This window comes from Amblyomma americanum, chromosome 7 (assembly GCF_052857255.1).
Source record: "Amblyomma americanum isolate KBUSLIRL-KWMA chromosome 7, ASM5285725v1, whole genome shotgun sequence".
Taxonomy (NCBI): Eukaryota; Metazoa; Arthropoda; class Arachnida; order Ixodida; family Ixodidae; genus Amblyomma; species Amblyomma americanum.
This window is the reverse complement of record NC_135503.1, coordinates 75,642,779-75,698,268: the sequence shown is the minus strand read 5'-3', so window position 1 is coordinate 75,698,268 and position 55,490 is coordinate 75,642,779. Positions and strand designations below refer to the sequence as shown.

At 48.3% G+C, this 55,490-nt stretch overlaps 1 protein-coding gene and 1 pseudogene across 1 annotated transcript; both read right to left on the bottom strand.

Annotated features, from left to right (window-relative positions):
• Positions 1–12,527: 12,527 nt before the first annotated feature.
• LOC144097231 (3'-5' RNA nuclease TATDN2-like) lies at positions 12,528–16,442 on the bottom strand. Its single transcript, XM_077629974.1, has 6 exons — positions 16,317–16,442; positions 15,797–16,192; positions 15,263–15,432; positions 14,739–14,868; positions 13,233–13,445; positions 12,528–12,712 (listed from the first exon to the last, which is right to left on the bottom strand). Exons 1-6 carry the CDS (start codon positions 16,353–16,355, stop codon positions 12,575–12,577), a joined length of 1,086 nt encoding a protein of 361 aa, XP_077486100.1. The 5' UTR covers positions 16,356–16,442; the 3' UTR covers positions 12,528–12,574.
• A 12,413-nt stretch (positions 16,443–28,855) lies between these two features.
• LOC144097808 (3'-5' RNA nuclease TATDN2-like) lies at positions 28,856–36,326 on the bottom strand (annotated as a pseudogene).
• Positions 36,327–55,490: the final 19,164 nt, after the last annotated feature.

Below are 55,490 nucleotides of genomic sequence, written 5' to 3'. Positions count from 1 at the left end.
GGAACATCCTTAACGTCGACGTGGACGGGGTCCCTGTTACCGCTCTGATCGACACTGGAGCGCACGTCTCAGTCATGAATGCTCGTCTTCGCCGTCGCCTAAGGAAAGTGCTCACTCCTGCCCCCTCAACTGTGGTCCGTGTTGCAGATGGCGGTATGTCTATTGTCGTCGGAATGTGTACTGCTCGTGTTTCAATAGCCGGCCGCCATACTTCTGTGCTCTTCACTGTCCTCGAACACTGCCCTCATGACATCATTCTCGGCCTTGACTTTCTCACCGACCATTCCGCCCTTATAGATTGCGCCACAAGCATCGTTCAACTCGCTCTACCTGTTCCTTCAGAGCCACCGGATCCAATTGTTCACCGACTGTGCACCGCCGACTTTGTCCGCCTGGACCCCGATGCCGCCACTTATGTCCGTTTCTCCTCTGTCCCGCCAGTTCCCGATGGTGACTACATCATTACTCCGGTTCCTGATGTGCCCTTTACACGCAGTGTTGCCCTTGCGCATACAGTTGTCACCATGTCGGCAAATCAAGCGTCCCTTCCGGTTCTCAACTTTGCCTCTTACGTTCAGCCGCTCCCACAAGGTATGTCGCTCGCCACGCTGTGCCCTGCTGCCGAATGCGTCGTATCGGCGGTGAGAAGCGTCCCACCCTCGACCTTCAGTATCTTCTGTCGTCTTTTCGCGACATCTTTGACTTCGATGACCGCCCTTTGGCTCGAACATCTGTGGTCACGCATCGCATCAACACCGGTGACGCAGCTCCTATTCACAGACGACCCTACAGAGTGTCCAGTACAGAACGCACCATCATACAGCAAGAGGTGGACAAGATGCTCAGTAAAGACATCATAGAACCCTCGTCGAGCCCTTGGGCCTCACCAGTTGTGCTGGTTAAAAAGAAGGACGGCAGCTGGCGCTTTTGTGTTGATTACCGGCACCTAAACAACATAACAAAAAAAGACGTCTATCCACTCCCAAGAATAGACGATGCTTTGGACTGCCTTCACGGAGCCAAATTTTTCTCTTCAATTGACCTTCGGTCCGGGTATTGGCAAATCTCTGTTGATGACAATGACCGCGAAAAGACGGCATTCGTCACACCGGACGGCTTATATCAGTTTAAAGTTATGCCATTCGGTCTCTGTAATGCGCCAGCTACCTTCGAAAGAATGATGGACTCCTTGCTTCGCGGCTTTAAATGGTCCACATGTCTATGTTACCTCGACGATGTTGTGGTTTTTTCGCCCACGTTTACCACGCACCTCGAAAGACTGGCGAGCATTCTTTCTGTCTTCCGTAGAGCCGGGCTAGAGCTCAATGCGTCGAAATGTCAATTCGGTCGCCGCCAACTCACCATTCTCGGACATCTAGTCGACGCTTCTGGTGTCCGCCCGGATCCTGTTAAAGTTAAAGCCGTCAAGGACTTCCCTATTCCCCAGTCGTCTACGGATGTGCGCAGCTTCGTCGGCCTCTGCTCGTACTTCCGCCGTTTCATCAAAAATTTTGCCGGCACCGCTCGCCCCCTGACCGACCTTCTAAAGAAAGACACCCCTTTTACCTGGGGCCCTGCCCAAGAGGAGGCCTTTTCTTCGCTAGTCGACTTACTCACCTCCCCACCTATTCTGGCCCATTTTGATCCGTCGGCTCCGACCGAAGTTCGCACAGACGCCTTCTCCTTCTCGCCGTGTAGGTCTCTCTGAGAAACTTCTACGTCAGTACAGTGGCCCTTATCGAGTTCTCCGTCAGGTGACCGACGTGACCTACGAGATTACACCTCTTCATGCTCCGACGTCGTCCACTAGCCCTTTGACTGACGTCGTTCATGTAGTCCGTCTCAAACCGTACCACACGCCTGCTACATCATCCACTTAGCACCGGGACGGTGCTTTTGCCGCCGGGAGTTATGCTACGGTTGTGCTTGTGCTTGGAACGCTCGTGCTTGGTGCGCTCGCGCTTGGAACGCGAAGAGGACGAAGTGCGTTTCTGCGGCTGGGCTTCGCGTGCCCGGTGGTTCGGCTGCGTGGCTGTAAGCTGTTTCCCTGTAAATATATTTTTCCCTTTTGGTGTGCACATCTTCACGTTACAATATTTTCTTCTAACCTACAGTTAATATGCGAGTATGGTTTTAGTTTTCTACCTCTTGGCATTGCAATGTGCTATGTTCTGCTTCCTCTCATTCATCTGAAACTCGAACCGTGCCACAGGGCCTGCTTTAATATACAGATTGGTATTGTCGTCGTCCGCTTTGTGCAACGCATTTTCGTCCGTTTTGTGCATCGCACAAAGCGAGGCATACTCTTTTTGAAATGTAAGAAGCAGAAAATTGACACTAAAGACCCTGACTACGGCGGCGAAGGCACTCCTGTGTACGTGAACGAACACCTGACTTGCACAAGCAAAAAAACTTCTCGGTGGAGCCATTGCTCAAAAGAAAAGGTCCGGATGGAAGTTTGTGTGGTTTGCTCGCAGCCGAATTCTGGCTAAGAAGGACGAGGAGGCAGACATTGTGAGGATAACAAATATGGCAGATATTGCGAAGATTTCAATCTAGAAACCATGACCCGCATTTCTATGTGCTACAAAAACCCCGCAGCGAGGCAAGCCGGCAATGCTGTGCCAGGGCGGGAGGCTCCGAGTCTCCCCGACTTCTGAAAAAACACATCGAAGGGGAGTTTACGAAATTGAAAGTAGACGCATATGGTAGCACTTACGTGAATTCATGTATGACTGCATGCACATGCGTGTTTATGTAGAAATGAATCTACTGCATGTGTCTATAGGTTTACTTTGAGTGGACCATCAGGTGCTTGGAAAATTTAGTCTACGGACACACCGAGTTATACTGGAAGCTAGTAGCGCGCGCTGAAACCACCGAGAATCCCTTCTCACCGGAGCGGAAGACCGAGCATGTTAAAATAAAGAAGGCGCCATTGTGGTGCACAATTCAACGTATACCATAAACTGACGCTGAGGTAGGAGAAAACAGAGCAGTATACGGAACTTGTGTGTACACTTCGAGTACTGATGGCTGGTCACCTATATACACAAACATCAAATTCCTTGCCGAAGCAAACACCAAAAAATAACGTCACAGCGAAAAACATGAAAGTAATTGGTATGAGGACATATAGTGCGCAATTCAGCACCAGAAGCCGTACGGACAGATTTTGAAAAAAAAATATGGCGCACCAGTCTCAATCAAGATGCGGTCAATGGGTATCTTTTCGGAGAACTTGACGACACCACCGACGTTTCAGAAGCTTACAAAGGGCGTGATTCCCATGAAAAAGTTGGGCAACTCCAAGGCAATGCTGGGCGTCCTTCCAGCCACCTATGAATCACTGACGATCGATTGGGTAGTCCGAAGGGACCATCTGCAAAAAAAAAAAACAAAGTCAAAAGATGCACGGCACTAGTAATGATAAGCCGTTAAGCGCATTGTTGTGGCTGCCCGCACAATGGAGGGCAATTAGGGAGTTATTTTGGGAGGAGCTGTGAAGAAGAGACTGCAGTCTCATCCTGTGTACATATCTTGTGAGTGAATTTTGTGGGATTTTGTAGCACCGAAGCGGCCGAGGGTTGATGCATTAAAAGAAATGAATGAGCAGCCACGGGACATTTAACTGTAAGGAATAGATAACTCATTATGAAGATTAAAGAGCATACGGTCGATATACAGGCAGTGTGAGCGAAGGTTACCCGGGCGTAAAAAGAGAAAACTAGATTTCGGGGCTATACCATTTTTGCAGCTTTGGGATGCGTGTAGTGGCGCGAGAAATTGGTGTGTCATGTTAACAAGCCAACTAGTTACATATATTAAAGCCGAGTCTGGCAGAGAAGGCCTCGAGGCACGTGTGCCAAAAATAGGCGGTGACACCTTGGTGCTGAAGCGCGCGAAACCCAGTGACGCGGTGTTTACAATTCTGAGGAAGGCCTAAAGTCGATCATCGCACATCGGCATGGCCTAAAGCGCCTTCTAAATCATTAAATCTGATATGGATATTAATAATGCCCAGCTTTAAATGAGTAATTGCAGCCACGTGCCTAAATGAAATACGTAAAAAGGTAACTTAAAAATTGACTGCCCCGCGTACTAGCTACATGATGCAGCTGGTTTTGTGATGTTCCCAAAAACCTATGTTTTGATGACACAAGAGCCATCCCTATACCCAATGTAGACAATTTCTGAAAATTCCGGCAGCATATCCGGCCGAATTACATTCAATTTTCAGAATAATGGACTTCGGAAAGACTGCAAGTGTTGTAAGGAAAATTATGTATCTTTTTAGAATCTCTAGGGTGGCTGCCGCAGTTTCTTGAGTGGATGATCGGTATGCGCTCGTTCAGGGCCAGACGGACCTGCCTTCTGAACACGCGTTTCTGTGTTTCATCGTCGCAGTTGTCCCCGCGCAAGCGAGATCAGAGTTACTCGCATCACTATAGCCAAGCACCTTACAAGGAGAAAACTCTTCACTTACAAAAACTAGCGCCAGTAAAAGAGCCCTCCTTCGACTTCGCACTGCATATTACCACCGCAGTAGGCTGCTAGCAAAGTTTGCAGACGGGGTGAGGAAACAATAAAGTACCAATCAACTTTGGCGCGAAACTTTACTCGGCATATTTTAGCGCTAGCTACATTACGGTAGCATTTGGAGCCTTCTGCGTGGCGGCGGCGCCGCCACCCTTTCACGTGGTTGGCCACGTGGCGCGGAGCAGCTGCCGGTGGCGCAGCGCCGTGGCTGATGACGTGGTCCGTCACGCTGTTGGTCACGTGACCAGCTGCTGCTGCTGCCGTTGGCGCGCTGCGGCGCCGGTATCTGTGTGCACGTGCCGTGTCAAGTGGAACGAAGATGAAGAGGGAACGCCCAGCGAAACGGAACGGCGAAGGATTGACCATTCAACTGAGCAAGTTGCACTCTGCCACTCCCGTGACGTCGTCATGACTGGCTGAGGACGGCGGCGACCTGGCCCTGGCCGAAGTATACGGAGGTGTTGTGGTTGCTACCGTCGTGCTGAAGACCACGACGTCCACTACCGCCCCGCTTTCTAACGTGATGTCGTCATCAGTGGCTGAGGACGACGGTGGTTTGGCCCTGGAGGAAGGATGCGAAGGGGTCGTGGTTGCTACCGGCGTGCTTAAGACCACGGTCTCGACTACCACCCCGCCTACTCTCGTGACGTCGTCATCACTGACTGAGGACGATGGCGTCCGGGCCCTGGAGGAAGGATGCGGAGGTGTCGTGGTTCCTACCGCCGTGCTGAAGACCACGACCTCGACTACCGCCCTGCCTACTCCCATGACTCCTCCATCTATGGCTGAGGACGCCGGCGGCCTAACCCTGGACGAAGGATGGGGAGGTGTGGATGCTACCGTCGTGCTGAAGCCCACGACCTCAGCGACTACCACACTGCCGTCTTCCGTAAAGGCGTCATCCATGGCTGAGGACGCTGATAGCCTTATCCTGGGTGGAGGATGCGGAGGTGTTGTGGTCGCTTCCTTCATGCTCACACCCACGACCTCGCTGAATACTGCCTCGGCGACTCACGTAAAGCCGTCATCCTTTGCTGAGGACGCCGGTGCCCTGCCCCTAGGCGAAGGATGCAGTAGTGTGGTTACTACTGTCATGCTGACGCCCACGACCTCGACGACTACCACCCCGTCGACTCCCGTGAAGCCGTCATCCCCGGCTGAGGGCGTCGGCTCTCTAGCCCTGGACGAAGGGTGCAGAGGTGTGGTCGCTACAGTCGTGCTGGCGCCCACGACCTCGACCTCCACCCCGTCGACTCCTGTGAAACCGTCATTCCTGGCTGAGGACGCCGGCTGCCTGGCCCTCTAAGGAGGATGCGGACGTGACGTGGTCGGTATCGTCATCCTGAAGCGCAGAACCTCCACGACTAACGTGGCCGGCGCGGTGACCTTGGCGACACCGAATTCCGAAGCGTTCTTCTTCTAGGGCGGTATGCCGTCGCCCGAGGTAGTGCCCCCGGTCACCGGCCCCACGTCGACGGCGACCTTGCCAAAAATTCCTATCTTTTCTCCATCGAACTGCATTTGGGCTTTGTCGCCTGTGGCACTGGGCGCCGCGACGGCATGCCATCATCACCATTAATTCCTGTGTGGTGCCCAGCATCACCGCCCGCAGGCACGAGGTTTCAAACTACCGTCCATATGACGCCGGTGACGGTGGCACCAACGACCACTGGGAAAAAGTCCACATGTGGTGTGACAGCTCACGCTGAGGAATTTAGAAGAAAAAGAACGCCCTCACAGACGCTACCTATCAATCTGACTTTGTATGATTGGTAGGGCACTGGTCGAGTAATCAAGCTTATGAAGAAAAGTGCTGAAAGAGACTTTCCTGACAAACGTAATGATTGCAGTTGTAGAGCGCTTCAGAAATGGCCACTATGAAATAAAACTGCTTGTACGGCTACGCTTCATTAACGCCGAGAGAGAGAGAGAGGGTTTATTGATAGGAAAGGCAGAGAGGTTGGCCTGAAAAATATCTGGCCTGCTACTCTGCTCTGGGGGACGGGAAGAGGAGATAAAAGAAGGTCACGATGGGGGACGATGATGATGGGAGGAGGCAGATGAAAAACTACTTAAAAATAAACAAGGCACACTTTCTGACATCACAAACGCGAGACAAGGTCCGTGTCGCTCAAAAAGCGTGAGAGCGCTCACGTTGCCTTTACAGTTATAAAACTATCTGGCCAAGCGCCGAGGATCAAATCCTCAGAGAGGAGCGATGTGTCCATAGGCTTCAAAGCAGATGCGAGTATGAGTCTTTCACGTGCATACGCTGGACACGCCACTAAAACATGTTCTATAGTCTCTAGCACGCTACATGTGGTACATTCCGGGGAGTCCGCTTGTCCTATTAAGTGCAAGTACTTGCGCGTAAATGCCACGTTTAAACGTAGTCTACGGATAACGCACGCAATAGGGCGAGGTATTCCGCGAGGAACTGAAAAGGTCATCGTCGGATCTAGCCGTTTAAGGCGGATGTGGCGGGTGTCTGGAAAAGCCCAGTACCTATAGCCGTCGCCTTCCTTATCAATTCCGAAAGGAGACAAGTTGTGTCCACTATAGAGAACGGTACAGCTGTACGCAGGCCACTGCTGAAGGCGCTCCTTGCTTCTGCGTCGGCGGTCTCATTTCGATCGAGTCCGCAGTGTCCGCGGATCCACTGAAACACTATACGGTGGCCGTTTCCCTGAGCAAATGATACGAGACTAATGATATCAAGAGCCAGAGCTTGGTAGGCTGTGTGGCGTAGGAAGCATCCTAAAATGTGTAGAGCAGGTTTACAGTCGGTGAAAATGCACCACTCCTGAGGCGGTTCTCCGCAGATGTGGCGAATCGATTCCCGAAGGCCCACAAGCTCTGCGGCGGTTGAAGTAGACTTGTGTCCCAAAATGAATCTGCAGGTCGTCTGTTGTGCAGGGATTGCGAAAGCTGCTGTTGATGCATTTAGAGACGCAGATCCATCCGTGTAGACGTGCACACATTTGTGGTATTCTGACCAGATGTAGGCAAGTGCGAGTTGCTTCAGTCCGCTAACCAGCATCGCAGACTGTTTGATTATGCCAGGGACATGCAGGCAGACTGAAGGCTGAGCCATTACCCATGGGGGCTGCAAGGAATGATCCGGCAGGGCATAGTCTGATGGCAATTCGGAGCGATGGAAGCGCAGTGCGCGTGCAAAACTGCTGTCCGGTCGCTCATCAAAATTCTTCGTCAGCGGGTGACAGCGGTGTCGTGTAAGCGCACGTAAATATACACGAAGTGGTTCGTGTGACAGATAGACCGAATTTTAGCTACTTTAGAGCGAGGCCACCGCGTGCCTCCGGTCTACATGGAGAGTTCTGAGTAAAGCCCCTAGCTCTGCACCTTCGCGTCCCCCGTAAACATCCTCAAAAACACGGTAGTCACTGTTCGTTTACCACCATCGCTGCGACATGCCGAGGAACCCAAGCATTGCGCATCCACGATGCGCACCATGAAAGCACGCGTGGCGCAATCAAAGGGTAGTGGTGGGCATGAGGCGTCGCTCGACCCTGCCTGACGTTCCAATGCCAGCGGCTTCCCGTGCCACTTTCGCGGAAACATGGGAACCTGAGTTTCGGGAAGGGCCCTTTCGTTTGCTGGCATTCTCGACAGCACCGAAGCGTCGTGGGACTCGTTTACTGCCTCCGCCATCTGACACTTCCACGAGGAGCAAGCAAATTAGTTATCCTGCCAGTTAGAACTCCTCGTGCCTCGAGAAGCAAGGTCATGTAGGTCAAGTAAGGTCGTGTAGATTGTCTTCTCCGCGTGAGAATTTCCCATTAGGTTCCAGTTCGTTTGATCGTCTGTGTACTCAACTCCTATATCTCACAGTTCGCAATTGTGTATTCATGTAAATATAATGATCGTCTTCATCATCTGGCATGATCAATCACCTCCTTCAACACAGCCGAATAACACAGCCCCCCCCCCCCCCCCTTCCTTTAAAAAGAGAAGAACCATCTTGAATTTACTCTGCTTCGATCCAATATGAGCTCTTTTGTAGCGATAGCTACATTACGGTAGCATTTCGAGCCTTCATCGTGGCGATGGTGGTGCCACCATCCTGTGGCTGCGCCGCCACACTGTCACGTGGTTGGTCACGTGGTGTGCAGCAGCTGCCGGTGGCGTGGCTCTGTGGCTGGTCACGTGATGCGGAGCAGCTGCCGTTGCCGGCGGCGTGGTGCGCCGGCGAAATCGAGCAGCAACGACTTTGCGCATGCGCCGTGTCAAGTGGGACGAAGATGAAGAAGGGACACCCAGAGAAACAGAGCGAGGAAAGACTGATTTTGCAATTCCACTCAGCAAGTTCCACTCGACCAGCTGTAGCTATCGCGTCACTCCAGGTTTATCCAGAGCTAAACGACCGCCATTTTTTTGCTATTTCGAGCCGTGCCTGATGACCAGAAAGAACAAAAGCTTTTTATATCAACTCATGGTGGCTGCTAAAAGAACCCTTTACGATCACATATAATAAGCCCTGAGCACAGTACAGTAGATATAAACATTGTCTCAAACGTGGCAGCCTGGCATGACGTGATTGATCTGAGGTATTAAACTCCGTGCAGTGCTCTCTGCGAGTTTGACCGAATCAAAAAATTCGCAAACAAGCGTCCTCACTTCTCAAAGTAATCGAGGCCTATTTCGTCCAGGGTGATCACTTTTGGATGTTCCGAAGCCTTGATGAGGTGTTCTTCGAGACCATGTGTGGGTGGCACCCGAATGCACCCCAGATGCCTTCTTCGGTCAGGATATTCTGCCACATGTGGCGCTGCAGACACAATTCATAATCAGCACACAGCAATGGAAAATCTAGGTGTATGCTGGTGCTGACCAGTCCCCGGGAATGCAAAAAACTTGCCAAACAGTGACTACATTCTCAGCGAAACCCAAAAGCGGAGAAGCACTTGAATTGGGCGTCAAAAAGCCCCACATAAGCACCACAGCATTTGCATTAAACGAACGCACGTGGACGGCACTATGCCACTTGGTGCCTGCCTTCTCAGGTTTCACGGTGCCCAGAAGAATTCAAAAACTACACCACAGCTTTCATACCAGTGAAACATTAGAGCTTTACTTAAAGAATCGCATCAAACAAACACGAAGCGCATGGAAAACATTGAGCGTTATTAACAAAGATAGTGGTCAGTAAGCTTCTGAAGGCGGACCAAAAAAAATTAGTACGCCCCTGTTGAAAGGCGAGCATTCAGATCGAGATTTATTCTGAAAATGTACTTCCTTAAATGTCGACGGGTCGCAAAAGTTCGTCACGAAGCCATCGTAGCAGTCCGGAAAAGTTTCGAAGTGTTTGGTCCGGAACTCAGCGTAGGACCCACGAGGCCCACTTGTGACGACAACTTGTAAGGCCACGGTTTGTCTTTGACGTCACTTTTGTGGTTGTTTTCTGGGCAGCCTCTGTGGACACGGCTGCCACTTCCCTGCAGAGGAGGTCGCATGGCATCTCTGCTGAAAAGATGGACGATCGCACGTCCTGTCTGCGCTGGAATGCGACTTTTGCCGGCTCTTCGCGCTGACAGCAGGCAACCAGAAGGGCACCAGCATCTGCATCATCATCCTGTGAAGAGAAAATAGCGCATGCAGAGACTGAAAAATGAAGACAGGGTAACTGCTAGCAGTAAAATGACTGAATTACTCATGTTGAGAGACATCCGCTATAATATGCGCAGCACCTGTTAACCTTTCTGCAGAGGTAATTGGGGTGCATTGATAAAACCAGTCAAGGCCGTCGCAATGGTTCCCGTTCATAGTAACAAATGAATTCTTATTGGTCCACAAGGAAGTTTTCTGAGGGGAGGGAATAGATGGACCGTAACATCAGGCCAGCTTTGAAATGCATCATCATGATAATTCTAAAGATAGTTCGCATTGCGAGTTAAAAGGGAAAACTCAAGAGAAAGTTCTCGCTGAGATCATTTGTCCAACACGGTGTGGTGTCTAGACGATATGTATTTTCATATGGCCGCATCGACATGCTCTAGTTTTTTTTGTCGATCGCAGCGCCGTAACACAACCTGGTGAGAGAAGCCAGCCGCTTTTGGCGCAGCAGTAGCTCTTTTGTGGGCTAATTCAGCTGGCCAGGAATTCAGATCTTTTGTCGCTTGATCACAGAGATAAAGTCTGCGGCGGAGATAGCAGCCGCGGACGCCAGGGAATCACAATGCTCGTCTGTCCGAGATATGCGAGTGAACTTCGAGACTGCTAAAACATTGACAGCGATCACGAATATTGCAGAAAGTTCTGTGCACTACCATGAACGTCCCAGAGCGCCACGAACGCCTCTCGCACAGAGAACAAATCGATAAGGTCGCACACTGGAGATGAAGAAACAAGGTCGTGTAAGAAGAAACAAAGCGTCGCATCTAAATTTTGGGCTGTCACCTTAAGCTGCCGTCGAAAAAAAAAGTCCAGCTAATCATTAAGAAAATCCCTCGTTGGTTGAGGGCACTGTGACGTCATCAGCACTGCCAGATTAGAAAATCTGAGCATGAGAATGTTCGAGTATACTTTCCATTGCATTATCAGATTGGAGTGTACTAACCCTACCCATTAATCCCACTTAATGGACTCACTAATCCAGCACAATCACCAACAATTTCTAAATCATCCATTCGAATCCATCAACAACACACCTGAATCAATATTCCGTGATGGGCCTATTTCCAAAGCTGTGGGAAAACGTGTTCAGCAAAGAAGTTTTTTTTCTTGGCACCATGGTACAACTATATACGTGATCGCCCGCGCGTTTTCTTGCTTGGATAGTAACTGACCGGAAGCGTTACCCTGCCCCTTTGTTAAAGAACTTCTGCTGACCTTAAAATACTGTTCGTCCTGGGGACCTCTCACGTTCTTTTCTTTTGTCTCGCGCTAAACCCCCTTCATATAATACCTTACCAATTAGCCCAAACATCCACTTTCGAGCTTGGATGTTTATTATATTAGATAGCAATTGCTGCGGCCGGGTACAGCTTTTCCTGCCTTTTCGTATCGTTTGAAGAATCTACTGTAAATACCCCGTGGAGCGAATCCATATGCGCCTTCGAGTCGTTTTCCTGGCAACGCACACGTTTTCGTTTTTAGTTTTATTATTGCCTTGGGCCAAAATCTGAAGCTTCGCCTTCCATTCAGCCTACCACGGCGTGAACCAACTTTTCTCTGTCGCCTGTGCCTTGGTGTAGCTTTCACAAAGCATTGCCTGATAGCCCTGCATGTGCCATTTGCGGGTCTGACGAGACTATAGCCCACATTCTTTGTGAATGCCCTGCCTACAGCGCCGAAAGGCAGTCTCTCTGCCGCGCACTGGAGCGTCTAGACACACGCCCACTGACGGAAACGACGCCCAGGTCCACTGAGGAACAATGGGAAAGAATGCTCTCCAGCGAACGTATTCTTCCACCGTGGTGAGGACGTTCCACTTGGGCTGATCCGGCGAGCATAGCTGGCAGCGGCATCCAGCGGATCCCTGGACAAGGGGCAGACGACCATTGCTAATAAGATGGAAGGCACCATCCGACTCCGCCAAATTCCTCGCCAAGTCTCTAGAGCTCAATAAACGTTTTCCTTCCTTCTCGGCTAATGGCCGCGACGGTCGTCGGGGGTGAAAGCCTCCAAGGCACAGCTCCGCTTCTTGAGGACTCCTGGCCTGCGCGATAGGGTGTGACTTTACCGAACGTTGTTACTTTGCATAGTGACTTCAGTTGCCTTGTAATCTCTTTTCTCCTTCATAATTTATCCCCTCACCCCTTTCCCTCCATGTCGGGTAGCAAACCGGTTATTCATCCGGTTAACCTACCTGCCTTTCCTCCTCCTGCTGTTGACAAATTTTCGTTTACCCAGAAATTTGACAGCAGTGGTAAGCCTAGAGGGTCACACCACTGAACGGCCCCTTGAAGTTGAGCTCCAGTGGTAAAAAGCAAAAGCAATCAAAGACATTTCTTTTATTTTTTCACACAGTCAATATTTTTTTTTCTCAGGCACAATGTTTGCTCACTGTCCGACATTATATGTTGTAGATTCGCCGTGTGTTTTCGCGGACGGCTGTCATTACGTCTTCGACTTCGATATTCCGCAACGATGCGAGCCAAGTCGCCACATGGATCGCCATTCCTGGGTGCGATGTTTTCAGACGGTTTGATTCCTAAAAAGAAGCGAACAAAAAGAAACAAACACTCATGAAAGTGGCTATTTCACTGACGCCAGAGTCAGGGCGTTCAGTTGGCTACTGCATGCATGGAACAGAAAGGATTAGGCATAATTATTGGCTAATAATAACTATCTGCAATTAACCCCTTACACATCTACACCCGTTGATCTCTGCGAAGACGTAGCCCTGCCCAAGGTCCATGGCATTAGCAAACTTTCCAAGACATCTCAAAGATCAATCCGGCGACTAATGCAAATAGTAGGCTTCTATCAAAGGAGGGCGCTAAAGTGAACATCGAGTTTTTCCCGTCCCTCTGTGCACAGCGCTATTTGCAAAGGTGGCTGTTCATAGAAATAATGGTGTCATACATAGCCGCGCAAAATCCAGTGACGTCATTAGTGTGGGTGTGTGGCGGGGGGGGGGGGGGGGGGCAGGTAAAGTAGCCAATAAAATAAAATTGGCTTAAAGATAGTTACGCGGCTATGAAAAAGTTTTCGCAAAAATCAGTGCGTACCGATTTCGGGAGGAAGTATGGGGAATCCGTCTCTATCAGCAGTCGGTCCAGGGGGATCTTCCTGGCAACCTCGACGAGCCCACCGGCATTGGGGAAGCTCACGAGGGGAGTGAGCCCAAGGCAGAGGTTAGGAAACTCCATGAGCCAACGCTGTGCCTCCGGCCAGTCGGCGGTGAAGCAGTGGCGGTGAATGGGGTAGTCTGACGGCACCATCTGCGGAAGGGGAAGCCAAGAGTTACGCATCATTACAGAGGACGAGCATTGAACACATGCCGGATGTTTGACCTCAGATATTGTGCAATTTTTAAAAATATGGTTGTTCAGTTAGAACGGCGCTTTTACAGGCTTGTAATTGCCAACAAGTAGTGCATATATCAGAGGAGATGCTAACTGAGCTGGTTAACTAACAGCGAGAGAAACTCGTGCCTGGGCTAGTTGGTTCATGCATGAAGATGTAATGAATACGGCACGAGGAACGAGCACAGAACTAGAACCCACATGTGCTCGGCCTGTCCTGTGTGTTCTATGTACTTTCATCCTCGTTCGTGGCGACGTTTTCATAACATCGAGAAATTTAGAGCTATTGCCACAGTCAATCAAAAGCTATTGAGTATTCTTGCTATTACTGTCGGTTTCCTTATCCACCGAGAGGCGTGTAGCACGCCATAAGAAATTTGCACATCAGTTTTTAGAATTTCGAAAACGCGGTTGTGGCCCAACAAATTCTGCCTCCATTGCGCCAAAATTCACGCCCTTTCGAAAAACTTTCAGGCAACGCAACCTCTCCTGCGCACGCAGCTCTTCGAAATGGCCAAAATTTGTCGGACCGGAGAGCCAAGGGCATGCAGCTCCGTTTCCGATATTCTAAAACCTGATATGGATATTACGGTGCGCTACAAGCTTCTTTCTAAATAAGGAAACTAACCTTAATAGCTAAAATGTTAGCTACTAAATATAAGTAAGCCAACACACTAGATAGCGCGTCTTAGCCGTATTCCGATGCGCTACACCGCTGAGAATTCCGTGTCGAAAAATAATAGCATTTTTAAAAACTGCATAGTACCTTATGTGAAACAGCCCGTACTTTTAGGCAGACCACACAACGCATTCGCCTCGGAAGCGGGAGGGGCGGAGTTCGATTTGCAGTGCTGCTTGTTACCCGCCGGTTATGAAATGTGCACGACATTTGCCCTGACCTGGTGCTTGGCTGCTTTGAGGCGAAATGGTTGGGGAATCAGCTCACATACCCGCAAGAGTAACCGGGGGAGTTCTGTTTGAGCGAAGCTATACGAAGAAGACATTCGATCCGTCCGCAGTGCGCAAGTGGAAGAGATGCGCGAAAGTTAAAAATGGTCAAAAGCAGCGCGGGTAAACATGAGACTCACACTGAATAGAACTTTACGTGGCTCCTAATTATTCCATACCTTACGAAAGGTATACACGTGGTCGGAATAACCTAGGTCTGGGAAGTAATGGACATGCGTCTTAGCCAAGTGGTGAGCGTACCTCTTTGAGGATGCCGATTGTGTCGGACGTGGAGTCTCGAGAATGTATAATGAGGGGCAGCCGTCCATTCAGGGCAATCTGCACCTGCCGCCGGAACACCCGTTTCTGTTGGCCGTGCTCGCATTTATTTCTGCAAAAACGAGGTAACGCACTTTCGTAACCACTATAGCGCTTAAAGCGTCTTCACGCTGCGCGAACTACTCAGGACAGGTGTTATTACCTTCATAAGGCCGAAGAGATTTTCGCGTTATATACGGTGGGCTGATAGCAATTACGGTAATACGGTGCTCGTGAAACCCATAAGCATAAAAAAACTGTTAGGAAACCAAAAGAGAAGCATGCAGACTAGCTCGATTAAATTGTGAAACGCGGTTGTCTTTATTTACGTAGCACTAGACACAGAAGCTGAATTATATTGCGTTTTTTTGAACGACGACTGCGACATTATTGATCTTTGACAGCCTACGAATGAACAGCGGCCTAGAAGCACCTTGAAACCGCCTTGAATTTATATGCGCACTCACCTGCGCGAATAGTCCAATCCTATTTCACCCAAGGCGACGACTTTTGGATGTTCTAGGGCCCTGATGAGGTCTTCGTCGATCTCTTCGCTGTACTCGCGAGCCATGTGCGGATGACAGCCGAAAGCTCCCCACACTCCATCCTCGGTCAGGATTGCATCCCACATGTGGCGCTGCGGCGAGACGTAAGCGCCAGTGCCAAATTAATCCAGACATAGGGTATATTAAGATACAAGGTAGCAGGAAAGGCAGGAAGAAATAATGGTATATGGGTTTGTGGATATACATGTTAGGCACATGGAGCAATCACGCTCTACTCCTGATTATGCAAGGGAATTTTTATTCATTAAAAAAGGACGCAATTTCGAAGGTAAATTGTGCAAACTTTCTGCTGCAAGGTCACCACATTTGCACTGCAATTTACGAGGAGCAAAAGAACTATAATGAGATTCCAGTAATGTAATTACTGCCATGGGTGCAATATATGCATATGTAGGTGTGAGAATAAAGCGAGATGTTTCATAAAAAAAGGCTTACTTGTTTGAATGTGTGCGGATCGCAAAAATTTGCCACGCACCCTTCGTAACAATCGGGGAAGGTATCCCGATGCTCGTTTCGGAATCTGGCATAGGTTCCCCGGTGGCCCACTTTGCGGAAGATGAAGTCCAGGTGACAGTGGGTGTCCACCAGGCCCACTCTTGATGAGAGCGAGTACGGCCAGAGCTTAGTCGAACGTGGCATGACTGGCGGCGACGCTTCACGCGTAGGCTCTGAAGACGCGGCAGTAGGGGGCTCGGCCTCCTCCTTTGTTTTAGCTGCCTCCATTGACGACCTCGGCTGCCGTGAGACGCGTCTGTGCTGGAATACGATATCTGCTGGTTCCTCGTGCAGTGTGCAGGCAATTTGCAGAGCGCGGGCGTCAGCTTCAGCGTCCTGTCAGTGAGAAAAATACATTACAAAAAGAATTCCACTGCTACCGATAGTTTTGACATGATCTCAAAGGCCCTGTCTTTGGGTGCAGCAGAGACCAGCCCTCAAACTCTGAAAGCTTCTTTACCTCAGTAAGGGAGCCTTCGCTGCAGTGAGGCTCCCTCATGTATATCTGGAAGCTTTCTTACTGAGCAGACCTAAGCACAGTCGTCATTGGTGCATCCTCCGAGTAAGGCAGCTAGCAGCTGCCTTCATGCGTCTTCGCCACTCCGCGCCCTAGAGGAGCGCTTCACCTCACTACTGCCACAAGTGATTCCTCACTCTTGCGCGGGCGGCGAGACGCGACGCAAGGTCCTAAGCCTTGCGTGAGCGCAGTTAATCAGTCGGGAAAATGGCAGCGTGGACTGACCCCTACGCGGGCGATTATACTGAATTTTTTAACCGTGCTTGTGAATGCGCGTTTGACGAAGTGTACTTGCATACAGTTAGGTCGCTTCGTGACGCGGTGAGTCGTATGGAAGTGTACTCAGAGTTAAATATTTGTGTTTAATTTCCGCTTAAGCAGGGCGTCTATGTTGACATTCATAACACAGCTGCCGCTGAAAAGCAACACGGACCTGAATGGAGCGCCGCTTCCACCGTTCCTGAACATGCTCATCGTGCTTTGCTTCTCCACGACCGGTGCGACTCGGTCCCACTTAGGCTAGAGTCGCTGGTCAAGTTTCCAGTGACACTAAGTTATGCATTCGGGCGGCGAAAGCACGCGGAATCCACCATCACTGAAATGCTGCCTCGTTTACACCTCGTGGCCACCACGTCGCCGCTTATGGCGTGCACAGATATGCTTAGAAAAGGGCATAAATCGGTGCTGTGCAAGAACCATAAGCGTATGCATGCTTACACACGCAAAACGCAGGTATATTACAGGAAGTTACGCCATTTTTCACGTTCGCACTATCATTTCAACGAATCAAAACATCGACAGAAAGATACGACGATTTCCCTTAGCATTAGGAGGTCCTGTTTTCCTTCAAGCTCAGGTTCGTGGGGCCATCTCGTTTTTAAGATGAAAACCACTTGTCAATAAACGGACGGTCCTTTTTATGCCTAAAGCGGCAGAATCATCAGTGTAAAAAAAAACGTGCAAATTTATCACTCATACGTTTCATTAACAGCGAGATAGGACAAAGCGAAAGAGTGGCGGTCCATTCATAACCACTAAACGCATTGCTGTGTACGGAAACCAAACAGTGTTGGCGTATTCTAAAATATTTCTCACAAATGTTTTGTAGGCCAGAAGCTTAATATACATTAGAGCGAGCTTTCGGCACCTTTTCAGATAAAATAGCTTTCGCAATGCAGCAGTTGTAAAATTAGTGATCTGTGTTTCCCATCTGAGGTTTATGTAAACGTTATGCCTAAGTATTTATGTTGATCGACCTTCGAAAGAGGCATGTTATTAACGGTATAAGTGAGGAGAGATCATTTCTTTTCTAATTATTGACACTGATTTAGTTAGGATAATAAACATTTGCCACTTGGAGCATCACTCGGCTTGCGTGTTAAGGGATTCAGAAAGAACATGGTCGTTATGGCCGTTAATTTCTTACATATCACACAATCATCAGCGAACAGTTTATTTTCCACCTTATATTCTATTTTCTTCTTGATCCATGTTTAAACAAGGCGATATTTGCAGGCAGTGCAGTGTTCATATATTTGCTATTGTGTTTTTGGAGATCCACTCTGTCGGGGATATCTCTCTTGTCGCTCTGTCAAATGCGCTCATTCGTGGTCACTTCTCAAGTTTTAATTCAATTGTTTGGTATCAACGCTGACCTCTATATACCTGTGTTTATTGTAGTCTGTGAAATCTTGGACTCTTCCTGTAATAGTGTATATTTTAAAGCGAAAGCTTTACTGGCCGTGAACTTGAGATGTTGCCATGGCGGTGCTCCGAGGAGACACATCACTACACAACCCGCGTCTCTTCGCGTAGCCAAACCGGTCTAGCCGGGCAGGCTGGCGCATTCGGCGCGAAATAAAGACGTGCGCTCCAAGTCTCCTCCAGTGCAGCCAGATTTCGCCGAAGCCGCCGAACGCGCTGGCGGTCAAACGCAGTTGGAGTATAGAGGGCCCCGCTTTTGGCCGACGTGCCACGCGCGCGCGTTAAGCCCGGAATACATGGAGCGTTTATGTCGGCGATTTTCGCCCAACGGCGCGCATTTGACGCCCGCCGCCGCCGATCTGGCCCCGCCAGATAACGCCGGAGCCTAAACGCGCCTTAACAGAGCCTGCGCTTAACCGCTAACCAACGTCTTCGGTGGCAGCATCTACGGAAGCCACTGAAACACCCAGCACACTCACTGAATAATAATAAAAAGAACCTGTCCCGGGAACCTGGGCCTTTGGCGTTTGAGGCGGAGACCTTACCAATCCGCCACGACGACTCAAGCTTTACCCATCAATAAAGGCACATCTAGTGAGTGCACTCTTCCGTTGCAGATGTCTCCGTGCTTTAGCTACGTATATTCCGGTCTTACAGAGCTAGGCCCTCAGAAAATTTATTTTCCGTCATATTATATTTCTATTATGTCCAAACTGTGGTTATACGAATGTAGAGTGTCTGGGGCCTAGTCGCGTGCGTCACCTTTAGCTATCTTCACCAAGACAATTGTATTTTGTCTAAATTTCAATAAATTTAATCGAGACAGTTGCCTCAGCGGAGGTAATAGATCCACCGCAACATATATAAATCAACTTTCGAAAGAATGCGTAGAAAATGAAACGAATGTGCCAGAGAACTGGCATTATTTTTGAGGAATGCGGTACGTAATGAGAAAAGTGGCTTGAAAGAGTCCGACATTAGGGGTTCCGGACATTCGCTGTAAAATAGTAGTTTCGAAAGAGTAAGCTACGTACCTTGTCTGCCTGCAAACAGTGGGTCCTGTACGAGCTTGGACCGCGCCAAACAAGTGCGCTTCTGAGCATGTAAATCCGGTAACCGGGTAGCGTCTCGCATGGGTGTTCCCAGAAAGAGGAGGACGGTTTCTTGCCGCCGGGCGACTCGACGTCTGTCGATTGCTCTGTGGAAGCTCCAAGTTGTCTGGCGAGAAGGTTTCCCCACTCAGGCGAGGACCATGGTTGGCCATCAGGCAAGACAGGGCGGTCAGGAAGTGGAAGTTCCTCTTGAGAACTACAACGCCTCAGCAAGTCCGTGCAGTCGTCGGAGCATTGCGAATCGTTGTCGGAAAAGTAGTCGTCGCTACAAGTTTGAGCGAGTGGCTGCTCTCCGGCCATGATAGGAAACCTGTGCAGTTTTTACAAGACATGTTTCAGGTGCTTCTGTATACAGACGCAGAGGGCGCGCTAACTTAATGCTCATATGAAGCCGACGGTACTGTAAAACTATCTTGATAGCGCCTCTCATACTGTGCCGCGCCACTTAGTCGTCTTCTAGTCCGTGACAATACGCAAGTTGACAGAGGGGCTGCAGCGATGGACCATCTAGTCGTGATGGAAACACATTACAGGCAACTACTATAAAATGCACTGTAGCTTAGCGCTTGATTACTCCGAAGAAAGCAAGGCGTTTGCTCTGTACCGTTTCACAAGGGCGGCCGCATAACAAGATTTCAAAAACAGAAGGCAAGAACCACAAGGTTTTGCGTTTACTTTTACTCACCCGTGAAATGAACCCAGTAGTCCGACGAAATGCCGTATCGGTGACGATTAGCGCGAGTGTCTTCGCTTTTACTCTGGCCTGGTCGACAGCAGCAAGGAACAGGACGACCTGTTGCCTTCTTGAAGAAACTCCAACTGCCGCTGTAGAGAAGTGAAGCTCCAGGAAGCCCACGTGATGAGAGAGGAGCTCGAGGTACCACCACGTGGAAAGAAGGAAAAAGTTCCCTGCGGCAGTGGACAGGAAGTGAAATCCCTTTCCCTTTATCCCTCCCGCTGCTTGTCAGTTGAGAATGCCTCAGGCTTGGCCTATTCACAGTATAGGGAGGGAGGGGTAAGACTCCGGGTGCTTTTCAACTTTCAAGAAGATAGTCTTATGAATCATGCGACAACGTTTTTGCAGGCTTGTCGGTGTATTACTGGAAATTTTCTTTAAAGCAGGAAGACACCACAGAAAGGAACGGACATGACAGGCCAGATGGCTAACCAAGTTCTCAGGACTTGGAGGCCACGTGGGCAACGATGAAAACAATTTCGAATTGTTTCAAAGTTAGAAGAAAGGAACGTATGCAGAGCTAGAGCAGGGTGTGGTAGATGAAAAGGGATAATTCTTTCCTTCTAATGTCAGGGATAGACCCCTCTCTCCACTGTGTCGCCGCTCCCTGCATTGTCACACTTGCAGAGTCATGAGAATGGGCCGCCACCATTGGCTTAAAGGGGTCCTTTGAGAGCGTATATCCTGAGTGTTTTTGAGTTGCATCCGACTACAGAGACATAACTTGTGCCACCTAAAAACTGGCCTGCTTATGGAACATGGTGCAGGGAAAGCAGAAGGAAGAATGCGGTATCAAGAGTGCAGAAAGATTTGTCCCGTGCAAAAGGGGGGTCGTTTACCGTGTACCCTGGTCCTGTGGCAAAAGCTACATCGGACAAACTGGACTTTGTATACACGTGAGACTTCAGGAGCACCACGCAGGAGTAGGCGCATTGGCGAGGGGAGGGCATGTCGCCGACCATTGTCGCCACTGCCGTGGTTGCACGCCTCGGTTCCGCGATTCCACTATCCTGAACAAGTTCCGGTCCAAATCCCGAACTTGATGCGCCAACGCCCCCATATCTCATGGACGCCACCACATGACGCTTCTCTATATGCTACCAAAGCTGGGAGACAGAAGCACAAAAGAATTAACCCCTCTCAAGGGGTGGCAGTCAGAGAATGGACTATTTTCCAGTGACGCACCATTCTATGTGCTGTCAGCAAAGTATGTTTTCCGGTTCGGGTCGCCTAAGCTCCCTTGCATCTTTTCAGCGAACATTAATTTACAATGGTAGGGTGGAGTATAGAGACCCTATATTCGCGGACAGCTCTGTGGCTATACAGCCAAGGCTGGACAGGAAACGAGCTAGGGACAGGGCTTTGCTCCATTGTCATGGGGAGTGGCATATCTCTACCTTGGTGAGGCAGCACAATCTTCACCTTCGCCCCGCCGCACCCCTAGCCCGAACAAAGGACAACTCACTCACCAGTTTGTGGACAAAAACTCATGCCTTCCCTTCCCTTCCTCTAGCCTTGCCTGGATAGCCACAAAAAGCTGTCCACGAGTATAATTAAGAACAGTGCTGGTAGCGCCTAGCCAGTGCAGATAAGTGACTCACCTTTTTACACACCCTGGGCACACCTCTACTTTGGCACCTCATATCTTTAATCCGTGACGAAGCTGACCGCGTTTTCTTAGCTTGAGGCCGGTGCGTATTCCTCCGGCTATTCCGTATTCCGCCGTCGCAACACGGAATACAAGCATGGTGACTGTGTAAGAGCGTGGGCGCAATTCGACGACGCGGCCTCAGTGAAAAACTTTTTGCGCTCCCAGTGTTTATTTTGCCACTATTATATCACTATTACGCGAGATGCGATCAGCGTTATCTGGAAGGACTGCAGCCAGGCGCAACAATTTCTACATTATTCTGGGTTGTTGTAGTTGCTTTTAACGCTTTATCTCGAAGGCTCCTCTTCGATGACCACCGGTTACATTTTTTGCTATCCGCTTCGCCGAATTCTTGTTTCTTTAAGGGCGATAGTCACTTCAGTAACGACTTTGTTCCGTGTCAATGTGCTCGTGTGTTTTTTCACGGCATTGTCACCAACTAATGACGTTACTCAATTATATTACTGCTGAAATATTTCATTTCATGTCACCTTCACTGCTTATAATTTAACAATGGAACAAATCAGAGTTGGGTAAAAGGGTGAGGTGTGTGGTTTGCAAAATCGCTGAGATCGTCCTGTTACTATTCGCGGGTGGCTTTGAACGCAAATTTCGTCATTGCACAAGCGACGTGCTACGGTTGTGGACTTGCACCTGTTGTGCTATTAGTGGTTTATTTTTAAAAAAATAATAATAAAGATTACAGTTTCATACAAGAGAAGCTGTCGCTGACCACGCCAACCGCATGTGCTCATTCTGTGCATAAAAAAGGCCGCCCACCTGAATTATCATGACGTCACGGGTTTGCAAGCGAAAATTCCATACCTAGCTTGATTTCCGGGAAATTCTCATTATGCGCTTTGCTTCGCCATGTTATCTTTCTGTATTTATACAGCGCCCGTTCAGAATGTTTTTCTGTTTGAAATATGCGACTTCTGGCAGCGTAGTGCAGGAGATGAGGCTAGGTGTGAGGCACACCGAGGCGTCTGCATTTGGGAACAGAAAGATGGCTGGGGAACGCTTGACACATGCGAAACAGGTCCAGAAGCAAAGCTGGATGATTTTGCCAACCAGGCCATGAACCTTCGACATTACGTTATTTACACCACAGAGATGTCTATTCTGGAGTAGAAGGCTCGGAAACCCGCGAGCTCCTTTCTGCAGACAAGGTGCGCCCACGCTTACCAGCGTACAGTGGACAGCACCTGCACTGACAACGCGAACATTTTTGCAGAAATATGCCTGGTAGGGAGGAGATTTAGACAGAAAAGAGCGACATTCGACTAAAGATTTTATAGAAAACCGTTATTTCGATGCCGATCCGACACATTCTTTTTTCACTAGTTTGGAGCCGGAGGCGAGCGTTGACTTCGACCGGTTTTTATGACGTAGCAGTTGCAGTGCAGCCGGGGCAGGAAAAGGAAGGACACGGTCCTTTCTCCCCTTGATGTCGGCTGTTGCACTGCCATAGATAGTTAGTTGTCCGTGATTATAGCGTGAAATCGCAGGTGATTGGCAAGTGCCTCGGTCATAGGGGGTTAACCGCTACGTCAAGGCAGTCAGTCTGCGCGATTAACCCTGCTTTCATGAACGCGATAGCGTCGGGTCTATTCGGGGCTCGGGCTGATTATCGTCAATCCCACTCGACCGGTGTGCCTTTACATGAACTTGATTTCAGTGAGTGTAGACCGGTTAAACTGTAGCGACACCAAGCGTCAAGCGGGGAAGCAGTGGCAGCCTCCAAGGTGGAGACTCGCCATCGCTGTATCGGAGGCGCGACGGAACACGTGAAAAGCAAGTTCGGATTAATCCTCTCCCCTCCCACTAGCCCTACTTTTCGACTCGACAGCTTTTACAAGCACATCAGGTCAAGGTCCAGTTTTTATTTTATTTATTTATTACATACTGCAGGCCCTAGGGCCCAAGCAGAGGGGATTAGAATATATAAAGATAATAATGAAGAATACAGAAATAAACAGTACACATTTATACAATGATTACCGACACTGTAGCGAGTAAGCCGTGTTACAGCTCCAATATTGTCCCAGGAAAAATCATCATCAGCCTTACTACACGCACTGCAGTGTAAAGGCCTCGCCCATGTCTCTCCAATTAACCCTCTCCTTGGCCAGTTGCATCCACCCTCTTCCGCCCACCTAACCTTCTGCCGACCAATGCTACGCTTACTTTTTCTTGGAATCCACTACGTTACCCTTAAGGACCAACGGTTATCTTGTATTCGCTTTACATGCCCGGCCCAAGCCCATTTCTTCCTCCTAATTTCGACTAGGATGTCATTTACCCGCGTTCTCTCACCCACTCTGCCCGCTTACGATCTCTCAACGTTACACCTATCATTTTTCTTTCCATGGCTCGCTGCGTTGTCCTTAACTTAAACTGAACTCTTTTCGTTAGCCTCCACGTTTCTGCCCCGGAGGTGAGTACCGGTAAGATTATGCTGTTGTACACTTTTCTCTTGAGGGATATTGGTAACCAGCTATTCATGATCTGTGAGAACCTGCCATACGTGCTCCACCCCATTCTTATCCTTCTAGTTATTTCCCTCTCATGATCCGGATCAGCTGTCACTACCTGCCCCAAGTAGACGTATTCCTTTTCCACTTCCAGCACCTCGCTTCCACTTGTGAACTGCTGTTCCCTTGCTAGACCTTTTAACATTACCTTGGTTTTCTGCTTGTTAATTTTTAAACCCAGCGTTCTGCTATTCCTGTCTAACTCATTTATCATTACTTTCAGTTCACCTCCTGAATGACTCAGTAAGGCAATATCATCAGCGGATCGCAGAATATTTAGGTATTCTCCATTTACTCTTATTCCCAACTGTTCCGAATTCAGGCCTCGGAATACCTCCTGTAAACAGGCGGTGAGTAGCATTGGCGAGATGGTGTCTCCATGCCTGACGCTCTTGCTTATTGAATTTTATTGCTGACTTTATTTAGGACTTTATTAGCTTTGCATCTGCTATATATATCTTCCAGTATTTTGACATAAGGTTCTTCTACCCCCTGATTACGGAATGCCTGTGACTACTGAGGTTTCAACTGAGTCGAATTCTTTCTCTTTATCAATGAAGGCTATGTATAGTGGTTGGTTGTGTTCTGCGCATTTCTCTATCACCTGATTGAGTGTGTGAATATGATATATTGTGGAATACCTGTACGAAAGGCTGCCTTATCATTTGGTTGAACAAATCTAAGGTTGCCCTGACTCTATTTGCGATTATCTTAGTAAATACCTTGTAGGCAACGGATAGTAATCTGATCGGTCTGTAATTTTTCAAACCCTTGGCGTCTCCCTTTTTATGAATTAAGATAATGTTTGTATTTTTCCAAGCTTCTGGTACGGTCGAGGTCATAAGGCATTGCGTATACAGGGTGGCTAGTTTTTCTAGCACGATCTCTCCTACATCCTTCAACAGATCTGCTGTTACGTGATCCTCCACAGCTGCTTTTCCCCTTTCCATAGCTCCTTAGGTTTTCTTTACTTCCTTTTTCGTTACTTGCGGGATGACGCATCAGCTCGAGCAAAATAGGGTGTGAGTGAGTCAGGATGATGTCTTGTGTGGCGCGTTAATGCAGGCGTTATATAAGGTGATTTATTCATTTGAAGTTGGCTGTTAAGAAGGAGGGAAATGATTTAAAGTCTCAACTGCTTTCGACATGATTCAAGTGTAGGTGTACAACTGACGGCCATAATTTTAGAGGGAAAGTGAATGCGTGCGAATTTATTAAAAATAATACTAACAGCCTTTCTTTGTATTCTTTCAAGGTGAGTGATATTTGACACAGTGTGAGGATACCATGAAATACATGCATACTCGAGCTTTGGTCGAACAAATGAAAACTAACAGACTAATTTCAAATTAGTAGGGGCGTTTTTAGTCTGTGTCTCAAAAAGCACAGTTTGCTAAAAACAAAAGAACAAATATTATTAACATGTGTGTTCCACGACAATGTTGGGGTCAAGGTAACACCCAATTATTTGTAGTTGAAAGCTTCGCGTAGTGGAGAAGAGCCTAATGTATAAGAAAAATTAAGTTTTTTTTTACGAGTGACATGAAGATATACTGATTTTTCAGGGTTGGGAAGCATCCCCCACTCACTGCACCATTTCAGTATGCTGATTAGGTCTCTTTCAAGGACAGTCTGGTCATGCGGACAGGTTATATATCGTTATACAGTACACAATCATCCCTTGCGGCGTATATGACTGGACCCGACACGACTCGGCGCTCGTTTACATGAACCCAGTAGCAGTTTTCGGCCCGATAACTCAATAACCAGGGCGTGTTGGATTCATGTACGGGACGCTATTGGCTCGAGGGCCTCATATGAGGAATACTTGCAGCTGTATTCTTGAGTTGTATCGCCACATGGGCCATTGCGCCCCTGGGCTGGGGAAGGGACAATGCTCTTATTCTACAATGTCCTAATAAGGAGTCCACTTCCTGTGTTTTGTCTTGAACATAGGCGGGGGAAATAAAAATGCAGTCATGAGTAGAAAGTAATAGAGTACTCGGAGAACTTCAAAACGGGTTCAGAAGTGGTAGGCGCTTAGATGATGGCCTGTTCGTGCTTATCCAGTGCATAGAAATAGCTAAGGCGGAAAACAGACCTCTGTAATTAGCCTTCCTGGACATAAGCGGTGCACACGACAACGTGAACAGGGAACTCCTGTGGAGCATATGAAAATATGAAGGTGTCGGTCATGAGGTATTTGATTTTTTGCAGGAAATATATCGAGAAATTAAAGTTGAAATAACATGGGAAGGATTTAAGGGTTTAGCAACTGTCAAGATACACAAAGGATTAAGGCAAGGTTCTCCCCTATCACCGCTGCTGTTCATGATTTATATGATAATTTCTTAAAGAAAGCTACAAGGAAGCAATCTAGGTTATAATCTGTCGTACAGATTGGGCGGAAGGGTTGTTGAGCAACGACTACCGGGTTTAATGTCTGCGGACTATATTGTACTGTTAACAGATAGCAAGGAATATTTTCAAACTTTGGTTAATTGCTTCGGAGACGCAGGAGGCAGTCTTGGTTTCAATTTTAGCGCAACTAAGTCAGGTGTGATGATTTTCAACGATACAACTGATAAGGAGCTTACAATACAAGGCCATGAAAAACCACGAGTGGCCTAATACAAACATCTTGAGGCATGGGTAAACGAAGGGCAGATGTACACGAATACTCTCTCATAGCGAATGGACGAAGAGATGCAGGGATACTGAAACATAGGGCATTGTGGGGGTACAACAGGAATGAAGTACTGAGAGGTATTTGGAAAGGAATAATGGTGCCAGGGCTTACTTTCGGGAAGGCGGTTCTGTGCTTAAAGGCATAAGTTCAGTCGTGCTTAAAAGAAAATCAGAGAGCTGTTGGAAGATTAGCTTTAGGTGCCCACAGGAAAACCACAAACGAGGCAGTACAGGGGGATATGGGCGGGGCTACATTCGAAGTACGGGAAGCTCACAGTAAAATACTATATGAAGAGCGCCTGAGGAGATTGGACGGTAACATGTGGGCAGCTAAGGTATTTAAATACCTGTACAGAAAGAGCGTTGACTCACAGCGGCCGAAAATAACTAGAAAGCTAACCAGTAAGTATGCCGGACACGAGGCTGGAGAAAGACAGAGCATTAAACGACAGGTTAAAAACGCGGAAGGTAAAAATTGGATAAATTCAATGGAAAAGAAGCATAGTGTAGAACTATATCAATACTGCAAAAGGCAGATCAGGAAGGAAACGTTTTATCATAACTCAAGAGGCAGTGCCCTACTCTTTGAAGCTAGGTCAGGGTGTCTTAGAGCGCACAGCTACAAAAAGAAATTTAACGAAGATGACACATGTGCTGTGTGGGGTAAATCTGAAGAAACAATAGAACACCTCATACTAAAATGTGATGGTATCCGTTCCGATGCCGATGCAGGCACAGTATATAACTCTTCCTGAGGCCCTAGGGTTTAGAGATAACAATAGCCATGTAAATAAATATGCGGTGGAAATTAGCAAAAAGCGATTGGAAGACTGGGGGCTCAATAGGAGAGGGGCGAGAAAATGTTTAAAAGTGTAGGAAGACGTATATTAAAGGAAATGGCAAATTTCAATAACTCACTGAGTTAAACAAAAATAAAGGAAAAAAACTGAGCATGGTTGCAACTGCCATCACCCCGTTTCAAAGGGAACGCTCCTTCCTTCCTTCCTTCCTTCCTTCCTTCCTTCCTTCCTTCCTTCCTTCCTTCCTTCCTTCCTTCCTTCCTTCCTTCCTTCCTTCCTTCCTTCCTTCCTTCCTTCCTTCCTTCCTTCCTTCCTTCCTTCCTTCCTTCCTTCCTTCCCTTCCTTCCTACCTTCCTTTCTTCTTTCCATCCATCCATCCATCCATCCATCCATCCATCCATCCATCCATCCATCCATCCATCCATCCATCCATCCATCCATCCATCCATCCATCCATCCATCCATCCATCCATCCATCCATCCATCCATCCATCCATCCATCCATCCATCCATCCATCCATCCATCCATCCATCCATCCATCCATCCATCCATCCATCCATCCATCCATCCATCCATCCATCCATCCATCCATCCATCCATCCATCCATCCATCCATCCATCCATCCATCCATCCATCCATCCATCCATCCATCCATCCATCCATCCATCCATCCATCCATCCATCCATCCATCCATCCATCCATCCATCCATCCATCCATCCATCCATCCATCCATCCATCCATCCATCCATCCATCCATCCATCCATCCATCCATCCATCCATCCATCCATCCATCCATCCATCCATCCATCCATCCATCCATCCATCCATCCATCCATCCATCCATCCATCCATCCATCCATCCATCCATCCATCCATCCATCCATCCATCCATCCATCCATCCATCCATCCATCCATCCATCCATCCATCCATCCATCCATCCATCCATCCATCCATCCATCCATCCATCCATCCGGTAAACAATGCCTTATTGTGTGGCTGCCGGGAGGGGAAAGGGGTGGAGCTTTTGGATGTTGCATCCCACTTCCTTTTCGCACCACAAGCTCGAGCAAAAAAGGAAAGCAGAAATCCTTTCGGCGGAATACAGCCCAAGCAAGAAAAACGCAAAGAAGGAGCTCAAGTTCGTCCACATTTCCAGCAGAAGCCTTCGCGCACGAACACACACGACAAAGACGTAGTGTTAGATTGAAGTAGCGACCAAATATTTTGACGCCAGATAGAGCCTCGTCGCACTAGTTAAAGTCTGCGGGAATTTCCCCCGCAGAAAATACGTTCACAAATTTCAGAGCCTGCAAAACGCAAACATTAAGCTAGATATGGAGGACAATTGCGGCTTAACAATCAAGAAAGAAAAACGGAGGAAATGTAGCGGACGAAATCCTGATATCTGGCTTAGTTTTTTCAAGAGATGAGAATGAAAAACCGACATATATTAAAGTGCAATTTTTCTGGATATTTACTTCTGATTTGTAAAAATGAAACTTAAAAATAAAATATGTTCGCAAAATTTCCTCTATTCACAAAAAAGTAAACACTGCCACAAACCTCGAAAATCGAGCCATTTTAGACACGCTAGAGCTTCTGAAAGTTCCCATGAATTTCCTACCCTCTTAAGGGGGGTGCGTGCTCACGCGACTACGACGCCTGAATTCACGAAATCAATATTGCAGCCGGAAGGTTCCCTCTTAGACTCTGTTTAACATTTTTTTAATTATCTTGGCTTGTTACAATTTCCGCTTTTCGTTTCACAATTCCACACTTCCGCTCCAAGCTCCTCTTTCCCTCGGAATAACTTATGTGACCTGTGTTGCCTCAAGCTTTCCTGGCGCGCATTTATGTGCAGAGCCTGAGGTCAGCAGCAACAAGTTAAAAACGGGGCACCACAGGCTGCGGTGATGGCCGGCCCAATAAACAAAACAGAGAAAGAAAGAGGTGATGACCGTGAGGTCTATTCTAACACACAAGGCAGGGAGGTAGATCTACTTGAACGAGCGCTGGTTGAAATCGCACACGTTACTGTAGTTCTCCGACTAAAAGTTACCCATATTTACGGAGCAGCTCATCCGCATGTTCGGTTTCAGGTTCGTTCTTATGCTTGACTTCAGGACCTCTGCGGTTTCCGGGAGTACGCCTCACTTTGCCGAAAAAGAGGTTAAAATCTTCTTGTGCTTAAATATTCTAATATGCCGTGCGACAGCGCAACGTTCTATCAAGAAGAACTGAAAGGCGAAAAAGATAACTGAGCCCCGAAAAGCGAAATAAGATGCTGTTAGATAGGGAAAGCTTATTACTAGCAGAGGGCATTTCACTTCGAAAGCGCGAGGACTCTTCTCCGGAAGTGTTAATCGACCTCCTTTGCATTTGCTCTCCAGGAGCTAATATGCTGGCGTTTTCGTGTTGACACCCTGTTTTCTTGTCCACGTTTCATTCGTTGCTCATAGTACTCCTGCTAAGTGATCAATTTACTACATGAATCCCCCAAAGCATCAAAGGACGCAATTATCGAAAAGACGTGCAAATATTCCAGCAATACATTGGCGCCAACTCAGACCACTGACACCGGCAGTCAGCGTGCAGTGTGAGACGACCGAAACACGAATGCAAGGCAGCCACAACTGAAGACGTGAGGACATAACTGACAAAGCTTTGAAAAGGGTTTTATGTACAGTGTTTTAAAACTACAAAAGGATGTAAAAGAAAAAGAATGCTTTGTTGCACATACACCAAATAATAGCGTGATAAGGAAGAAAAATTAAAACAACTAGTTTCAGTATCAGGCAGCTTGGGAGGCCCCGTTGTCACATACAGCATACTCTTTGCACAGCGGCGTGTACACAGAACAAGGTTAGATTTTGTACACGTGCACGGTACGTGTTCTTCCGGACTGCAGAAAGCACGTCCTCCGCTTCGATAACCCGCAGCGAGGCAGGCCGCGTGGCCACGTGGATGGCCATTCCTGGGTGGGAGGCGGCGAGACAACCCGACTCCTGAAAGAACACATTGAAGGGGAGAGGTCACTAAACAGAAAGCAGATGCATCTTGCTAGGAACCACACGAACGCAGGTATTAGTATATGCTGCAGGTATTTTGCAAAAGGGAATTCACCGCAGGTGTCCCGTTACATTTTGGGGGGTCCATCAAGTGCTTGGAAGGTTTAGTCATTTGGGAGAACCACGGATGTGCTAGATCAGTTGCCACAAGAGGAAAAACATGGGTGTAAAAAAGGCGCTGTGCTACTGTTCGGTTAAATATAAATCATAAATAAGGGTTGGACTTGCGGTATCAACCGAAAAACACGAATAAAAGTACGCCAAACTTAATTTTGCAAATTCGATTTTAACCGAAAAAGGTCAGTTTTCTCGTCATGCAATGCGCACCTATCTGGCTGTTGAGTATGAGTTACACTCAGTCAAAGTTCAAAATAAGGTATTCATTGGCGTGACGAGGCCGTTCCATTGTTTGACAAGACGCAAACTTGGCAGATTTGAGACACTTTTCCGGTTGTTTACAAGTCTGTAGACCGGGATGCACCAGCTTGTCGCCACCTGCTAGCTAAGCCCTGTTTCTTCACTATCATCCCCCGCTTAGCATTTTGTCGTTTAAGCAGGTTTATTAACCTCAAGTAGGACACCGGCACGGAACCGTACATGGCTGCCATGAAAACTATTATATTCGGGATCCCCCACGATTGAGATTCAGTTCAATCGCTGCCTTCAACAGGCAGACCGCGTCATGCTTCGCCCTCCCATTCAACCAAGTGCGACAACCCAAAGAAATCTTGACTACCTAGTTCTCAGTAGTTAATTCCAGTTGCGTACTTAACTGCCGCCTGTCTTATTAATCTTGCACTTCTTTTCTAATTACGGAACCAATCCCGTCTACATGCACACCCCCTAGTGCAAAAAACTGATAAATAATGCTAAATACTGACAAACAAACTGTTCATATTGGGAAAATTGCTGAAATAGACACAAGGGACTTTTTACCACACAGAGTTGTCACATTAACACTCTGAAAAGAGTCAGTAATCCATTCGTCGAAAATAATATTCGCAGAGAAAAGCAAAACTTGCATTGTGAAATAAACATCGAAAAAAGACCGCCAAATTTTCGAAAAAAAAAAAACGTTAGAGATAACTGCAGCCACCCGCACTGGGAGAATGCGAAAGCGTTGACGCCTCTTCCACAGTCGTCGCCTCGCTTCACTTGGGACCTCCTCACCCCATTGTGTCGTCACCCTCTCCTCAGACATCATGGCGACCCGATTGCAACGAGGCGACATGACGTCACGCGTTACCATGACAACCACGTTGGTTTGGCGCCACAGCATTTAGAGCAATTGTATCATTTTCTGGCACATTTCATTGATTAAGAGTTCCTAATTATATTTACTTTAGTTGTCACTGTTTAGATCCGTTTCTCATTAATTATTATAGGGACTGTGAAAGGGGTCTCAACAAAGATTCGATGGGCCTAGGATGCTAAAGGGCGCCGTTTCACAAGTATCCTCCAGCAAGAATTTTTATGGTGCGCTTCGTAGAAGCTGAATTATCTGTACTCAAAATTTTGATTACTGCGTCTTCGCGCCTTTCCCTCTCCTCTCGTCACTGTTTGCACGCTGAAAAGTCTGAACTCCTCAGCCGGCTCCTCGCACTCGCCCCCTCCGCCGGTTGCTGACGCACGCGAACTAATGCTAGCAGTCCGCTGCTGACTTAATGAGCGCGGATTTGGGCGGAGGCCCAGCACAGCAGGTCGCCTCCAGGCGCGGAAGCGGGAGATTTAAAAATTGCATTGTAAATTTTCGGCTCGCTTTTAAGGTCTTGTACGCGGCATGAACGCTCGTTGTCATGTACACTACATAACGCGAGCATTTTATTGCCAACAACAAACACCCTTTTCAGGGGCTCTCTAATGTTTCCCGAGTTTTTTTTTGTACAATTTTTTCTTTTCATACTCTTCCGACGTCCGTGCGTTTTTCACGTCCTCCCACTACATCGACGTCCATGGTTTTTATTCGCCTCTTGTCCACATCAACCAAAGCATTTCTGTTTGATTAATTAACGATATAGAATCACTATTTAAAGTATTTCAAACTTTCATCGGCTTGGTTGCATATTTTCCCACAGTTTCGACGTCCACGACTATTTTTGCGTCCACCCATCATATCGACGTCCGGGACTATTTCGACGTGTAATCAACTGTTTCGCCTCAAATTAATTAAGGATTTACTCCACAAACACCAAATTAAACGCGCAGCGACATTTTATCATTCCCTATCACATGCATCATTCTTTTGCTCCTAACTCTTTCTCTAACAACGCAAGGGCTGCGTACATATTTAGCCTCCATTTTCTGTGGTCACGAAACCGTGAACATAGCCAAGTAATGCTTTCGCGTTAATAAAAATCGAAAATTCCAACCCCTAGTCGTAAACGAACTCTGCGAGTGAACTTGTAGAAAGCATAGCAATTTTCGCAGTTTTTTTTCATACTGTTTAATACTTCGGGCTGTTTATCCAGAATTATATATGATATCCCTAGTCGCACCAGCCGTTGCGCTCAGGGGAAAAAAAGAAACACGGTAGGGAACAGTATGCAATTAAACGCCACCGAGGCACGTAAGCATCCAATTTACCATCACAAGAGGTACTCACCGATTTTGGAAGGAAATATAGAGCATCCGTCTCAATCAACAGCCGATACAGGGAGATCTTTCGGGCTACCTGCACGATACCACCGGCATTTGAGAAACCCGAGCGGGGTGAGACCCAGGCAAAGGTTGGCAAAAGTGATTAAGCCACTGCTGGGCTTCCTACCAGTCGCCAGTGAAGCAGTGACAATGGGTTGGGTATTCACAAGGGACCATCTGCAAAAGCGGGAAGCCAAAGGTCAAACTTCATTAGTAACGAACACATTGTTGTGGCGGCCAGCACAGTGAAGAGCAGTCAGTTCTGTTGGGAGGCGCAGCGAGTTTTAGGCGCCAGTTTGCCAAGATGTGGAACCACATAGATCAGCGTTTCATTTGGTGTAATGAGTGACATTAACGCGGCAGTCTTAAAAAGACACAGCACCGAGGCCAATCGCGCCTTGAAAGTTCAAAACTGGCGTGGCTAACATTCCTATGTTGCAGTTAGTGTACTAACGGCAAGATAGAGACCTCTTATTGCAACAAGGCGATGACCTGGAATATTTAGAAGGGTAACCAGCTTACTGTAGTTAACATGAATCAGCTGTTTTCTGATGTCTATGAACACGGTTGCTTCCATGCCGCGGAAGCCTTTCCTATCCCCCCAAAAGCATATTTCGAAACGTTTTGGCTCGTCTTCGCTAAACCAGCATTGATATTCAGACACAATACTTTCTTCTGAGAGATTTATGGCCTTCGTTGAGGCTGGGTTAAGGGTCAACCGTAGTAAGGAAGATTTTGTACCTTTTTCAAAATGCCGAGGGTGTCTGCCGCAGAGTTTCTCGAGTGGATGACGATCGGCCGGGCACCCGTTCAGGGCCAGACGGACCTGCCTTCTGAAGACTCGTGTCTGAAATTCATGGTCGCAGTTGTTCCAGCGCAAGCGATATCAGGATTAATCTCGTCAATAGAGGCAGGCGCCATACAAGCATAAAACTCTGCAATTAAAAAAAAAAACTAGCGCCGGTAAAAGAGTTCCTTTCAACTGCGCGCTGGCAATAGCCACCGCAGTAAGCTGCTAGCAAAAGTTGCTGACGCAGCGAGGAAACACAGTATGGCGCATCAACTTTGTCGTGAAATTTCATGCAGGCCGGTATGACATTGAGCCCCTGACTCATGATCTGGAAGAACAAAAGCTGTTTTCAGCCTTTCATGATGCCTTGTAAAATAATCACCTCTGGATATAGGTCACAAACTCGCAGCACACACACATAAACCGTCTTAAACGTGCATGCTGGTATGACGTGATTGATCTGAGGTCTGACCATCCTCGTGCGCTGCTCGCTGTGAGTGTGATCGAATGAAGAAATGCACAATTAAGCACATTCACTGGTGAGAGTAGTCGAGGCCTATTTCACCCAGGGCGACCACTTTTGAATGTTCCCGTGCCTTGATGAGGTGTACTTCGACCTCCTCTGAGTACTGGCGGGACATGTGAGGGTAGCATCCGAATGCACCCCAGACACCTTCTTCTGTCAGGATCTTCTCCCGATATGGTAACGCTGCAATTAGTAATTACGTGTAAACAATGTTTGCCTATTATTTAATTGCGGTTTTATTTCTATACCACAACCAATAGGGTTTTATTTTTCTACCAAATTCGGTATACAACTGTTCCCGGATGGGCGCCCGTTGTTGTCGGAGTATATATATAGCGGAACAAAAGTACGCATATATACGGGCCTCGTAACGGGACAGTCTTCCAACCCGTTTTAGGAAATTTGTTGGTTAGGGGGAAAAAGGATCAGAGAGCACAACCAATTTCGATGTCTGGATTCTAGATACAGAAAATATGATGCCATTTTGTCCCCTGACGTCATATTCACATAGTTCCACCTCTATCCACAATATTGGGCCGTGACGTCATCACTGGCGCACGGCAGGTGGTTATTTCTACAATGCTAATGTAGATGGCGCTACAAGTCTCAATGACATGCGCTGTTTTCAAGTTGCAGCCACAGATCGCGCTTTGATCTCATGGTGGTAGGAGACCTCACGAAATCCCGAAACGTGAAGAGTAGTTGCTGCCAAAGATGGCGCTGTGAGCAAGGGTGGTATATCACTATTTATAATTATTTTCGGGCAAATATTGAACCGTGTGGTATATCACCTAGCGCCGACTGTTTTCCAGGAATCTGACTACTATTTGTTACTTTTTCTTCAAAACAAACGCTCACCCTTCCTCCACAAACACATGCAAAAAAAAAACATTGCCAAAGATATGGCTCTCAGAACAGCTTACAGCTCCATGCATGACATCTGGACTGAGCGTCTGAGCAGATGCCTTTCGATTTGATAAAATTGAAGCAAGCTGTGTCACATAAAAAGTATATATTTATTAAGAAGCACTTACAGCTGGCCTTATTGGTGCGTAATCGTGAAAGACATGCGAGCGCAAAATGGCAACACGTATGAGTGAGGGAACAAGACGAGCGCTGCACTTTCAACACGGTTTATACAAGGAAGAGCGTTTATATAGCCTTTGTCCTTACCCGTGCTCTTAATCGCAGTTGACAAGCATATTCAACTGCGATTAAGAGCATAGATAAGAGCACAGGCTGCATAAACGCTCTTCCTTGAGTAAATCCTGTTGAAAGTGCAGCGCTCGCCTTGTTTCCTTACTTGTCGGTGTTGCCATTCTTCGCTCTCATGTCTTTCACAGAAATGTTTATTACAGAGTACAAGTGATCAGAAATTTTTCAGAGGTGTGCAACACAAGGAATCAGAACCGTCAAGTTTTCAATGTGTTAAGCTTCCGGTTTTGAGCAACTTTTCCTTGCACAAGACTGTCGTTCCTATATTTAGGATAGTTTTTCAGCAGAATGTTTCTTGCAGCGCTAAGAATGTGATGCATGAACAACTGAGGACTATGACCGCTTTCACATTCCTCTAAACTGTCACCGTCTTCTATCAGGTTGGTAGCCAGTGTGAAAGGGGCTTGCCTTTGGTGCGCTGGAGAATGGAAATGCACAGCGTACTTTTCCTCTCGCAGCTTGTCCAGGACGATTTCAGCAGTCATTACAGCATTTACAACTGAGCGGTTGGGGGAACTTGAGCCCTCCGCGATTCGTGTTTGCTATAATTTCAGCATTCCCAATTATGACGTTTTCATCTTCTACCAAATTTGCTCGGTAACCAGTGCATGCAAGTTTTTTAAGTGCTGCATGGGCGCAGTATCTGGCCACGTACGTTATAACTCTCAGGTTTTGTCCCTTCATTTCGAAGTCCTTGTCATTTACTTCAATGTTGAGCCTCTGTAGAATCGCCTCATCAGTGCCGACAGCAGGTGCCCCTGAATCTATGTTTGGAAGCGCCAGGGCACTTTGTAGGCGAAGCTTGCGTTCGGATTCAAACGCTTGTCTGATCGACACATGGTATTGCCACCCGGAAAGCTGCCTATACTTGCCAAATCTTTCCTCCAAGCAGTCTGTCTGGAACTTCCCCAGAAGTACGTAGTCAAATCCAAGGTCTTCTAGGCAATACTTTATCTTGACCAAGGCTTCGTAGTGAGACGCAAGGCACTGTGGGTCTCCCGAGCGAGAATTCCACTGTCAAACTTCAAACTCTCCCAGAGGTCAACCCACTGCATGATGGTTTGAAGGGATTCAACTTGTGAACACAACTTTTTTTCATTGGGAGTCTGCAGGTCAACACGAAGACGGCGTCCTTTGCTGGGCGACTTCACATTAACAATCCTCCCCCAGGTTTCGACAACCTTTAAAATTCCGCTGTTCCAGCTGCATGCTGTAGTGCATACCGTTGACCGCATGTTTCTAGAGCAGCTATGGTTGATAGGTTGAACACTTTCAGTGCATGCTTCACATTTTGCCTTTCCATATTAGATGAATTCAGGGCGTTTACTGACAGTATTGGAGCAGCCTTGATAAGGTGTTCTTATTCTTTTAGGTGAAGATCACGGAGGGTCTTGAACTAAGCAGTGATATTTTATGTGTTGAAGTTCAAAATCATAAGTGAAGGAAAAACATGCACGTTCCATGCATCTTTTGGTTGATCCATTGTTCCGAATACATGTCAACAAGTGAACAGGGTCAATAACGAAGAAAAAAGAGGACGAGTGGGATCTCATGGGTGAGGATAGAAGCTGCTGACTTTTGATGAAAGGCCAAAGAGAGACATTGTTTTGCATTTGATAGAATTATCTGTGATGACAGCAATGATGCGAAGCTCAACCTTTTCAAGCTCGTTTATGATGCTGCGGAGCACAGTGTTCAGCTGTTGAGCATTGATTTGTTCAACTGGCAAAATGGGAACACCACTTTTATGTGATGACAGGAGTCTTTGAATCATAAAAACATGAGCTGTCTTTGCTGCATTTGAAGTGTTGCTGGCAGTGCCGACAATAGTGGAACCCTTATAATCAAAATACGCCTCTAGATTGATCTCATCCGTCTCGAGAACCACTGACTTCTCATGACCCTTCATTGCACTCGCGATCTTCTTCGCATAAAGTAGGAAAGAAGCCTTCGGCTGCTCAGATGCTGGATTTTTTTACATATGCATTGCATACACGCCTGATTGTGGACTCATGCGGAAATGTGAGAGCTCCGTAGTTACGCAAGTACCTATAAGCATGAGAAGAGATGGAAAATAGAAGGCTGGAAAATACCAACAGCTCTGAAGAGTAGCGGGGTGACTTGCTTAAAAGGAGAAAGACTTGTTCCTTTAAAAATGTGAAAGCACCTTGCCGTTCTTTGTCTTGCATTTCTTGATATGTTGGGTCTTCAAGAAGAGATAGCACGTGCTTCAGCATCACTGGAAGGAGGGGGGGGGGGTGAAATCTGCGTAGTAATCTCTCTGACGTACATAGCTTCAGCCTACGTAAGGCATTGACACCAGCGGTCAGCATGGGGTGTCGGATGACTGAAAGACTATTTCAAGCCAACCACAATGTGAAACAAGAGGATACAGCTGCAGGATCATTAAAATAGTGGCCTGGTTCGACGTGGTAAGCGCTGTCTGGTTTTAAATGATATATTTTTCTCATCGCTTTTTAGTGCTGTGCTGTATACTTTACCCGATATTGTGGTTTCAGAACTGGTTCCAAACGAGGCAATTACTCTCAGTGATGAAGGGGTTGCAAAGCTAATTCAAAAAGGGATGCTTGGATCATCTGGAGGTGTTTACGGCATCAATTATAAGTTCCTGAACAGTACATGTGTATATTGATCCCAGATGTTGCCCGAAATTATCACACGTTCTCTGCTGAACGCATCTCTACCTTTATACTCGAGGATCGACTAGTCGGATCCTGTCCAGAAGTCTGCATGCTGACGATCATAATTCTAATAACTACAGGCCCATTTACTTAGTATCAATTCTGTTAAAAATCCAGTGAACATATATTTATTCACACCTCGTTGACTAAATTAAATCTGATTTGTTTCTCCGAGCCACCGCGGTGGCTCAGTGGCTATGGCGCTCGGCTTCTCAGCCGAATGACGCAGGTTTGGTGACGGCCGCGGTGGTTGAATTCTGATGGAGACGAAATGCTAGAGGCCCGTGCACTGTGCGATGTCAGTGAATGTTAAAGAACCGCTCGTGGTCAAAATTTCCGGAGACCTTCATTACGGCGTCTCTCATAGCCTGAGTTGCTTTAGGACATATAGCCCTCTTAAATTCAATTATTTTTTTCCAGACCCGCACTACGGTTTTCAATAGTATAATTCCTGCGAAACTCAATTAAATTGCATTCACTAACGATTTGATTTCTGCTCATGATCGTGCATCTCTTATCGACTGTATATTTATCGAGTTTACAAAAGCTAATGATACCGTCTCACACCAACTGTTACTATGTATGCTAAGTAAACGAAATCTTAATAGTGCTAGCCTAATATGGGCGGAACGTTTCATAAGTAATCGGCACCAATACGTAGCTGCTAATGATCACGACTCTCCCATTTCCCCTGTAACATCTGGCGTTCCACAAAGATCAGTGCTAGGACATCTTCTTTTCCTAATCTACATTAGCGATCTAACATCTTTAGTTACTCCCAAAATAAGGCTTTTCACTGATGATTGTGTTTTGTACAGAGAAGTTACCAACCTAGGTGATGCATGTAATCTTCAAAATGACATGAAAAATATTGGGACTTGGTGTAACACCCGGCTTACGAAACTTAAACGATAAGAACTGTAAAATGATAATTACACGAATGATTAAAACAATATTGTGCTTGTACTCTGTTAATGACACCTCTCTCACCCGGGTTAACAAGAATACGTACCTTGGTGTTAAAAAACGGATGATCTGGCCAGTAAGGGCTTATCGAATATATCGTTAATGACCCGAACCGCGTTGTTGATTTAATTCATCGGAACATTTCCTAGGCCCTGTTGAGATTCAGGTAGCAGCATCCCACCGCTGCCACCAGTTGTTGGGATTCAGGTAGCGTGACTGGGCCGGAAAAGAGACGAGGACGATCGGAGGAAGAAAACTTGGAAAATTTTATACAAGGACTATTTACATAATGTACAAGTACGGGCACCAGAGAGTGCTTCTCAGTAAAGAGAGCTCCTTAGCAGTCGGCAGTCTCTCCCAGCAAAGGGTATCTCTCAAGAGGGGGGGGGGGGGGGGGGGCTCTATTCTGGTACCAAATCAGCAGCTCAAATACTCTTCGTATTCCCCAGTTCCCTAGCTGGGGAATATAGTTCGAAGAATGATGTCCAATCACACGATGGCACTGATGGAGCCACCCACGGCAGGGTGGTCCTGATTTGTCTCTCGCAGCTCGGTCGAGGGAAAGACAACAGGACCCGGTCACGTTGTCGTCCACGTGGCCTCCAGGTTGGCGCGCACGTGTGTCCGGACCGCACCCATGTGGACCCGGAAGGCACCTGCGTGACACAGTAATGCAGGCTGTCTCCCAGCAGGGGTTGACATATCTTGTACTGATGACCGGAACGCGGAACCTCTGTCGAAGATGCGGCACTCGGGCAATTGTTCAACCCCAGCGTGACTGAAGAGGGCAACACTGATCTTGTACTTCGTCGTCTGAGGACAGGAACGAGTACGTGGGGACGCTATGGCCTTCACTGCTTCCGGCATTCCTGAACGAATACGTGGAGACGCTATGGGCGTCGCTGATTCCGGCATTCCCGTTCGAACACGTTGGGACGCTATTATCGTCGCTGATTCCGGCATTCCTGTTCGAACACGTTGGGACGCTATTATCGTCGCTGCTTCCGGCATTCCTGAATGAATACGTGTGGACGCTATGGTCGTCGCTGCTTCCGGCATTCCTGCAGCCATGTCTCCCCCAGAGGGCTTACCCACCCTCGCGGTGGTCCTCAGCGAGTCCTCCCCATGCCCAACTTCGCCGCACTCAACAGCAGGCAGGAAGCGCGAGCACAACAGCAGCCCCGCCGCCAGATATTGCGCCCGGAATATGAACTGCTGGCACGTAGCTCGACTGACTGGGAGTGCCAGGAACCAGATGCTCTCTGGGAGTCTTCTGATGACCTTCAGTGCCGAAGATCGGCATCGCATTCCCTCGTCGGATGGCCGTTTTGGGAAATTCTCTGCAATTCTAGCCAAAAGGGATCACCGACGCCAAACCACACCCGACAAAAGCAAGTGCCCTCAGAACCCACTCAACCCGCCAGACCAAAACTCAGGGCCAAAACTGCACTTAGGAAAAAACTTCAACTAAAACTTGAAGAGATTAAATGTTTTGCCTGAATGAACACATGGTGTCTCCCGACGATTAGTTTAGACAGGGCACCTGTCCAAGGCGTGTGCTCCCGCTCGAGGCGCGCTTGGATAGGAAAAAAAATTCGCTAAATGAAATCAGGTTGGTGCATAGAGGGCACGCGGTACGGGAATAGGTAGGTGACTGGATTCGGCCGACGTGGCGTTCAATTTTGCCCGCCCCAGTGCCTCAGAGTCAAGGCACGATACAACACTCGCTCTTACTTATCTTCGGCCAAAATAAAGAAAACGTACTCCTAGGTATGTTACCTGATTATGAAGAACATTACTGCAAAGAAAGTGGCAGATATACGCTCTCCATTAGGAAGAGAATATGAAATAAATCTCCAAAACTAAAATTTTGGTGGACATCCCCTTTTGGTTAAATATTTACCAGCTAAAAGGCTCGGCTTAGCCCGTCGGCGTTTGTGTGGAGCCTGCCTTTCTTGTAGCGAATCTCGAAGCTGTGGTGCTGGAGTGCCAGGCTCCATCCACCTCAGTAAACAACCATTTTTGGGCGACATATTGAGCAGCCAAGTCAAAGGGCAATGGTCTGTTTCTACTGTGAAACCGAACCCGGAGAAGTAGCACGCCAGTTTATCAATAGCCCAAACGAGGTATGCGCATTCTTTTTCAGACGTGCTATACGCCTCTTCCCGCGAGTGGAGCTTGCGGCTCAAGTAAAGGACAGGCCGTGTGTGCCTGCCATCGCTTTCCTGGCCTGCTAGGCCAAGAAAAGCCCTGAGTCCAGATTTTGTGGTTGGGCGACGGTACTCCACAACGGCACCCACTTTAAGTTCTGCAGGTCTACGTTGGCCTCGTCCAACCACTTGCCCAAGATACTTCACTTCGGCGCACCCCAGGTGGCATTTTCCCGCCCTTACCGTTAAACCAGCCTGAAGCAGTCGGCTCAACACAGTACGCAGGCGTTCAATGTGCTCCTCCCAGTTTTGTGAGAAAATGGCCATGTCGTCAAGGTAGGGGAGAGCGAAATCTGCAAGTCCCCGCAGCACTTGGTCCATTAACTTTGATAAACAGTACGGGGCATTTTTCAAGCCGAAGGTCAACATTACAGGGCGAAGCGTGCCCGCGGGGGGCCACGAATGCTGCGCACCTGCTGGCGCGCTCAGTGAGTGGCACCTGCCAGTAACCACGAACTAAATCCAGTGTGGATATATATTCTTATTTAGCGACTGTTTCAACCCTCTCCTCGATGTTCGGGATGGGGTAGTTCTGGTCCACTGTGATTGATTTCAGTCTCCGGTAGTCCACGCAAGGTCCCGGATCCTTGTCTGGAACCTCTACAATAATGATTGGTGACGTATAGTACTTTCGAAGGGCACTATGACGCCAAGTACGTACATACGGCGAATCTCCGTCTCAATGATTTACTTTTGCCTTGGAGAGACACGGTACGGTTTGCTCTTGATCGGCTGTTTGCTGGACAGCTGAATGTCGTGTTCGATGAGGGTTGTTTTTCCTGACTGGCTTGAAAACACCGCCTCAAAGTCGCGGACGACGTTTTTCATGTCTTCTCGTTGACTTTCCGTCAAACGTGGCTCTCTGTCGATTGAATTTAGCAGCTCGTTCGCTGCTTGCTCGTCCTTATGTGGGACATAAGGTATGTCTGAGATCTCTTCCTCTGGCATGTTCAGCGCCATGTTAACCATGGCCTGACACTGCACATAAGGCTTCATAATATTACTGCGGATTATCCGATTGTGTTTGTTCTTAAATTTTACCTCAGAGTTGGTGTCCGAAAGCGTGGACACCACCTTAGCTGGCCCTTCCCATTGCACCTCAAGCTTGTTCCCTTTTGACGGACGCAGCAACATGACGGGGTCGCCAGGTTGAAAGGTGCGCTTGTGTGCAGATTTGTCGTAGTACACTTTAGACAGCAACTGCGCTGCTCTGACATTATTGCTTAACGATGGGTCGCTTTTCTGCTCTGCAAAGAGTGCTTTCCTATCAACCTTAGTCAACACCTCCCAACAAGTCGAAGGAGGTGTTAATGTCGAACCCTTCGGGTTTGTTCCTGTTGCCCCATTCTCTACGGAATCGGCAGTTCCTTGGATTTCATGAGCTACCGCTGGTTCGGGAACACTTTCATGGTCATGCTCATGCGGTTTAGACGGATCAGTTTTCCTGCAAGAATCCCGCGGCTGGTTGGGAGAATGGTTTGGTATCTGCTCATTTATCGGAGCGCAGTCGAGTTTCTTTGCGAGCTCTCGCGCTCGAGAACGAGTTAGCGCCATGCAAGCCAAGCCCGAGGTGAAAGAGAGACCTTTCTCTTTCAGCAGCTGCTCAGATTTGTTCGAAAACAGGTAGGGCAAGTGTGCCGGCAAGTTCTCGCTAACTGCCGCTTCTGTGTCTAGCCTGCAAAATGTCCCCTCTAGAGTCACCCACCTTCGCTATAGGCCAGCATGCACTCTGTTCTTCGGCGACCTGCTTAATCCAGGCGCATTCGCCGGTGTATTACGTAAAATAAACACAGGACGGGTCAGCAACATCCATGGTCGCCGCTCAATCCCGCAGTGCTCTGAATTTCTTGCCATTTATCACCACGTCCCGCATGTATGGCTCCAGCAATTTAGGGTTTTCCTCCGACTCTCGCATGCACGCGAACGCCATCTTTTGCTGTTTCCAGTTTAATGCGATATGACCCTCCTTGTTGCAATTATAGCAGACAATGGGCTTTCGCGCTTCAAACGCGCGAGCTCCAGGTGCCTGCTGTTTAGGCGAATCGGCAGATTTGGGTGACACAATCTTTTTTTCGCTACCTCCTCCTTTTGATCCCGCATCTTCTGCTCGGTGATACCGGCGTGCTGATGGCACCCTTCGGTCGGGCATTCTCTTTAAATAGATTTCTCCGTTTCCTAACCTGTTATCGTACCCTGCGTTGCTTTGGAGGTTTCGGCGAACGTAATACTCGTCTGCGAGCTGTGCCGCTTTGTCTAGGTCTATATCTGTTAGCCTATCTTGCAGCCATGTCCTCAGATCTTCTGGAATCGCGCTATAGTACTGCTTTAGTGCGATGCACTGCAGTACCTTGTCATGACTTCCGTGCACCTCAGCGGTCTTAAGCCACTCGTTTAAGTCGACCTTAAGCCGGTACGCGAAGTCAGTATGCGACTCTACGCATTTGTTTGCCTGCCTAAATCGCTGCCGAAAGGCTTCAGCAGAAAGCCGGTACTTTGTGAGCAGTGTGCTCTTTACCTTCTCGTAGTCATCACACTCTTCCCGTGAGAGGCGAGCCACCACTTCGGCCGCCTCGCACGGAAGGAGAGGAAGTAACTTCTCCGACCAAGCGCTCTTGTTGATGTGCACCTTGCCGCATGCGCGTTCGAAATTTACCAAAAAGAGAGCAATATCGCCTCCCACGCGGTATGGTGAGACGAGATCCTGCAATCTCTGCCTCCCTTTCTCCTCTATCGAAGCTACAGGGCTAAGACGCGCCATAGTCACTCCGTTCGACGCGATTTCGAGCTCCTTCATTTTTTTAGCATGTTCTCTCGCTTTTTCCTCTGCCTCACGGACCTCCCGTCTCTCTTGAGCCAACCAAAGCTCATCTTTTTCTTTCTGCTCGAACGACACCCGTCTTTCTTGAGCCAACCGAAGCTCTTCTTTTAATTTCTGCTCGCACAACTCCCGTCTTTCTTGAGCCAACCGAAGCTCTTCTTTCTCTTTCTGCTCGCACAACTCCCGTCTTTCTTGAGGCAACCGAAGCTCTTCTTTTTATTTCTTGCGTCCAGCAATCGTTTCCAAAGCCTCGTCGACCTCCTGAGTAGTCACCTCCTCCTGCCGCATAACCTCAGAAATTTCTTTTTTTCTTTTCGCAGAACGTAGCGAGATCCCCAGATCCTGGCAAATTTCGAGCAGCTCCTGCACTATTAACTTCTCCATCGTGAGCTCCACCATGCGTTAGCAAGCCCACTAAAACAAAAGCCCTAGCTTGAAGTTGATAAAACAGTTTCCCTAAATCAATTTCCCAGACAAAAGGAATCCGCACCTAGCATCTGCCTGTGCTACTACGGTCTGGCGAAATGAACGGAAAACATTGGGCACTCACCCTGTTAAGGTATAGCTGACGCCCGTCAGTCCAGTAGCTGCCGAGGTCTGTTGGAGCCGGTAAATTCACGCGGACGCCCCATGCTGCCATCCAGTTGTTGGGATTCAGGTAGCAGCATCTCACCGCTGCCACCAGTTGTTGGGATTCAGGTAGCGTTACTGGGCCGGAGAAGAGACGAGGACGATCGGAGGAAGAAAACTTGGAAAACTTTATACAAGGACTATTTACATAATGTACAAGTACGGGCCACTGAGAGCGCTTCTCAGTAAAGAGAGCTTCTTAGCAGTCGGGAGTCTCTCCCAGCAAAGGATATATCTCAAGAGAGGGGCCTCTATTCTAAGAGGGGGGGGGGGGGGGGGGGGGGGCATGACGATCAGTTACGACTGCGCTCGAGGAGACGGACGGTGTCGAAAGAACGCGCGCGCAGTAAGTGGATGAAAGGGGAAGAGGAAAGGAAAATGCACGGGCCTGTGACTGGTGTTAAAGCACCACCACCACTGCCGGCGTGCAGATAGAGAGAAGGATAGGTAGGGTTTCAGAGGAAGAAGGAAAAAGGGGGAAAAAAGGGGGAGTATACAGATGCGGGAGACGCCGTATCTGTATACTCCCCCTTTTTTTTCCCTTTCTGGTACCAAACGAGCAGCTCCTTAAATACTCTTCGTATTCCCCAGATCCCTAGCTGGGGAATATAGTTCGGAGAATGATGTCCAATCACACGATGGCACTGATGGTACCACCCACGGCAGGGAGGTCCTGATTGGTCTCTCGCAGCTCGGTCGAGGGAAAGGGAACAGGACTCGGTCACTTTGTCGTCCACGTGGCCTCCAGGTGGCCGCGCACGTGTGTCCGGACCGCACCCATGTGGACCCGGGAGGCGCCTGCGTGACACAGGAAAGCAGGCTGTCTCCCAGCAGGGGTTGACAGATCTTGTACTCATGACCGGAACGCGGAACCTCTGTCGAAGGTGCGGCACTCGGGCAATTGTTCAACCCCAGCATGACCGAAGGGGACCACACTGATCCCGCACTTCGTCGTCTGAGGACCGGAACGAATACGTGGGCACGCTATGGCCGTCACTGCTTCCGGCATTCCTGCAGCCACGTCTCCCCCAGAGGGCTCACTCACCCTCGCGATGGTCCTCAAGGAATCCTCCCCATGTCCAAATTCGCCGATGTCAACAGCAGGAAGGAAGCGCGAGCACAACAGCCCCGGTCTCGCAAAATTGATCGCGCTGTATAAAAGTAGTGCGCTCGATGCACGAGTACGTTGCTTCCTGTGGGATCAATACATTGTGGGATTCTTTACTTGAATCAGTTCAAAATCACTGTGCAAGATTTATAATATCTAATAACCCACGTCATGTCTGCGGTGGCTTAGTGGTTTGAGCATCTGCCTCGCATGTGGGAGGCGCGGGGTTCGATTCCCTGTGCCGCCGGGTACCCATCAGTGATAGAATTAGTACAAGCTTTCCACCGCCTGGAGCTCGGCTTCTTTAGTGTGAAATGCTTGGGAAAAGGGTCGGACCTCACCTTGTGAAATTAAAAACTTCCTTGTGCCATGGCGCTTTCGGCCGAAGTGTCCCTTGCGCCATAAAAAAAAATCATCATTTTTGCCGAGAAAGAACGCTTAATCTTTCACATCTTTCCATGCAAAATCTTATTGCTTGCCTCGGTACTTTTGTTGAAATATATCACACTAAAAATAGCCTAAAGCAATCCCTCTTTACTCGTCCAATGTACTCATCGTCTCGCGGAGGTTCCCATTAAATGTTCATGTTTCACAACGCAATACTGACCGATTCATAAACTTCTTCGTCCCAAAAACTGCGTCGGAGTGGAACAACCGGCCGTCCTCAGTCGTCACTTTATGAACCATGAAAAATTCAATGCCACCGTTTCCACTGACGTACTGTAACCACTGGTTTTTCCCCCTTGTTTTCTTGTTATATCCCATTTACTCTCTGCAACGCCTAAAGGGCGCTTAGAGAAATAAAATGAAATGAAGATGAATTTGATTTATATGGGTAAGAAATATACACGAGGAAATAGCTGCAAAAAATGCGGCGCCGCGCACAAGCACACCTGCAAATAAAAGCCTGAAGCGGAAGGTAACCAGGGATCCTCGGTTGCCGCATGCAGCATGCACCTCTAACCTGCATCGGGTCCAAGTGCGGCGTTAGATTTTGTAAATGCGGCGCATGTTCTGGCGCACTGCGGCGAGTATGTCTTCCACTTCGATGCGCCGCCGTGATGCAAGCGTCTCAATGCCTACTCAAAGCATTGAGACCAGCGATTACCCTGCAGTGTCAGATGACTAAGAGACCACTGCAAGGAAACCACAATATGAAACGAAAGAACACAGTAGCTAGATCATTACAATAGATTTATCTGCGTTGTTTAAAAAGACACCTCGAAGCAACCCCGACAAAATGCTGTGTCGCACACACATGAAATAACAGCGTGATAATGAGAAAAATTAAACGGAACCAAGTGCTGTGTCAAGCAGCCGGGCAGCCCCGTTGGCACATGCAGCATATATTTGCACTGCAATCTGTCACACAGTACGATGTCAGATTTTGTATTCGTAGGGCGTGTTCTTGCGCGCTGCTGAAAGTACGTCTTCCACTTCTATACACCGCAGCAAGGCAAGCCGGCCGGCCACGTGTAACGCCGTGCCAGTGTGAGAGGCTCTGAGACGCCTGAAAAAAAAAAAAAGAACACAGTGAAGGGGAGACTTAAAAAACGCGCACATGGTTGCAAACACGCGAATGCATGTATGACTGCATGCTGCATGCATGTTTATGTAGAAATTAATGTACTTCTAGTGCCTATAGGTTTACTTTGGGTGGACCATCTGGTGCTTGGAAGATTTAGTCTATGGACACACCATGTTATACTGGAAGCTAGTGGCGAGCTGGAACCACCGAGAATCACTTCTCACCGGAAGGGAAACTGAGCATGCTATAATAAAGAAGGCGCCATTGTAGTGTACAAAACAACCTATACCATAAACAGACACAGAGGTAGGAGAAAACAGCGCAGCATACAGAACTTGTGTGCATGCTTCGAATACTGGTGGCTTGTTATAAACGCAAACATCAAAACCCTTGTCGAACCAAACAACAAAAAGAAACCTCACAGCCAAAAACATGAAAGTAAACGGTATGAAGACACATCAGTGTGCAATTCAACACCAGAAACCGTACGCACTGATTTTGTATGAAAACATGGCGCACCCGTCTGAATGAAGATGCGGTCAGTGGGCATCTTTTTGGAGACATCGACGACACCACCGACGTTTCAGAGGCTTACCAAGGGCGTGATTCCCATGAAAAGGTTCGGTAACTCCAAGGCAATGCTGGGCCTGCTTCCAGCCGCCTATGAATCACTGGTGATCGATTGGGTAGTCCGAAGGGACCATCTGCAAAAAGAACGAAGTCAATGGATGCACGCCATTAGTAATGATAAGCCGTTAAGCGCATTGTTGTGGCTGGCCGCACAATGGAAGGCAATTAGGGAGTTATCTTTGGAGGAGCTGCGAAGAAGAGACTGCAGTCTCATCCTGTGTACATATCTTGTGAGTGAATTTTGTGGGATTTTGTAGCACCGAAGCGGCTGAGGGTTGATTCATAAAGAGAAATGAATGAGCAGCCACGGCACTTGTAACTGTCCGAAATAGATGACTTATTATGAAGATTAAAGAGCACACGATCGATATACAGGCAGTGTGAGCGAAGGTTACCCGGGAGTAAAAAGAGAAAGGAAAACAGTATTTCGGGACTATACTATTTTGGAGTTTTGGGATGCGGGTATTGGCGCGAGAAATTAGTGTATCATGTTAACAAGCCAAGTAGTTACCTATTAAAGCCGGGTCTGGCAGAGAAGGCCACGAGGCACGTGTGCCAAGAAGAGGCGTTGACAGTTGGGCATTGAAGCGCGCGAAACACATTGAAACGGTGTTTACAATACTCAGGAATGCCCAGAGCTCGTCAAGGCACAGTGGCGTGGCCTAAAACGGCTTCGAAATCACAAAATCTGATAAGGATATTAATAACGACCAGCTTTAAATAAGTAATTGCAGCCAGGTGCCTAAATGAAATACGTAAAAAGGTAACTTATATATTGAATGCTCCGCGTACTAGCTACATGATGCAGCTGCTCTATGATGTGACCAGTCACCTATGTTTCAACGACACAAGAGCCAACCCTATAGCTAAAGTAGACAATTTCTGAAAATTCCGGCAGCATATATTACCGAATTAATTTCAATTTACACAATAATGGACTTCGGAAAGACTGCAAGTGTTGTAAGTAAAATTATTTACCTTTTTAGAACCTCGAGGGTGTCTGCCTCAGAGTTTCGCGAGTGCATGATCGGTAGGCGCCCGTTCAGGGCCAGACGGGCGTGCCTTCTGAACACGCGTTTCTGCACTTCATGGTCGCACTTGTTCCTGCGCAAGCGAGATCAGAGTTACTCGCATAACTACAGGTAAGCACCATACAAGGAGAAAACTCTGACTTTCAAAAGCTAGCACCGGAAAAGAGCCCCCATTCAAGTTCGCGCTGCTAATTACAACCGCAGTAGGCTGATAGCAAACTTTGCTGACGGAGTGAGCAAACACTAATGTACCCATCATCTTTGGTGCGGAACTTGACTCGGCATATTGTAGCGATAGCTACATTAGGGTAGCATTTCGAGCCTTTAGCGCGGCGGCGCAGTAGCGGCGCCGCCACGATGTCACGTGGCACGGAGCAGCTGCCGGTGGCGCGGCGCCGTGGCTGATCGCGTGGTTCGTCACGTGGTTGGTCCCGTGACCAGCCACGTGGAGCGGAGCAGCTGCCGGTGGCGCGGCGCCGCGGCTGATCGAGTGGTTCGTCACGTGGTTGGTCACGTGACCAGCCACGTGGTGCGGAGCAGCTGCCGGTGGCGCGGCGCCATGGCTGATCGAGTGGGTCGCCACGTGGTTGGTCACGTGACCAGGCACGTGTAGCGGAGCAGCTGCTGCAGCCGGCAGCGCGGCGCGCCGCCGGAATCTGCGTGCATGCGCCGTGTCAAGTGGGAAGAAGACGAAGAAGGAACGCCCAGCGAAGGTGAAGAAGAAGAAGCGAAACGGAACGACAAAAGACTGACTATTCAACTGAGCAAGTTCCACTCTGCCACACCCGGGACGTCGACATCACTGGCTGAGGACGACGGCGGCCTGGACGAAGAATGCGGAGGTGACGTGGTTGCTACCATCGTGCTGAAGACTACGACCTCGACTACCGCCCCGCTTACTACCCTGGCGTCGCCATTACTGGCTGAGAACGACGGCGGCCTGGCCTTGGATGAAGGATGCGGAGGTGACGTGGTTGCTAGCATCGTGCTGAAGACCACTACCTCGACTACCGCCCTGCCTACTCCCGTGACTCCTCCATCTATGGCTGAGGACGCCGGTGGCCTGGCCCTGGATGAAGGATGCGAAGGTGACGTGGTTGCTAACGTTGTGCTGAAGACCATGACCTCGACTACCGCCCTGCCTACTCCCGTGACTCCACCATCTATGGCTGAGGACGCTGGTGGCCTGGCCCTGGACGAAGGATGTGGAGGTGTGGTTGCTACCGTCGTGCTGAAGCCCACGACCTCAGCGACTACCACACTGCCGACTTCCGTGAAGGCCTTATCTATGGCTGAGGACACTGATGGTCTAATCCTGGATGGAATATGCGGAGGTGTTGTGGTCGCTGCCTTCATGCTCACGCCCAGGACCTCGGCGAATTCTGCCCCGGCGACTCCCGTAAGGCCGTCATTCCTTGCTGAGGACGCCGGCGGCCTGCCTCTGGACGAAGTATGCAGAAGTGTGGTCACTACCGTCATGCTGACGCCCACAACCTCGACGACTAACACCCTGTCGACTCCCGTGAAGGCGTCATCCCAGGCTGAGGACACCGGCTCCCTAGCCCTGGACGAAGGATGCAGAGGTGTGGTCGCTAGCGTCATGCTGACGCCCACGACATCGACGACTAACATCTCGTCGACTCCTGTGAATCCGTTATCCCTGGCTGAGGACGCCGGCAGCCTGGCCCTGTACGGAGGATGCGGAGGTGACGTGGTCGCTACCGCCATGCTGACGCGCACAATCTCTACGACTGCCGTGGCCGGTACGGTGACCTCGGCGACACAGAATTCCGACGCTTGCTTCTTCCGGGCGTCATGCCGCCGCGCGGGGTAGTGCCCCTGGTTACTGACGCCACGTTGACGGTGACATCGCCACATATTCCTATCTTTTCTCCATCGAACTGCGTAGTGACCTTGTTGCCTGTGGCACTGGGCGCCACGACGGCATCCTATCATGACCATTAATTTATGTGTGGTGCCCACCATCAACACCCGCAGGCACGAGGTTACAAACAACCGTCCCAATGACGCGGGGACGGTGGCACCAACGACCACAGGGAAAACGTCCACATGCTGTGTGACAGCTCACGCTGAGAAAGAAGAAAAAGAGCGCCCTCAGACGCTACCTATCAAGCTGACTTTGTATGAGTGGGAGGGCACTGGTAGAGTAATCAAAGATCATCAAGAAAAGTGCTGAAAGAGACTTTCAGGACAAACGTAAAGATTGCATTTGTAGAGCGCTTCAGAAATGGCCACTATGAAATAAAACTGCTTGTATAGCCACGCTTCATTAACACCGAGAATTTTAATTGCTTTTGCTTGAGGCTACTGCGCGCCTCCGGTCTTCTCTCGAGAGTTCTGAGTAAAGCCCCGAGATCCACACCTGCGCGTCCCCCGCGAACATCCTCAACAGCGCGGAGGTCACTCTCCATATAACACCATCGCTGCGACGGCCGAGGAACCCTAGCATTGCGCATCCACGAGCGCACCAAAAAAGCACGCGTGGCGCATACAGAGGAGTGGTCATGAGGCGTCGCTCAACCCTGCCTGACGTTCCCATGCCAGCTGCTTCCCATGCCGCTTTCGCGGAAACATGCGAACCTGAGTTTCCGGAAGGGCCCTTTCATTTGCTGCAATTCTCAACAGCACCGAAGCGTCGTGGGGTTCGTTTCCTGCCACCGCCATCTGTCACTTCAGCGACGAGCCAGCAAATTAGTTATCCTGCCAGTTAGCTAGTACTCGTCATGCCTCGAGAAGCACGGTGATGTAGGTCAAGCAAGGCCGTGTAGAGTGTCTTCTCGTTGTGAGAATTTCCCATTAAGTTGCAGTCTGTTTGATCGTTTCCGTGACTCAGCTTCTGTAACTACATATCAACTTCGCCCTCTCGTCCTTTTAGAGAGGGAAGCACTTCGCATGTGCCTCGGCCTTCCAAAATTTGTGGCTATCAATGTGCTGTACCTTGAAGCCCGCATTCCGTCTCTCTTATCACGACTTCAATTTTTAACTGTGCAAACTTACCTCAGGATCTATGAATCCCATTTCCACCGTTCCCAAAGCATTTTCTGTTCTCAGCCGACCTCCTTATTTGGTGTCCCCTGGTCTCGTTTCAATTCCCCTCAGGTAGTGTTTGTGCAAAGATTACTTCAGCCTTTAGATGTAAACATTTATGATATCCTTCCTGCGCTTCGCAATGGGCCCGCTATCCACATTGTTTTCGACGACATATTCCCAAAAAATGCAATACTTTTGCCAGTATTCTTAATGGTCTTCTAGAAGATCATCTGAGGACCCTACCTACAGATATAGCAATAGCCGCTGATGCATCGCAATGCAATGAAAAAGCAGGTGTGGGAATATTTTGCTCGCATTTAGACTGGTCCTTTTCTCTGCGCCTTCCAGATTTCACCCCTATTTTTCAAACAGAGTTTCTAGCAGTTGTACTTGCTCTACGCAAGCTAGACCCCTCTATTACAGCAGTTGCAGTAATTACTGATTCTTTATCTTTGTGTTCGTCCCTCGCTGCACATGTTGACGGTCCCATTTTATCAACTTTCTTATCCCTACTTCCTCCGCATTTGAGCCTTGTTCATTTAGTATGGGTTCCCGGTCACAGCAGTGTGACAGTAAATGAGATTGCTGGTAATCTCGCAAAGGCTTCCCTCAGCGGCCCCGTGTTGCCAATCATCCCGGCTACAGCCTATATTACAGCATCTAGATTTCGGCGAGGTGCGTTTTTAAGACATCACTTTTAACATCGGCGGATTATGAGCACCTTAAATATTATTGGAACAGGAAAATTTGTTGCTCTCGGCAGCTTGAAGTATCACTGACGAGGCTGCGCTGCCGCATCCCCCCTCTAAATTTCTATTTACACAAGTCGGGTTTGGCGCTCTCTCCCCTTTGTGCATTTTGCCGTGAGCCTGAATCTATTGAACATTTTTGGCTTTAGTGTCGCCGATTCAACTCCCTGAGAAAAAGGTTGCTGGAGGAGCCCTTGCAGCATCTTGGCCTTAGTTTGAGCAGCCCGCTCTTGCTATCATTTGGCGCCACCACATTTGGGTTCAGCCACAGACCTGTTTGTACCGCTGCTCTAAATTTCCTAATAGAATCTCACCGACTGCCTTGCTAAGTGTTCCAACGTTTTTTTTTCTATTAATTATTACATTTTGACTAAATCATTAATATTTAATCCCTCTTTATTATTATTCTTAAAATTTTAAAATCAAAACACTCATCCCTTTTCTGTTCATGACAAAAAATTCACCGGTGTTGCGCTCCCACATGCTTATCCTTTTTGTTAACTGCGTTCAGGTGAATAGCCACCCGATTCTTGGCCGATCCCCCAGTGTGGGTATGTGCCATCTTTTGATAGGCTAACAACAACAACAACAACAACTCGCGGTTTGCGCTTCTATATTCATGTAAATATAATCGTCGTCTTGATCTGACATCATCAATCATCTCCTTCAACACCGCCGAATAACCACGTATGAGTGGCCACTGCCAAGGTTGTTTTCTGGGCAGCCTCTGTGGACACGGCTGCCGCCTCCCTGCAGAGGAGGTCGCATGGCACCTCTGCAGAAGTGCTGGATGATCGAGTGACTTGTTTTCGCTGGAATAGGACCTCTGCCGGCACTTCGTGCTGACAACAGGCGGCTAGCAGGGCACTGGCGTCTGCTTCGTCATCCTGTGAAGGGAAAATAGCGAATGTAGAGTCTGAAAATAGAAGACAGGGTAACTGCCAGCAGTAAAATGACTCAACCAGTTACGCATATTGAGAGACATCCGCTATAATATTCTCAGCACCTGTTAACCATTCTGCAGAGGGTATCTGGGTGCAGTGATAAACAAGAAGTCAGGCTGTCGTAATGGTTATCGCTGTGAGAGTCACAAATTAATGATATTTGTCCACAAGGCAGTTGTCTCAGCAGAGGTAAAGATGTACCTTAACGTACTTACACCAACTTTTGAACGAATGCGTAGGAATTGAAACAAATGTGCCAGAGAACTGGTATTACTGTTGAGGAAGACAGGAAGAAATGAGAATTCTGACGTGAAAGGATCCCCAGATAAGGTTGTCCGGACGTTCGCGGTAAAATAGTAGTTTGCAAGAGAAAGCTAAGTACCTTGTCTGCCTGCAAACAGTGGGTCCTGTACGTGCTTGGACCGCGCCAAACGAGTGCGCTTGTGAGTATGTTAATCTGGTAACCGGGTAGCGCCCCGCATGGGTTTTCCCCGAAAGACGAGGAAGGCTTCTCGCCCTCGGGGCACTCGACGTCTGTGAAAACACAAAATACCATTAGCTGTCTTTGGGCGCAAAAGTTACGGTGCTCTCTGAACATGTAAATTGAATCGCCGAGTAGTTTGGCAACAATGAACAAAGTGCGCCTTTGAGGATATTTACGACAGCGAGCGCCGAGCAGCGGCAGTGTGTAACCATGGACATCCGGGCAGTGGCAGACGAGGCGTAGCTTTAGATAAGCTGCGCTGTGCTGCGACGTATGTCTGCAAAACCGAAGAGGCGAAATTTGAAAAAAAAAGAGATACACCCACCTGCGCGTTTATAGAGTGGAAAACGGGAAGAAACTCGGGCGCCACACTAATAACTACAGTGTTAAGGGGCTTGTTAGGGTCGGAAACAATAACGAGATCCGATTATTACGCTGAGAACCGCGTATGTAACGGTAATCACACAAGTAAAACGTCGCCTAGGCATAGCTAGGGTCGTAAGGAGGTAAGAAAGGATACGGATTTTTCTTTTCGCCGATGTAGCTTGCGTCGCAGTCGGCGCATGGAATTTGGTAGACAATGCCTTGGGCTCTTTCTCTCGGCGGCCGGTCTTTGGGAACAGGTAGGCAAAGCGCAACAGTGTTTGTGGGCTTGTGCGCAACCTGGAGACCCGATTTTTTCAGGATTCGGGCGATGGTTTCGCTGACACCTTCGACATAAGGTAAAGTGACGTATTTTGGTTGTGGCATTATCTTTGTGCGTTGATTTCTTGACGAATGTTGTGTTTTTGACGTGGA

What these genes read in the sequence shown, in the direction of transcription:
- LOC144097231 (XM_077629974.1), bottom strand. Translation starts at nt 16,355, where the DNA reads ATGAGGGAGCCTCACTGCAGCGAAGGCTCCCTTACTGAG. An exon ending in ATCCGCACACATTCAAACAA is followed by an intron (nt 15,433 to 15,796) that starts GTAAGCCTTTTT and finishes GTCTCGCCGCAG; the next exon opens with CGCCACATGTGGGATGCAAT. An exon ending in CATACTTCCTCCCGAAATCG is followed by an intron (nt 12,713 to 13,232) that starts GTACGCACTGAT and finishes GCTTCTTTTTAG; the next exon opens with GAATCAAACCGTCTGAAAAC.